The 72089-nt window shown below is 36.5% G+C and overlaps 1 pseudogene; it reads right to left on the minus strand.

Moving 5' to 3' along the window:
• Positions 1-19061: 19061 nt before the first annotated feature.
• LOC136122625 (claudin domain-containing protein 1 pseudogene) lies at positions 19062-19834 on the minus strand (annotated as a pseudogene).
• Positions 19835-72089: the final 52255 nt, after the last annotated feature.

Consider the following 72089-nt stretch of genomic DNA (forward strand, 5'->3'; position numbering starts at 1 on the left):
AGAAAGGACAGCCTCTTCAATAAGTGGTGCTGGGAAAACTGGACAGCTACATGTAAAAGTATGAGATTAGATCACTCCCTAACACCATACACAAAAATAAGCTCAAAATGGATTAAAGACCTAAATGTAAGGCCAGAAACTATCAAACTCTTAGAGGAAAACATAGGGAGGACACTCTATGACATAAATCACAGCAAGGTCCTTTTTGACCCACCTCCTAGAGAAATGGAAATAAAAACAAAAATTAACAAATGGGACCTAATGAAACTTAAAAGCTTTTGCACAGCAAAGGAAACCATAAACAAGACCAAAAGACAACCCTCAGAATGGGAGAAAATATTTGCAAATGAAGCAACTGACAAAGGATTAATCTCCAAAATTTATAAGCAGCTCATGCAGCTTAATAACAAAAAAACAAACAACCCAATCCAAAAATGGGCAGAAGACCTAAATAGACATTTCTCCAAAGAAGATATACAGACTGCCAACAAACACATGAAAGCATGCTCAACATCACTAATCATTAGAGAAATGCAAATCAAAACTACAATGAGATATCATCTCACACCAGTCAGAATGGCCATCATCAAAACATCTAGAAACAATAAATGCTGGAGAGGGTGTGGAGAAAAGGGAACCCTCTTACACTGTTGGTGGGAATGTAAATTGATACAGCCACTGTGGAGAACAGTTTGGAGGTTCCTTAAAAAACTGCAAATAGAACTACCATATGACCCAGCAATCCCACTACTTGGCATATACCCTGAGAAAACCATAATTCAAAAAGAGTCATGTACCAAAATGTTCATTGCAGCTCTATTTACAATAGCCCGGGGATGGAAGCAATCTAAGTGTCCATCATCGGATGAATGGATAAAGAAGATGTGGCACATATATACAATGGAATATTACTCAGCCATAAAAAGGAACGAAATTGAGCTATTTGTAATGAGGTGGATAGACCTAGAGTCTGTCATACAGAGTGAAGTAAATCAGAAAGAGAGAGACAAATACCATATGCTAACACATATATATGGAATTTAAGGAAAAAAATGTCATGAAAAACCTAGGGGTGAAACAGAAATAAAGACACAGACTTACTACAGAATGGACTTGAGGCTATGGGGAGGGGGAAGGGTAAACTCTGACAAAGCGAGAAAGAGGCATGGACATATTTACACTACCAAACGTAAGGTAGATAGCTAGTGGGAAGCAGCCGCATAGCACCGGGAGATCAGCTCGGTGCTTTGTGACCGCCTGGAGGGGTGGTATAGGGAGGGTGGGAGGGAGGGAGACGCAAGTGGGAAGGCATATGGGAACATATGTATATATATAACTGATTCATTTTGTTGTGAAGGTGAAACTAACATACCATTGTAAAGCAATTATACTCCAATAAAGGTGTTAAAATGAAAATAAAATAAAATAAAATAAAAATTTAAAAAAATTAAAAAAAAGAAATCTCTTGTTTTCCTATACACTAACAATGAAAGATCAGAAAGATAAAGTGATGAAACAATCCCATTTACCATTGCAACAAAAAGAATAAAATACCTAGGAGTAAACCTACCTAGGGAGGCAAAAGACCTGTACTCGGAAAACTATAAAACATTGATGAAAGAAATCAAACATAACACAAACAGATGGAGAGATATACCATGCTCCTGGATTGGAAGAATCAATATTGTGAAAATGACTCTACTACCCAAAGCAATCTACAGACTCAGTGCAATCCCTATCAAATTACCAATGGCATATTTTTAAAGAATTAGAACAAAAAAATTTTACAGTTTTTATGGAAATGCAAAAGACCCCAAATAGCCAAAGCAATCTTGAGAAAGAAAAACAGAGCTGGAGGAATCAGGCTCCTGGACTTCAGACTATATGACAAAGCTACAGTAATCAAGACAGTATGGAACTGGCACAAAAAAAATATAGATCAATGGAACAGGATAGAAAGCCCAGAGATAAAACCACACACCTATGGTCACCTAATCTGTGAGAAAGGAGGCAAGAATATACAATGGAGGAAAGACAGCCTCTTCAATAAGTGGTGCTGAGAAAACTGGACGGCAACATGTAAAAGAATGAAATTAGAACACTCCCTAACACCAAACACACAAAAAATCTCCAAATGGATTAAAGACGTAAATGAAAGACCAGACACTATAAAACTCTTAGAGGAACACATAGGCATAACACTCTTTGACGAGAATCACAGCAAGTTCTTTTATGACTCACCTCCTAGAGTAATGGTTATAAAAACAAAAATAAGCAAATGGAAAAAAAGAGAAAAAACAAAACAAAAACAAAAATAAGCAAATGGGACCTAATTAAAATTAAAAGCTTTTGCACAGAAAAGGAAACCATAAACAAGACAAAAAGACAACCCTCAGAATGGGAGAAGATATTTGCAAACAAAGAAATGGACAAAGGATTAATCTCCAAAATATACAAACAGCTCATGCAACTCAATATCAGAAAAACAAACAACACAATCAAAAAATAGGTGGAAGACCTAAGTAGACATTTCATCAAAGAAGACATACAGATGGCCAAGAGGCACATGAAAAGATGCTCAACATCACTAATTATTAGAGAAATGCAAATCAAAACCACAATGAGGTATCACCTCACACAAGTCAGAATGGCCATCATCAAAATATCTATAAACAATAAATGCTGGAGAGGGTGCAGAGAAAAAGGAACACTCTTGCTTTGTTGGTGGGAATGTAAATTGGTACAGTCACTGTGGAGAACAGTATGAGGTTCCTTAAGAAAACTAAAAATAGAACAACCACATGACCCAGCAATCCCACTACTGGGCATACACCCTGAGAATACCATTACTCAAAAAAGTCACATGTACCCCAATGCTCATTGCAGCACTATTTACAATAGCCAGGGAATGGAAACAACCTAAATGTCCATCGACAGAGGAATGGATAAAGAAGATGTGGTACATATATATAATGGAATATTACTCAGCCATAAAAAGAAATGAAACTGGGTCACTTGTAATGAGGTGGATGGACCTAGAGTCTGTCATACAGAGTGAGGTAAGTCAGAAAGAGAAAAACAAATACCATATGCTAACACATATATATGGAATCTAAAAAAAAAAAAAAAATGTTCTGAAGGACCTAGGGGCAGGGCAGGAATAAAGACACAGTCATAGAGAATGGACGTGAGGACACGGGGAGGGGGAAGGGTAAGCTGGGATGGAGTGAGACAATGGCATGGACTTTTATATACTACCAAATGTTAAATCGATAGCTAGTGGGAAGCAGCCGCATAGCACAGGGAGATCAGCTCCGTGCTTTGTGACCACCTAGAGGGGTGGGATAGAGAGGTTGGGAGGCAGATGCAAGAGGGAGGAGATATGGGGATATATGTATATGTATAGCTGATTCACTTTGTTATAAAGCAGAAACTAACACACCATTGTAAAGCAATTAAACTCAATAAAGATGTTAAAAAAATCTAAGACCGCAGGTCTCAAATACCGAAAAAAACCCCAAAAAACAAAAACCAGAGAATATACGTGATCTATGATAAATATAATTAGGAAAGTTGAATAAGAGTTGCCGAGCAAGGGATATTTAGAGATTGAATGCAAATATAAGTGAACTAATAAGACAACTTTTCTGAAAAGTTAACTTTTCTATACATGGAAAATGTACAGAAATGGTTGTAATGCCATGATCAATTTTTATTTTCTCCAAACACATGTTTGTAGATTTTCAGTATTTCCTGAGTGATTTTCCCTCTCTAAATCTACACTCAAAACTTGCCATGAAGAAGGACTAGGCAGTAGAAACAATTCTTTGCCCCAAAGATGCTTCTTAGTAAAGTGGAAGAGTAAACTTCTTACTCGATGGTTCCATTAATATATGTCTTACGATGGCCTATGTTATCACAGCTTTAAAATCACTATTAATTTAGAGCATCCAAAATATATTACTGCTGTTTTTTATGGAACCAAATTATAGCTATACGCAACTTTTGTAACATTAATAACACAGTCTAATGCACCTTCACACTTATAAAGTCACATTGTGTTCAACTTCAAAATAATAAATCACATCAGAATATGAATATCATTTACAAATTAAAATAGTGATTTATATTGCCATGCTTTGAATATATGGGCAGGAAGCTTCTATCAATCATCAATAAGCTATATTATTTAAGAGCTTTCTTATGGCAAATAATCTGAAAACGATTTGCTATTTTGGTTTTCCTATACAATGAAAACTTTGTATAGGAAATACAACCTATATTATACGAATATATCCATATTCTGTTATAACAGGCTTTATCTGTTGATTGCTTGATATTTGGAGTATATATGCCTCATAATAATTCTCATTTCAATAGTATACTGAAAACTTCAGAAAAAATAAAATAGAAGACTAGTGAACCTAGGAATAAATCATACTAACTTGTTAAGTTCTTTATAAGCTTCCCAGGCTTTCACATGCTAGGTCATTTGTTCATTTACATTTGGAAACAGTGAACTGTATGGCTTCTGGGCCAAATCTGATGCATCACCTGTTTTTGTAAATAAAGTTTTGTTGGAACATCGCTGTGCCCATTTGGTGACATTTTTATGTATGGCTGCTTTCTCACTACAATGGTAGAGTTGAGTAGTTGTGACAGAGACATATGGCTTTCAGAGTCTAAACTATTTACTCTCCACCCTTTTATAGAAAGTATTTGCTGACTCCGTATATAGAGGTTCTTGGGAATAAAGTCTACATTTTTTTCAGTGATAAATTTTTTAGGAACAGAAGAAAGCAGTCATTGCCTTTCTATTTAATAAACATATTTTGGACAAGAAGACATTATTCCTCTCCTAGATAGTAGGGTGATAACTGGTTCTTTACCAGTTTTTATTATGTATCTGACATTATACCAAGATATTTACATGGATTAATTCTCACAATTTTGATTAGAGATTGATATTATTAGGTAAAATTATTGTATTGATGGACCCAAGTATTGCCTCCTTTTCTGCTTTAACTTTGTAGTTTCCATCTATTTTGACTCTGGGCTAACCCTGTGAATTGCTTTAGTGAAGTAATATTTGGCTAATTATGTCCTCATGCTCTTAAAACCCTGCCATTAGCATGAGGACTAATCCAGGCTGAGAGACCATGTGCAGCAGAGCTGAATAACCCAACTAAAGCTCTCCTAGACCAGCCAATCCTCAGCTAACCTGCCAGCAGAGAATACATCCTGAATCAGTCATGTAGAGATCAGTCAAGTCCAGCACAGAACATCAGACCAGCCCAGACAACACACAGAGTCATGAGAAATAATAAATGATTATTGTTTTATGCTGCTAAGTTTTGGGGTGATTTGTTACACAGCAAGAACTAACTGATGCGGTATTGTTTTATATCCCACTTTCCAGACAAGTAAGCTGAGGCAGCATTAGGTTACCTAATTTGATTAAGAACGTACAGATAGTTAGTGGAGAAGGCAGGATTAGTAACCAGTAATCAAATTCCAGAGCATTTAAGAACCATTAAGATCCAGGTAAGCAGGGCTATATCTGAAATGGCGAGGTGTGAGGACTCCTTCCTATTTCTTACTGGCAAAATGTGGTTGGAGGAGATTAGACAGCATCCTATTACCCCCTCATCTGTGAGAGTCAGTAGTGCAGGGACTAGACAAGTAATAGCATTGTCTGACTGAGAGGCTGACTGACAAAGCAGTATGTTCCATCCTCGCAGTAGTAATAAACTTCCTGAAACAGTCCGTAAAGCTCAGTAGCCAAAGGGGACAAGTACACGAGCCACCTGGAGATGCAGCAGTTGTCCAAGAGAGGTGCTGGAGCTAATAAAACAGAAGTAGACACTTGGTGCTGAGAAGCTTACACAGATAGTTTACTGAACAGAAATTCACCAACAAATTTCACAAATATTTCGAGTAAAAACACGTACCTTAATACATGCAGTATGAAATAATAGGCAGGAGACAGAGTACAGAAAGATTTCCTTACTATTTTCTTTATGATTGCCAGGGCATGTTTTCATTGCCTATGTGAAGTAAAGTTTTCTTTGTGTTTTTGTTATATTGGAAATTCTGTGGAAAGTGGGTACAATGGTGGGGAATGAGAAGAGAGGTTCAAACTGCAGAAACAGAGGGGAGAAAACAATAAAAGCTAAAGAGACATCCGTGGCCTACTTCCTAAGTAGAATCAAACAATGAACCTTGCACAGTGTAGTTACTTCTTTGTGGATCTAACAGGAAATTAAAACCTAGATTTTGTTTACATTTAACAATATCTGATGAAAGTAACTAATTTATTTTTTTTAATATTTATTTATTTAATTTATTTATTCGGCTGTGCCGGGTCTTAGATGCAGCACGCAGGATCTTTTAGTTGTGGTATGCAGGATCTAGTTCCCTGACCAGGGATTGAACCCAGGCCTCCTGCATTGGGAGTGTGGAGTCTTAGCCACTAGACCACCAGGGAAGTCCCAGAACTAATTTATTTTTAGTAGTGAAAAATAAAAAAAAAATTTTAAATGGAGGCACTTCAAATGTCCACTGACTAAAAATTGAATAAATAAAAAAGTGTGATATTTGTACAATGGAATAATATTCAGCAGTGAAAATAAAGTTAACTCTATTATCTAGATGAATGTCACAAGTTATATTAAGTAAACAAAGTAGACAGCAAAATGAATGAATTTATAAAATTCATTTATAAAAAAGTGAGTAAACACATAAAATTAAATTCTGTTGATTAGGGATACAGACATAGGTGATAAAGCTATAAAAAAATTTTTTTTAAAAAAGGAATGGGCTACCTCTGGATGTGGAATAAAGGAGTTGCTATTTGGGAGAGGCACTTGGTGGCTTTCAAAAGCAGTGATGATTAGTTTCTATTGGGGGAAAAATGTACCCATGTTTATGTTTAAGTACTATGTAAACCTTACATATAAGCTACATATAGTGTAGAATCCACATATAATAACTCTAAGATAGTGTTCCCTCAACAGATTGATTAGTACATTTATTTCCATAATAAACTGAAATTTTCCTTAGTTCATACAAAATGGTGTCACTCACCTTCTTATGTGAGTGACAATGGAAGTAGGGCACTTCATACATTTTAAGAAATTACCTATAAAAGCAATCTTTGGTCCACAAATAGTAAACTGAAGGTACGTTAGGATATAAGTCCATTTTGATTCTTGCATATCAAGCACATCATAATAATTTAGTTTTCTTTGAGACATCTTGAAAATGAAAGTGACAGACTATTGAATTAAAAAGAGCAAAGAACATGAGACAGTCCATTAGCAGATTCAGTATGCATAAAAAAAATGGAAATGCTTCCAGTAAAATAGCTGGGTTTTACATCCTAATAAACTTATGACAAGGGTCCTTCATTGCCTTCAAAAACGGCAAAACTCTGTCTCCCTGGGCAGTGGAGGGTCCAGCTCTGAGGATCACTGGGAGGTGACAGAAATAGCTGCACAAATAATGGAGTTTGTACTTGCTCCCAAACTGCTAAAAACACTGGATATGGATTAAATTTTCATGATAAATTTTCCTCCCCTTTTTTCCTGTGTCTTTTTGGTCTTTATTGTTCTTCTTTCAAAAGCATAAAGAAAAGATCACATATACATACTCCCACATGTGAGGAAACTGTGCAAAAGTACTGGCACATTCAGAGATGAGCACAGGTCTTGTCAGGCACTGAAAGTTGAACCAGACTGCTTGACAAATCTGATAGAAACGCGTCCTTGCCCGCAATGCAATTTCTATGGAATTTGTGACTGCTTTCTGGAAAAGTCCAGTGTCTTTTGAGAGGAGAGGAGATCTGTCTAATAAGAAAGACTCAGTTGGGATAGGCTGAGGACCAAAAGGCTGGGGCCAGGATTCTGAGAGCCCCAAGTTTTCCACACTATCTTAAAATTCCTTCCAGCTTCAATTTTGTAGTAGAAGGTGGAGGAGAAAAGGGTACTTTGGAGGGTAGTTTATGATGTTTCTCTTTTGATGGATTACCTGTTCTCTGCTACAGCAACTGAGAGAGACAGCAAGGTTACAAGGAACATAAAGGGAAGGAGAGCACTGGCATTTCCTGAATTCTACACAGGTCCTGCAGCTTTGATACGTGACTGCCCTGCCTGCGCAAGGCCATCAATTCTCTGTGCAGCACCACGGGGAGTGGAATAGGCGATTTGTATGATTATAGTTATCATTATTACATCAAGCTGAACAACATTTTCAGCTCTGTGAACTAGAGGGAGGAGAAACACCAGAGGGGTTGGATTCAGACTGACAAAGGAGTGGAGAGGGAGAGGTTTGGAAATTCCTTTTATTCTCTTTTCTGCTGGTTGCCAATTCTTGACAATGGAGTGCATATCTGGGCCATAATCTAATAGATTCTGATTCAGTGTCAAGTGGGCCAAGGAATCTACTTTTTATAAGCACCCCCAGGTGATGCTGAGGAAATTTTTTAAATGGTACAAGACTGGATATATCATGAGATTAAATCCCCCGAAAACATCTGTTTACTCTGAGAAGCCTGATGTATATTGGTTAAACCTTCGGATTTTGTGAGATGATTGATTATAAGCTCCTTGAGTCATAGGACTTTGCTTGGTTCCCCCTGCCCCTAGAAGAGTGTTTAACATAAGGTAGGCATCAATCAATAAACATAAGATTTAATGAATGAGGATATGCATACTCTGAGTCAACATTATGGTTACACTTTAGATGCTCTTGGACATTAGCTTCTCCATGTGGCACCTGTTTGGGAAGCTGGAGGAACAATGTATTCCTGTAATGTCATGATAAATGTTTCAAGGAGGCTCAAGCCTTAACCTAAATTTCTCACTCATTTGCTCGATGGTCTTAGATTGTGATTTAAGAAAACATAGTATAGATTTATTTAACGGTGCATTTCCTAGTAGTAAAATAAAGCCCCTGCTTCTCTCTTTAGACCACAGATCCTATTGACAGTGGCTTTATGACATATCTTCCCCAATAACTGGGGCTAAATTTTAGTGTAGGACATGAGTTTTAGATCAAAACAATCTGTCCTCTGTGCATTGCTGAGTTTTCCTGTTCTATAAGAAAAATGAATATTATTAGTAAAATGGAGGTTGCAATTAAATTTTGGAAAATAACAATCTCTGAATTGGTAAAAGACAAAGAACACTATAAATATTTAAACTTTTGGACTTGGGCTGAGTCAGTTTAAGCTGACTACCCTTAGTATGGGAATAGTCTTTCCTAAGCCACTGACTTGCATGTCAGCATGTCATGTCTTTTTTTGTTTTTCCCAGTAACATTTTAAGCAGTCCTATTGAGGACTCCAGAGGGAGTATTAAGATATATGTATAATGGGGAATGTCAACAACAACAACAAAAATATGTCATTTGAAAACATCTGCCATACGATTTTGAAAATTCAAATGAAACAAACCTCTAAAAACATTATAACCTTAGGTAACTTGAAAATACATAATTTGAACTTGTTTTGCTGGATAAATGAATGGAGATGAATTAATTTCAAAATTGAATTTTCTTATTTAGGTAGATGAATTCAAAGGACAAAATTTAACTAGAATATTGACATTATGGAAATGCTAATGATATGTGCTACAAGCTTAGAAGAACATCCAAACAGTCATAGCACAGTCAATTATGTAAAAGTTGAAAGCTGCAACCACAGTGCCAGAAGAGATTTAACGTAAATTTTATTTAAAAAAATTTTTGTATGTAATATATATATATATATATATATATAAAAGATCAAATTGTAATTGATTCATGGATAATAATTCAAGGAAAGGATGTAGGGCCTTGAGCTTCTCACAAAGGGACATTTTAATTGCTAATAACATAGAGGCATTAGGGAGGGTAAATATAGTTTTGCTCCACTTATAACTGTATTTGAATGAAATGCCAGAGGAAGTTCATTGACATTTTTAATTGTTTGGTTTTTGCCTTTTGATGTTTTGTTGATTTGTTTATTTTCTTTGTCTACTTCCTAGAAAACTGCTAAAGCTGGTATTTGTTCTAGTATGGGGAGACCAGGCTTCTCCCAGTTAGGACAATCTGAAATGTGTGTTCTTTGTGAATAATCAAGCCTAACATTGTGCTGAATAGTCAGTGAGTCTTAGATGGTGCTTTGCTCAGTCTGTTTCTTAGCAAAAACTGAAATTGTTTCAATCCATGGAATGAAATGTTAATTTGAATTGTTTCCGAGGAAATGAAAATAGCTTCTTCCTATATAGTTTGTAACAGTGTTTGTCCTTTGATAGATGGAATTGTAGCTACATTGTTTTCCTTCCTTTACATTTTTTCACACATATGTACACATGCACATACATATTTCTCTGTAATTAATATATATTTCCCTTTTAAAAAGAAATAGCTTTTAAATTTTTATTGGAGTAGAGTTGATTTACAATGTTGTGTTAGTTTCAGGTGTACAGCAAAGTGAATTATATATATATATTCTTTATTAGATTCTTTTTCCATATAGATTATTACAGAATATTGAGTGTAGTTCCCTGTGCTATATGGTAGGTCCTTGCAGTTTATCTATTTTATATATAGTAGTGCATATATATTAATCCCAATCTCCTAATTTATCACCTCCCCCACCACGTTTCCCCTTTGGTAACTATAAGTTTCTTTTTCGAGATCTGTGAGTCTGTTTCTGTTTTGTAAATAAGTTCATTTGTATCATTTTTTGTGTTAGATTCCACATATAAGTGATATCATATGATATTTGTCTTTGACTTACTTCACTTAGTATGATAATCTCTAGGTCCATCCATGTTGATGCAAATGGCATTATTTCATTCTTTTTTATGACTGAATAATATTCCATTGTATATATGTACCACATCTTCTTTATCCATTCCTCTGTTGATGAATATTTAGATTGTTTCTAAGGAAATAACTTTTTTTTAAAGCAAAAGAATGAGAAATAATCTCATTATACAGAATTATATGATAAAATGGCTTTCATTAAAACAGTATGCTATCTAGATATGTTGTGAATATTCTTGGCAACTTTTATTGAAATAAAAGTTTATTCATGTATTTAAGAAATACTTATTTAGCTTCTACCAAGTGCCAGGTACTGGTTCGAAGTGCTGGGATATAAGCAATGAGCAAAGGGAAGTTCCTGATGTCATGGAGCTCATGTTGTCATGGATGATAGACAATAAATTATGTAATATGTTCAGGGATGACAAATGCTATGAAAAATATCTAAGAAAATAGGGTGAGGAGATGGAGAGTGATATAGAAGGTGCTATTTTGTATAGGTTGGGCAGGGAGTAATGAATGTATCTGAATAGATACAAGGACATTTCAGCAGAAACCTACTTAAAGTGGGTGAGCTAAGGAAATATCTCTGAGAAGAACTTCATAGGCAGAGGATGTGTAAGTCCAGAGGCACTGAGTGGAAGCATGCTTGGCATTTTTAACATCAAGGAGGCCAAGGTGGATGGGGTGGACTTTGAGAAGGAAAGTAGCACAGAATACAAAGTCAAACAGGGTGGTAGAAGGTCAGATTATACGGAGGTCTGATGGCCATCGTGTTCTGAGTGAGTTGAAAAGTTGTTGGAGGTTTTGAGCAGAGATGATGTTCTGTTTCATAATTAACAGGATCATGCTGGCTACTGTGTGGACAGTAGGTGATAGCAGGAAAGAAGTGGAAGCCAAGAAGCCGATATGGAGCCAATGAGCAGTTCAGGTGAGGGATAATCTCGCTTTCTGGGTTTCTGGCTGAGTAGTTCTTGGGTACATAGAAGTCCTCAGCTTTTCTGAATGTTTTATGTCTCATGAGATTTCTTCTGTGGCCTGAATGGAAGTCTCATTTGGTTACTATCCAAAGCAACTATGAACAAAGCTGCCTACCCTGGCTTGAAATTATCTCCAACTTATTGCCTATGATGGGAAAAAACATTATAAAATTTGACAAAAAATAATTTTTCAATTTTATTTCCATCATTTTGCATATAATTCAGCCTTATCAAAGAATCATTTAGAGAGAAAGAATATTAGCATTTAAATGATTTACGTTAAAGTCTATTATACCTATTTAGGTCTAAGATTGATTTTTATTCTTATGATGTGGGAGAGAAGAGAACAAAAGGTCTTAGATTATGAATTTGGAATTGTTGAATCTTTTCTCTGCAGGAGGTGGTGTTACTTATATGCAAGGGTCAGGTGAGTCCAGAAAACTAATGCAGAAAGAAGGACTTAGCCTCCAGAAAAATTTATATCTAATTTTGAATCTCTCATGGCAGCATTAAAAAAGAGAAATGAAAACAAAGAGTGGAAAAGGGGAGATTAGATAGCAGAGTAGATTGTTTACTTTCCTTTGCCTCCTGGATTTTCATTCTTTTCTTTTATCTCTGCAGCCTTGAGGATTTATTGGCACCCATTTCATTTGTCTTTCTCCAGGTTTAAAATTGAGGTGATGAGATGGAATATTACCTGTGTGCTTCAGAACATCCATGAGTGACATGTGATAGTTGCCTGGGAAACTAGAGATGAAATTTTATAGGCCTTTGAAATGCCTTACATTTGAGAATTAAGCTCAGCTGAAGTTTAAACAGCATACTGACAGTGAGTATCGATCTCTCACATTATCTGTTAGGATATTTGAGGTGCAGATAACAGAAAAACCCCAACTCCAAGGGGTTTAACCAACAAAGAAATGTATTATCTAATATAACTGGAAGTACAGAGGTAGAATGAGCTCCAAGTGTGTTGTAATGAGAAGCCTAATATAATCGAGGATCCAGCTCCTTTTCGTCTTTCTCCTCTGTTGTACTCAGCTACCTCCTAGGGCTGGTTGTCCTTATGGTTTCAAGATGGCTGCCAGCGACATCCTGAGCAACATTAATTCTTATTAACTGCCAGCAGGAGAGGAGAGGGGAGCTTTCTCCCTTAAACCTAGAAAATAGTCCTTTTCTTCAATCTGATTGGGAAAACTTAATTCACATGTCTACCTCTAGACTAAGGAAGGCCATGATCTAACTGGCACAAACAAATCAAAATCCTCCTTGAGGACTAGATATATTGTGAATCTCTGGATTAAAAGGGCTTTTACTAGGAAGAAAAAAGGGGGTAATTGGGAATTAGGCATTGTATATATCATACAATGGAGAGGCAAGAGTTAACAACACATTCTACACTGGAAAAAACTTTCAAGGAATGGAATCTGCCCCAAATTTTGTTATTCTGTCCCTTGTCATCAACGCCCTGGACATGTATCTCCCTTACTAAGGATGAAAAGAGAAGGGGAGGGAGTTCTGGTGAGTCCAAAGTTTCTCCTTTCTACAGTATTTTGAAGCACTTCATTAAAGAACTTAGCAATAGTTATTTTAAAACATAAGTGGTTCTAAGGCCTTTGTTCAGCATCCAAAACTTAAAATCAATGAATACTTGTGATGTTATAATAGTGGTTTGTTGCTTATAATTTCCTGTATTCTGAATTCTTTAAGATACCGGTAATAATTTATTTCAGCATCTTTATTAGCTGTATCTATAGATATAAATATTAGTAAGCAATTAAACAAGGCTTTTGAGACATTTTCCCTTTTATTTTGGAATCATGAAATTTTCTTTGTTAAAAATAATTTTGGCATATTAGAACCCAGCCATGCAACTGCAGATATATAACAAACTTGCTTTTTTGCAATTTATTTATAAATAATTTATTTATGTATTAATTTTCTATTGCTGTGTAAAAATTACTGTAAACTTAGTGGCTTAAAGAAGTGCAAATTTATTATCTTACAGTTCCTCTACGTCAAAAGTCTGGGCACGGTGTAGCTAAGGCTCTCTGCTCAGGGTTTCACACGGTTATAATCAAGGCTGCCACCAAGTGTTGGTCACACTGTCATTCTCGTCTGAGGCTCCATGTCCTCTTTCAAGCTCATTAAGCCTGTTGGCAGAATTCAGTTCCTTGTAGTTGTAGGAATGTCCCCATTTTTAAATAATGTTGCCAGGGATCCCTCTTGGCTCCTAGAGGTCACTCACAGTTCTTTATTAGTGTTTCCTTTTTTCCAGACCAACAGGAGCATGTCCGACTTTGAGTCTCTGATTTCCTATGTCTCTAGACACAGATCTAAGGGTGCATGTGATTAGGTCAGGCCCATCTGATAATCTATCTTAAAGTCAGTTGACTGGGGATTGTAATTTGATGTGCAAAATCCCTTCACAGTAGCACCTAGAATTGACGACCTGGGAGAAAGTATGTGCACACCAGGGAGCTTCCAAACGTAAAGGCTGGGCTTCCATCTCTCAGTGGAAGATCCAAATATTGTTTGCTGGGGTCTCATGTGTTGGACACTAAATACTTCAGAAGAACTATTCTTCTCTCTCTCTCCTCTCCTTTCCCTCTAGCTAGATACAAATCAGTTGAATTTCTCCCCTACAGGAAAAAATATATAAAGAATTACCTCTGTAGGTTGCAAGGGCAGGATGAGAAGGAAGATGAAGATAATGAAAAAATAGTATTATGTCTGAAGAAAATAGGGAAAAATATAATTGAGGAGAAGATGTAAGAAGGAACAAAGAACAACCCAAAAGGCAGGCATCCATGAGAGAGAGTTGGTGTCAGGGTTCTATGGGTTTGAGATAAAGTTAGAACAAAAGAAATCATTATATGAGTATGAAAAGATGGAAAAAACAAGGCAGAGACATTAGAGTGCAAAGTAATAATAATGATGGCATTTGCGGCCATGGATTTGCTTTGAACAAGGCACTCTGCTTCTTTTTCCTAAGTAATTTCCTGTGGTGAAGGAAGGCTGATGGCAGCAAATATTTGTGTATATATCTTGATCTTGTTAACAGTATTTCTCAACACTCACTTTGTTATGGTCTGGCTGCTGCTTTGAGGAGCCAGACAAAACAGATAATATTACACTTAATAAACACATATGAAGGCCAAAAACATAGCTACAAATGAAAGAAGTTTAAAATAACCCAAGGTGGTCTTGTAGTCTCCTTGCAACAAACTGTTTGGACAAGAAAATGAGAATATATATAACCCAGTGTGTTGTTTTCTCCTTTTTCTTTTTCAAAATACTAACAAGGATGAATATAATTTGAAAACAACTTCATAAATCCATTTTCCCCAGAGCACCGTAAAGAAATATTCCATGTGAGTACCAACTGATTCCTAGTTACTAAATCAGAAGTGATCAAATAAAGTTAGTGATAGAGGGTTGGTTGTAAGCTGAGACTTTCAGTAGCATGTTTGTGTGTGTGTGTGTGTGTAAAATCCAGTACAGATGTATTGCAAATATCTATCCTTTAAGCATGCCATATGCATCTCTTTTAAAATAAATCGTGAACTATTGCAGAATTAGTTTCATTTTAAGAAGAAGCAACATATATCACAAATGCAGGAGACTTTATTTTGGCTTCTGACTTTTTGATGCTCCTGAATCTTCAGGTTCTTAGCTCCATAAAAGAAGGGCTTAGGCAGAGGTTGAGAGCTCCTATGGCACCATCAGTCAGTAGCAAACAAGTGAGTATGCCAGGCTGCTCCTAATGTCCTCTATGAAGATCCACTTTTTTCTTTGACTGGACATTGTTGCCATGGGGTTATGCAGTTGACTCATTTTCATTTTGTTGGGGGAATTGTGAGAGTGCTATAAAGAAGGGAGATGAATTGGAAGAAACAGTTCTCTCTTTCCTTCTCTGCCAACAAGCTTTAGAGCATAGCAGAGGGATGATTCAGAATCCAACATACTTGTGACTCTGATGCCCATTCTAATTAGATGACTACTTGTTTGGGCTTTGTAAGACATCTCCCACAAGAATGAAGAGGAGTTTTTCTCAGAATAGAGGCAGAGATATATTTGCAGGATTGTTAATAACAGCTGCCAAAGACAGCAATGATGCCAAGATTATTAGCCTAAAAGGAAGACACAATTTAGGATAATTTTTTGGAATTAATTTACTAACCAAATCACCAACATTGACCTCAGGTATGTGCACCTACTTTTCCCCCTGGCTTCTAGATCTGACTCCTTGTGTATGAGTAACCGTTCATGGATTACCAGGCATCATTTTTCTCAGATAAAGTCCTCAGATAAAAAAAATGCCAGTGTTCCATTCCCCATATTTTTCAGGTTTAAGTGTTTGTTACTAAAGTACCAGAAAGCAATGACACTTTGTGGCTTTTGGGATACATATGGCTTTTCAAAATGCAGTTCATGAAAGCTTCCAATTTCTGAAGTAGTGATATTTTTCATCACAGGGCATCAGTAGTCCTATGATTCTTTGGTTCAGGAAAGCTTGCCATATCATTTTGCAAATTATGACTACAAAATACTGAAGGCAATCTTGTCAAGAGGATGTGTTCTTTCTGTTACTTGAACTTTATTTTGGTTGGGTCTCAGCTCTAATGAAGACTGGCCTGGGTGATTCTGGTTTGAAAAGGTCACAGGTATACCAAAGTCTATATAAGTATTATCTTATTATGTCTCTACCACACAGCTGCTATTGAATTTTCCTGGGAGAATATACTAGGAGGGCCAAGATCCTTGTACCAGATTATTGATAGCAGCTCTTAATATATGTAGCTCTTGGGGAAAGAAAGTGATTTAATTCATAGTAGTATTCACTAATGCATAAGTAGAATCAAAATTAGCTGCTTATAATTCGTTAAGAAATCAGAATTTCACTTGGGAGTAAAAATTACTTCAAATATAAAATAATAATGCTATCATTATGCATCCTTTTTTGAAAATTTGTGAACATTAATGACTTGATGTTTCTGGAGAAAGTTCTTATGAGTGACATTTTTGTTTGTTGCTTGATCTTCATTTGACAAACCAAGTTGCTAAGTCCATATTAATGGGTTAAACTGCTTTTTAAAATTACATTTGGAATGCAAGAGTAAATTAAGAATTTATTAAATTAATTGGGTTATTTTATTCAAATGTTTCCAGGGTGATTATCATGATACCTAAGTAATCAGACTCAATCTAAATAAATTAATTCAATAAAATATTAGCCTAGTTTGTGCCTTAATGGAATCATTTCATTAATACTGTCAGGAGTGAGGAGAAAAGTTTCCAGGCGTTTTAAAGAGCACCAGCAGCATGAATGTGGTCAGTACATTATAGCTGGCAGTGGAGTTTACCAAGTTAAGGAAACTATGTTAGAAAAGGTCTGATGATATTACTCCTCCATTTTACTGAGAAATTTAAGGTTCCCCACAAGCCTCCCCACAAGGCTCCCCATACTCATCATCCAACTTTTTCATTTCTATAACCACTCTATAGCTTCTCCCTCTTTTCCATTTTACAGTCTCTGAGAAAGAAAGAATCTTTTTTAACCAAGGCTGATCCTTCTGCTTGTGCTCTAATCCTACTCATTGTTCTGTCTTCTCTAGGGCTTTGATTTATCAAATATGTCCTGTAAAATTATTTATCTATCTACATATATTTCTTTAATTTTTCATTTACAACTACTTTCTTTCCCTCTGCCTGAAAATATACTTGGGATAAGCAACAAACAACCCCCTGAGAAAAATAAACAAAAATACAAACACACTTCTCTGATTATTGCTGCCCCCAAACTTCTTACTGTTTTGTCACTTTCTTTCCATTTTCTTTTAGCAGTCTTAGAAAATGAATTTACCCTTGGTGCCTTACCTTCCATATAGTTGACTTATTTTATATACTTAGGATTCTGTACCTAATGAAACTGGGGTCTCAAAGATCACTACACAATTTTAACTAACACATTTATTTCATTCCTCTTCTATTCTGATTTCCAAGGTTGAAGTTTTTCTTGAAATATTTTCCTGGCCAGTTTTCATCATTTGCCTCCTAAATTTCTTTTTTTTTTCTCTCTCTTCTCATTTTTTAAGAAAGATTTAGGATTTTGTAAGAAATTACTGTTACATTTTAAAAAAATCTGTCAAGTACTGCAGTAATGGAATAAATAAATAAGATTTTTAAAGTTCAGTGTTTATAGACATATGTATAAAATAATGATTGAGTTAGAAGACATTAAATAATGTTGATACACACCAGGAAGGGATTAGGCAAGGAAAGGCACATCATTTCATCACAAGAAATAAAGACCATAGTTGGAAGTTAATGACCAGCCAAAGCTTTAGGTCTTGTGGTAGTTTTCATAGCTCCAGGGGGTCATTATGGTGGAACCTTCTTTATGGTACTTAGCTGAAATAAATAGATGGCAGTTGGAGAATTTTACTCTGGGACCCCAATGTAGTGTTAAAAAGAAAGCACTGTTTTAATAAGCCTGGTGTATGAGGAGGGAAGGAACAAAAATCCAAAATGGTTTGGTGATACTGAAAATCCTATTGACATATTAAGGAGAGTTTAAAAAAAAGTAAAATAAGGTTAATCCTCTTGTCTAGCTGAACTGGAATTCGTGCAGTTACAAAGTTAAAATTCCATGTAAACACTTCCTATCTTGTAAACAGACACAATATAGGTAAACAACCGTGATATTTCACCTCAGATGAAGCTATATGCCAATATTTTGGGAAAAAGATCTTAGGTAATTTCCTTATTTTTAGATAGCCTAAGTCCTTGAAAATAGCACTAATACTTCTGGCTGACAGGCTATCTACAACAGCAAAGTGAATAGAAGTTTTGATGATGATAAGAGGTTTCCCAAAGAAACTAGAGTTTCCAGTTAAACACATACAGTTACTATACTGAGAAGTCCAACAGACATCAGAAGAACTTGCTTTGGGTCAACCCCTTACTACCAATTTTCTTTGACAAATTTGTGCCAAGAGTCTACCCATTTTTTTCTGTCTGGACTCTGAACCTAGATTAGTTTGTCTGATAAATGGACTCACTCAGGTTCCATATAAATTTTAGCAGTATTAAGAAACCATCTGTGTGAATAAATAAAATGAATTTTCAGGATGAAATGATACACACACACACACACACACACACACACCCCACAAAGTTAAAAACAATTGGGGGGGGAGAGATAAGGGAAAATATTAATGTAAAAAAATCATAAAAGTGACAATTGTAAAGCAAGCAGATTCCCACTCATGCCACACGATATGCCTTCATTAAGGTGTACTCTTTCCAGTTGGTATGAGGGGCCCAGACGAAGAAAGCAGAAGCCATGAACTGTAAGGGAGCTGAGACGCAAGCCAGGCAAAAGGACCATCAGAATTTGCCAGACACATTCTCAGGCAGCTCTAATTTCTGGTGGAGTAGTTCAGTTCCAAGAACGTAGAAACTCACTGAGCCCAGGGTACACATACCCACAAGGAGATGGAGAATGCCTGTGGCAATGGTGGGGGTACAAGCTTTGGCAGATACAAGCATGAAGTCCAGTCAAAGCCTCAGAGCACATCAAACCTAGACTAACAAAAGGTGAAAGGAACTGGCAGCGCCAAAGATAGGTCCGAAGAAGATCAATCCCACCGTTCTAGTTTCCAGGATCAACAAACTTCTCCATGAACTGCTCATTTAGCATGAAACTCATGCATTTTGTGACCATATCAAATGACTGTGTCATTTCAGGTGGGCTGTACTAGTATGTGTTTTGGGGTATAGTGATACACCGTCTCCACAATCCCACTGTGCCATTATATCGGAAAAGCGCATCATTATGTCTTTTCATCTGCCTCATCACTAGCAAAGTCATTTCAGATGCTTTTGTTCAAATCACTGGAATTTTCTTGAACTGGACTTCGATACTCATACCAGAAGTCTGTGCCAATTGCGGCTGCCGTGTAGATGGTAGAAGTGAGGCTAAGCACACAAGCAATTACAAATGCTGTAGCAAAACGGTTATCCATTCTGGCATTCAGACTGCTGGCCCATCCTCCTGCTTCACAAACTTCACCCTCAAGCTCAAACCGCAGCACCCTGCTCTCCCCGTGCCCCCTCTGACACACTTCCCTTCAGAGCCCACCCCCTGCACTCCAGCGCCTCTGCCTTGGCCCTCACCCTGGCTGGGCCTGGCCCAGGACTGCCTCCTAAATTTCTTTATTTTATTTTATTTTATTCTATTCTGTTCTATTTTTTAAAAACATCTTTATTGATGTAAAATTGCTTTACAATGTTGTGTTAGTTTCTGCTGTATAACAAAGTGAATCAGTTATACATATACATATGTCCCCATATCTCTTCCCTCTTGCGACTCCCTCCCACTCTCCCTATCCCACCCCTCTAGGTGGTCGCAAAGCACTGAGCTGCCTCCCTGCACTATGCAGCTGCTTCCCACTAGCTATTTTACATTTGGTAGTGTATATATGTCCATGCCACTCTCTCACTTCATCCCAGCTTACCCTTCCCCCTCCCCATGCCCTCAAGTCTATTCTCTACATTTGTATCTTTATTCCTGTCCTACCCCTAGGTTCATCAGAACCTTTTTTTTTTTTTTTTTCAGATTCCATATATACATGTTAGCATACGGTATTTAAATGTTGGAGAGGGTATGGAGAAAAGGGAACCCTCTTGCACTGTTGGTTGGAATGTAATTGACACAGGCACTATGGAGAATAGTATGGAGATTCCTTAAAAAACTAAAAATAGAACTACCATACGACCCAGCAATCCCACTACTGGGCATATAGCCTGCGAAAACCATAATTCAAAAAGAGACATGTACCACAATGTTCATTGCAGCACTATTTACTATTCCAGGACATGGAAGCAACCTAAGTGTCCATCGACAGATGAATGGATAAAGATGTAGCACATATATACAATGGAACATTACTCAGCCATAAAAAGAAACAAAATTGACCACCTAAATTTCTGAATTCACTATTTCTTCCCTCTTACTTTCCTTTTCCACTCACTTTTACTAACTTTCAAAGCCCTGGCTTTACCTGCTAGCCAAATTCAGGAATTAAATGAAAGTCCTGACTTTGTTTCGCTTCACTATTCTCTACATTTATTTTCTTGGTGACCATATGTGTTTTCTTAATCACAAGATCATTTCTATTCTGTTGAGTCCCAAGTCTATTTACTGATGATCTAACTTATTCCTAGGATGCTAACCTTCATTTTTAGATAGGAATAACTGGCTAACACCACAATTTCAAAAATCTAAAATTTAAATCGATTGACAATATCTAAACTTAAACTTTTTAATTTTTTTTTTTTGCGGTACTCGGGCCTCTCACTGCTGTGGCCTCTCCCATTGCGGAGCACAGCCTCCAGATGCGCAGGCTCAGCGGCCATGGCTCACGGGCCTAGCCGCTCCGCGGCCTGTGGGATCTTCCTGGATCGGGGCACGAACCTATGTCCCCTGCATCGGCAGGCGGACTCTCAACCACTGCGCCACCAGGGAAGCCCAAACTTTTTAATTTTTTTTAAACGTTTTTTTTTTTAACCCCCAATCAACATTCCCAAGATACAAACTTGAAATCTTGGTGACAAAGTTTGCTTCTTCTTTCCTCTAACCTTACACATCTACTTAGATATCCTGTCCATAGATGAATCCTCCTAAGTATTTCATTTATATTGTCCTTTCTTTCCATGATTATAGCCAACATTTGAGTTCAGGATTTTGTTACCTCCTAATATATTGACTTATTTAATATGACAGTTTTCCAACAGGGTACCCTCATTCAATGTCTTGTTTACAAGATTGGTATATACTAATAGCCTCTCCTTCCCACTGCTTTATCTCTAAATCCCATGAGATGATGGTGCCTTTCCCTACTGTTCTTCTGACACTTCTCTCTCAATAAATGTTTTTTCATTCCTGTAGTACAGTTTGAAAATGTCACGTTTTTGCCAAGAAGACTTTATACATTTTTGATTTGTAACCCAATTGAAGAAAAATTCTTACCCTTACATTTATTTGCCATAATCATCAAAGCCACCAACATCATATCTGAAACCAAAACAACTTCTAAACTATACATTTTTTTCTACTTTATAGATACCTGCTCATTTAATTGTCAACAAATCTATGAAATAAATATTTATATTTCCCCTTGTTAAATGGTGGAGCTGTAACTCAGAAAGTTAGCTACTCAAGACACAAAAATGTGTCCTTCAGGGTAGGGAGCATAACAGACCATGGCTCCAGCTGCTGGGCTCTGAAATCCATCACCATTGTGCACCAAAGTCACAGTTCCTAAGGGCTACTCCTAGTCAGTGACTGGGAGATACAGGACTCTTCTAACAAACAACTTTGGCTCAAAGACTCCCTACCAATTTTGTAGAAATTTCCTGAGCTACACTGCAGTCCTTCCTTCCTTTCTCTTTCTCTTTAAAAGGTGGCAGACCTAAATCATAGTCTGACAACTTTCTTGATTTTCTCTGGCTATCTCCCATTTTCCCTCATAGGCATTTACTTCAATCAGCTGTTGTATGGTTAAATCTGTCTTGGTATGTGCTTCTCAGAAGACCCAGACTAACACAGTCACACTACTACTTAGAAGGTGAGCTAAAATTTGTACTCTAGGTATCTAGTTCCAAACCCAGTATACTTAGCCACTAATATATGGTCTCCATCCACACTTACAGATTTTTACCCATCTTTAGTCCACCACTCTCCATCCAAACCAGGCTACTATCCATTTCCATTTCATTGCTTTCCATTTTGAATGCCTTCCAGTCTCCCTCTCAACATATAAGTTACTTTTCAAGGTCTATTTCAAATATAACCTATCCTTTGAAGCTTTTTTAAAAAATCATTTGCCCTAAATTGAATTCTCTTTTCACTGTATCATCACTACCTGTGCTTCTTTTATTAGTTTAGGGAATATTTTAACATTTTGTGTAAAATAGTGCCAAATTATGTGTTAGCTACATTCTCATTTCTACAGTTAACTTCCTATGTGACTTTTATTATGGGTCTGTGGGATGTGGTGCCTTATATGCTTCACTTTCTTCAACCTTACAGTAAGCAGATATAAATAGAAACAATTTCCAACCTACAAAAATAATCTTCATAGTGCTGAGATCTCATGAGACTCGAAAATATCTATTATAACATTTGTTTTAAAAGAATGGCTTTTATTTATTAGGATTTCTATAGCAACAATGAAATAACTTGCATGATATTACCAGTCAATTATAAGATTCCTAAGAGTAGCTATTTTTTTTACATTGATGATCTCTCTCTCTCTCTCTTTCTTTCTAGAAGAAGAAATACCATATGCTCCATTTTTCTTTTCCTATATTCAGTTGACAGGAATATGAAGAACACAATATTTCCTTCAAACATAGTTACAAGATAAGTTGATTCTTCGAAAAGTAATTTAGATCTAGACATTAAGCATCTATAGCTGTTAACATCACAAGAAGAAAGATGACTAGATGTTACCTCTCTTGATAGAGAGATCTAAATACATACAGCTATGGAATAATCTTTTCAAAAAATAAAATGTAGGAGAAACTTAATTTAGAAGACATCTTTAGATCCAAATGCAAATTTAATGATATGACTAATGAACATGTCAAGTGACACTACAGGGATGCAATCAGCACCTATGTTCTTTTTTCCAACATTTAAATTGTGAGTGAGAAAAATAAAATTAAAGGGGATCCTTATAGATTAAAGAAGATTTAAACACCATATCAACCATTTGCAATGTGTGGTCCTTATTTTGATCCTGATTCAAACAAGTGTTAATAAAAATAACATATATGAGACAATTGGCACTTTGAACGTTTAAGCAGATATTCAAGGATGTTAAGGAGCTATTGTAAGTACTTAGGTAATAACGGTTTTTAGTTTTTTATTTTTTTAAAGAGACATTCTTTAGAGACATACTAATATATTTACTGTTGATGGACTATGGATACATAGGGCTTTATTGTGGATTCTGTCTATTTTCTATGTTTGAATATCTATAACAAACAGCCTAGTACAATTAATATAAGATAAAGATAGTGGCTGATTAGATAAGCAACAAAGGCTAACTACCCTTTTTGCTGACTCTCTCATAGTCGATTTTTGATCCTCTGTATTAGTCTGCAATACAAATTGGTCTGTGTTAGTTCCTACCACAGTGATGAGGCCTCAGAGAATAGTCGTAAGCATTAAATCACAAGTTGCTGCTTCATCAGACGTCAAGTAATATTATTAAGTGAAAATGGGGATTAGAACAGCCACGAGGTTCAGAATACACCTGTATTTTGTCAAAACTTTTTTTTTTTTTTTTTTTTTTTTTTTTTTTTTTTTGCGGTACACGGGCCTCTCACCGTTGTGGCCTCTCCCGTTGCGGAGCACAGGCTCCGGACGCGCAGGCTCAGCGGCCATGGCTCACGGGCCTAGCCGCTTGGCGGCATATGGGATCCTCCCGGACCGGGGCACGGACTCACATCCCCTGCATTGGCAGGCGGACTCCCAACCACTTCGCCACCAGGGAAGCCCTGTCAAAACATTTTATTCCTAGATGGAATAGTGAAATTACTGTCATAAAGATTTTTTTTAACGAACAAAGAATCAAGGTAAATATACTAGATGATTTTACGAAATAGTATTATCAAGACTGATATATGCCCACCTTTACCAGAGGGATAAAACCGCTAAACAGACCAGGATACCTGTGATAACAGCCAAAACAGCCCATTTCTATTAAATAAGGCCAGGATTATACTGAGCAATTTTTGCTGTTTGTCTCTTGTATTTCATACTCGAGGCAGACCATTTTTGTTATTATATTGTCAAGTGTTTGGATGCACAGGGCATAGCTTGTTTATCATTGCATCTCTCCACCAGCACAATTTTGTAACATGTAATTGGCACTTAATAAATATTTATTAAATAAATAAATAGATAAATAAATTCATGTAACTTTTACCTTATATTACATTCATTACATTTCATATTAGTATCCTTCTGAGGGATTCAGGATTCTAACTAGTGAGCCATTAATTAAATGCAATAGTTTCATCAGTTTTATATTGATAATCATTAGCTTCGGTGTCAAGGGTACATTTTCTAAGTAGATCAGCATACTCCAAAGCTGTAGCCTATCAGGAGTGTATAGCATCACATAGTGTAGAAAATAGAGTGTGGGTTTAAATCCCAGCTCAAGATAATCTTTACCACACTGACCTATTTGCTCGTTCCCAATGGTGATAGCTTTTTGTCTTCCATGTCTTTACCTATACTGTTCCCTCTGCCCTGAATGCTCTTTTTCCTTGTTTGGCTAACTGTTACTTTTCCTTGAAGACTCAACTCAGATCATGCCTCCTGGCCTGGATGAGATAATGCCTTTTTTCTGTACTAAGAGACACATCAGGTTTGCCACCATAGAGCTTATAGCCCTGCAACATAATCATCTATTTATTTGTTTCTCCCCCAGCCCTGGTTGCTACTCGACTCCATCTCACCCCAGAACACACACACACACACACACACACACACACACACACACACACACTCAATCACTAAAAAAATATCTAAGGATAAGGACTATGCCTGCCTCTTTGTATCTTCAGTGCCTAGAATAATGGATGACACTCAACTGATGCTCAGTATATCTTCACAGTTGTTGACATGACTTAAAATTAAATAATTGTATGAAGTTGTCATTAAACTTTTGTCTCCCATTTAAGTGGAAAATTTTTCTTTGTCCTGAGATAAAACAAACATATACCTCAAAGTGATATGACTTCTATTGATAATAAAAGGAGAGTCACCTTCACAACCAATTTGACATCACAATTACCTGGTATGATTTAGGGAGCATCAAAAGGACCTAGCCTTCCTACTTGTAAATAATATTATGGCTGTGACACAATGCCTGAAATAACCATAATTATTCACTCCTATAGTTTAAGTAATAAGTGCTGCTGTTACAGTAAAAAGTTAACTTACAGAGGAAACTTGTTTGATAGTTCGCCAGGCAGTATGGCATTTAAGTAATGAACATAAGTCAGATAAATTTGAAAAGAGGAAATGAATTCCAAATACATAGAGAATGGTTCTGTGGTAACCCAAGAACATCATGAGGACACAACTCTAATAAGTTGTTCCTGGATTATAGTAGGTACTAAATATAAACTCACCAATTTCTCCAGTACCAGTTCTGAATAGAACCCTCTTAGTGATGCTACTGACTGGAGATGGACAGTAGGTCATTCAAGAATTTCCTAAAATTCCATCAATCAAATACAACTTTACTAATTTTGCCATATCTGATAAAGCAATGTGGACACTTCTTTGGCACCAAGAGAGCGATACACTGAAGTGCAGAGTAACTTCAAGAAGCCTCAGGTAGGAGAAGGGAATGAACCAATGTACTCTAGCAATTTAAAAAGTCTGTTTTTTAAATTTTAAATAATCAGTTTTGTTATTTGTATGAGCTTGCATCTAATATCATCACCGTTACAAAAAGAAACATATTCAAGAGCATAATCTCAAATTAGAGTTGGACAAATGGGAGCTACTATTCTAAAGCTTAAAGCTCTCTTAAATCATAATATCAGAGCCTCCAAATTTGAAATCTCCATGGTTTGTTGAGTCTGGTCTATCGAGCTCCATTTTGGCCCAGTTCCCACACATCACAGCTTCCTTTAGCATTTCAATTTTGCAACATGTTGTTCATGCTTCTTTTCACCTCTGCATAAAATGAGCTAGCCTATCATTTTAACTGTTTATCCCTCAGGGTATTTTTGTCACTCAGTAAATATTATTTAGAGCTAAAGATGATAGTTTTCAAACATCTATCTGTCGAATATAACATACATTGGTCATTTGGATAAATGTCAAAGCTGATTTTTTTAATATTCTTTTTGAGTTTCTCTTAAAGTGAAAAGGAAAATTGAGTTCAGCCATCTTTCCATATTCAATTCTTGTTCTTTCTCACCTTTCTCATGCCTCTTGTAATAATCTGTCCTGTTTTGTCTTTAGGTTTTTTCTTTCATCTTTTTCCCTCACCTTGTACTTTCCTGGGTGTCTTGTGTTTACATATTTTCTAAACTGAATCCATCACTACCGCAGAAAGTAAATTCTTTTTAAAATACTAGAATTTTGCAAGGAATTTTTTTTACAATTTTTTATGAAAACATCATGATATTTGTGGGAAAAATTTAATAGAGTAAATTGGGTAGAGCAAGTCTACTGAATAAGAACAAATAAGACATTAGGCTACTTCAGCTTGGAAGCACAGAGTTTAAACAGTGACCTGTATTCATTTCATAAATATTGATTGAGTACCTTTTATATTTCAGACCCTGTATAGATTTTGATATAGAACAGTGAACAAAAGAAATACAATTCCTGCTCTCATGGAGCTTGTATTCAAGTATCAGTAAAAAGTATGATGATATTTCTGGTCATAGGTTTAGAGTGTGTGAAATGTATATCATTGGGAATAGGGGTATTTGAGAAGAAAACAATACAAAATTAGAAACACAAAGTTGGATATATAAATATTTATTTAAAACTAGAAAAAATTCACAAAATTTAAAAAATTTAAAGCTGATACATGCCACAGGCATTATAAAATTCAGGAAAATAATAACACTTCTACTAATAAACTGACATACAACTATGACACTTTTTTTCCCTAAACTTTTGGCTGTATACTTTTTATAGCCTCTTCATACATTAATGATTTTATACCATTTTCTGTAGAGAGTATAGAGTAAACTCAGGCTCTTGTCTAGAATGATAGAAATAAGTATGTTTTATTATTGATAGTTTAGAAAAGTGTCAGTTTTACAACTCACTGAGAAATGTAGTGCTTAGGTGCAATTTATTACAAAAGGATGAAAAATACATGATTCTTTACACACTGACGTACTCCATGGTACAAGTACAGGTTCTCTAAAAATTTAGGAATTCTAATCACTTGTATATAATCAAATGAAAAGAGCTATTTATTGTGCATTTATAGTAATAGATACTGTATTATTGGGTATATGTGCAGTAATAAAAAGAATTTTTTCACTGAATAAGCATGAGGGAGAACTGAGTCTTCTACTTAAATGTTTACATATCTGATGATTGGGAGAAATTCTCACATACCACATCCCAAACCTGTTTCTCTTCCATAGCCCACATATTTCTAGTGCTTGGTACTGTAGGACTCATTCATCTCACAGCCTGACTCCTAACCATGCACCACTACATAACCACTACATAACTCATGTGCTTTAGCACCATGGGAGGCTAACACTAACTCAACCCTTCATGGAAGGGAATGTGAACCACATACATAAACCTCATTAAGCCCAAATTAAATGTATCTCCAGTGAAATTTCCACTTAGTTGAATTTACCCTTAATTGGATTCCGGGACATGAGGGGAAGTGTGCTCAAAGGAAAGTCAGAGTGGAAAGAGGCAGTTGTCTTATACAATTGTGGCTAGAATCTACTTCTGCATATTTTACAAAAGCATTGCTAGAGCTGAGCTTTGGAAGAAGCTTGAGCAAGTGAGAGGCTCTGGAGTTTCAGCTACATTAGATGTACTGTAAATCTGTTTCTGTGGTCACGAATGAATTGAACAAAGCTGTTTTATTTTTCCAGAGCTGACATTTCCAGAGATACAGCATTAATCTTACCTATCCAAGGTAAACTCAGTCATATCAAGTTTAACACTTAGTATCATTCAGTTAACTTAGCATTTTCCTGGGTGGAGCTCTCTGGAAGTGATTATATATGACTCTTGCATTAGAGGAATATGGATCCAGAATTGTCCTCTATCCACACTACCCTCCACTGACAGTACCATCCCGCTTGGTTCCCACTGTCATATATTTGCACCCATTGTTGCTACATGTGGTGTCCAAGTTTGTTCTACATCCACTCTCTGAATCTGCTCTGAACCTGGTGGCTCTCTTTCAGCCACTTTCAAGGTTCTCTCAAATGTTATAGATACAATTCAGGTGTTTCCCTTCCCCACAATAGGTGGTGCTGACAATTACATACTGCCTGTGACCCCACTCACCATCCCCATCTCTCAGCACTTGCAATTCCACTACTTTATCAACTCAGTTGAAGAGGAATATGTCTAAGAAGCTAGTAGTCTTTCTGGCCTTTGCTCTGAGATGCTTTCTGTGCTCTTGGATTCCCTTTAACCTCTTAGAGTTTCTTAATACATTTGCTCCTCTAAGTCTTGGCCTGGAAATTTGGACACTGGGTCCCCATCTCAGCTTAGTTTTACTCTTCAAATCAACCTTCTTTCATAGGCAAGTCAAACTTTTATCTCCTTCTAGGATAGATCTAATTCTTAGGATGCATCCTACATTCTTTCCAATTCTGTCTATGTCTAATAGTCAAGATTTAAGAAATTAAAAATCAATTTTTTTCTGTGAAGCATCTACTTTTGCAGTTGAAAGTCCTAATTTCAGAATATGTTTCTCTGCCATTAATTAAAAAGTATCTGTGGGAGAGTTCAATGGATTTTTTCCTGGACATTAAATACTTTTCCTATTAGGCAACGAATGACACTGGAGTAATTAGTGGGGTGTCTTGGTGTCTTGGAACAGTGTGGCCGTAAAAATGTCTCTGTTTAAAATTTCCAAGCCTTATCCTGCTATGACTAAAAGTGATGAAAATGAGCAATTTTAACAAATGCTAATATATTAAATATTGTACAAGAAGATACCTTTAAAAATATTGCAACAAGAAAAAACCATGGAGATACATTTAAAATGTATAACATGAAATAATACTTCAACTAGATAATAACACTGAAAAGACTTGTTTTTATCAAAATTAAAATAGCTTTGTTCCGATTGTAAAATCACTTCATAATTTATTTTAAAAATATCATATAATACTTTATAAAATTGCCCATAATTCCACTACTGAAAGATAATGCTAATATTTAATGCTCTTATTCAAAACTTGAAGAATTTCTTATTCCAAGAGCTAGGATAGGCAGAAAATGAAAATAAATGTACAAGTTCTTACATCCGTTTACAGATGAAAGTAATGGGTCTATAAATGGAAACTGGAATGTGTTTTACCATAAGTAATAACTATTATGACTTTCCTTCAGCTTATAGTGACAATGTAGTCTTGGGCTGACCCATAGTCAGCATAAAACGGTTAATCAACAAAGCTCTGAGGAATATGGTGAAAGAGATTATTTGAAGGTATCAGAGAGATGTTTGTTCACAAAAAGAGAGGGGATTCTTTTTATAACTTGAGCTGGAAATTGCCCCAAACTCCAGGGTAGTTTTTATAACTCTTCCACTGGCTCAGGTGAAGATAAGATGAAGAGAGGAAATATGGGGGCAGTACAATGAGATGGGAAAGAAAAAAATCCTGGGAAATCTGGCAGCTGTCTTGGGCCACTTTGGAAAATATATCCTGGAGGACAAACATTTTCATGCTTCAGTGTTACACAGATCTCTAGAGAAGTAGCAAGTTAGGAAAGGCAGTAAATTGCACTTCAGCGAGAAAGTTGATGACAACTCTGAACTCAAAGTCTGGCGTTTGAACAGTTGTTAAAAACAATATTGAAAAAAATATCTCTCACATATTCATATAAAAGCCCAGAAACTCAAATATGCCTGCTCCAAAATAGTCTGGAATGACATGTGGAATAACAAACCAAGTCTTGTCGTGATGATGGTGAGACGGTCTCATCAAGGCAGGACAGCAATAATCCTTTTAGCTTCAGCCAGCTTGAGGTGTTAAAAGTTCCTTATGTAAAATTAAAATCAGTATCACACACTACGAAACATTTACAGGACGTACAATGTATGATATGATTTTATGATAAATGAAAAATGTAGAAAGTAAACCTCAGAGAAAGTTAGGCATAGAAAGGTATGTATGACCTGAAGTTTTTGTGGAAAATATCTTAAAGCAAGTGTTATTTGAATAGGACCTGAGAGTTGGAGAGAACTGATAACTAAAATAGCTTTAGGAGGCTTTCAAAGCAAACACAATTAAATTGTACAGATGAACATATTGTGATGTGAAGCAAGGGATACATGACAGATAGTGAGAAAGAAAATAGGTAGGTAAGGTGAGTCAAGCAATTTTTGTATGGTAAAAAAAAAATCTTAGTGCTGGGTCAGGATTTTACTCTTAGACCTAATCCTAACTTTCTGGTTGATTTTAGGCAAATCTCTTATCTGCGTCTCATTTTCTTTCTCTGTAAAATGACGTTAGACATGGCAGTTTTAAAATTTGATGTACATGATAATAAAAACTAAAATGTATTAAATGCTTACTGTGTGAGCAGAGCATGCTTTTAGCATCCACTTCATACTTGCAACTTTATGAGACAGACTATGTTATTATTCCCATTTTAGATGAAGCAAAATTGATTATTGAAAAAGTTATTCAAGCTTATTTTATAGCTAGTTGACTAGGAAAAATATATGATGAAAGTAGAAAATTTTAAGGAAAATGAGTCAAGGTATTGTGTATAACAATCAGTATATAATTCTGGAAATTTTGTAGGGAAGCAATTAGTTAAGAGCATATTCTAGAAATAAACACATGGATTGATGAGAGATTAGAGTTAGGAGGTAAAAGTGGGAACACAGAAGAAAGATTTAGTCTAGGAGATAGTTCAATGAGTCTTATTGAAAAATTGTATGGATGCGAAAAAGAAGACAGGCAGAATGTGGCTTTGAAGTCAGGAATGCCTGAACTCTGACACTTTCTCTCTGGATCTTGAATATGTGCTTAACCTCCTTGAAACTTAGTTTCCTCACCTATAAAATAAGAGTCAGGATACCTACCATGTCGGTTGTTTGAAGGATGAAATTAAATACCATACAATGTGCCAATGCTACCCCTCGAATTCCTTAATTGCTAGCTATTAACATCATGCGGATGGCAGGTTTGGAATTTTCATCAAAGCATATTATTAACTGAGATACTAATGATACCACTTATTATGTATAGTATCAACAGTAAACATTTACTGAGCATTTCTTGTAAAACACAAAGAAGCATGCGATGCTGACCCTTTATATTAATGTTTCACAATTTTCCAGCAAAGATAAGAAAAGTACATAAAGAGAAAACAAAAAGTCAAACTACCGTATGATAATGCAATAAGAGAATTACAGAGTACAATGAGAATTGAGAAATGAAAGAGCTTATTTTTGGCTAAGGGATGAAGAGCATAAAACCATGATCTAACTCTTAGAAAACGAGTAGAATTTCAACATACAGAGATGGGATCATACCAGGTTTTTGGATTAGAGTGAAAAAAGACACATTATTAGGAAAATGACAAGAATACTCTGGTTAAGATGGCTAGTGTATATTGGGAGAATAATAGAGGGAAAGTTATACGTAGTTTGCGGGTGGTTTTGAGTGATAGGCCAGCACTGAATTTTATCCTTCAAGAAGTAGGGAGGGAGGTGACATTTTTAAAAACAGAATGACACTATAAAATTGGCGATGTAAGAAGATTAACAGACTAAAAAAAATGAAATTGTGGTGCTGGGGCAAGGTAATATAATTGGTGAATTCAAGATAAAAAATATAACTATTTTTAGCCATATGCTTTAAAACAAGGATCCTTTATTTGAGGAAAAATTCACCCCTCGTAGTTGTGTTCCCTCTAAAGATTGATCTGTTGTCTCCTTTATAACCAATTGTTTCTAAGGGTAAACCCAGAGTCCCAGATATATAACTGATATCAAAATTCTAAGGAAGGGCTGAGAAGGCTACAAAGAAAACCAGGAGTCCAGTGAGATAGGTGCATATGAATTTGTGTGGATAGTATTTTGTTAAGCTGGGATTCTTCTTCTTTTTTTTTTTTCTGGAGGCTTTTAGGCCAGGAATGTCCTCTATTGTTCTAAAATCATGTTATTCAGAGGAGAGCAGACAAAGAAGGAAAGTAGATGCATTATAGCATAGTTGTTCCTTCTCAGAAATCCTGGGTTCGAGTTCCAGCTTGCAATAGTTCTATAATAATGGACAAGCTGCATAATTTCTCTGTACTCCAATGTTATCACCTTTAAAATAAGGATAATAATACTTCATAGGGATATTGTGAAGGCTGAATGACAAAATTCATTGAATCAACTAGAAGGATATCTACCACATGGTAAATATGACATGATATTTAGCTTCTGTTGTCTTTAGTGTCAATCCTTTTTAGGTAGAATCCATTGTAATAGTTCAAGGATATGTTAATTATAGTTCAGACCAAAATGTTTAGCAGTAGAACTGAAAAAGTTGAGAATAAAGAATATTTTAGTAACAATAGCCCTTGAACTCATAGAACTGAAAAAAAACAAAAACAAAAAACTGTGGAGCCAGTCCTAAAAATCTACTAGTCCTAAAATCCGCTAAAATAAAAACTTGTGATTTGGGTTAGTGCTTGGAAATTGAGCCACAGATAGGGAGTTATCTGTGGAATAACAGCATAGTCAGTTTGCTGTGGAAAATGAAATAGAAATAACCTAGAGGATGGAATAGAGTCTTGAACAACACCCAGATGTACAGAATGCATTAAGAAAAAAGAGAAAAGATGGGACCAGAGGATTAAATGGAAATCAGAAATATGCTCTTTCAAAAGCCCAAATAAAAAAACTAAAATCTCATAAAATACAATATGGTGATTTACATGGATTTAGTGTTCATTGTTTCAAGTTCAGGGAAATGGAGACTGAAGATAAAAAATAACTGGGGTTGGAAATTACCAGGCAAATGACGTCCCTTAAACATACAATATTATTAGAGTCATGTGAAACAAAGTCAGATATGGAGGAATATGTGGCCAACAGATAATAAGAAATAGAGGTCCAGTCATCTTTGCAAAAGTGAAGTAGGCAGAATCTGGGTTTAATGGTAGCATTTAAAATTTTTTTGTGGAATGTCCTGAAAAAAAAAGAAAAAAATAAACCCACTGGGCTAGAGCTTGTTTGATACTGGATACCATGAATTTGCAGTAGGCAAGATCCACATGATTTTCTGTTCTGCAGCCCTGGCCAATAAAGGAGAAAGTAGACCGGGGGTAATCCAAGGTTCAGAATGGGTGCCCTCTGAGTTAAAAACCATGAGACAGTCTTAGGGAGTAGCAAATATGGCATGAAAATAGATGTTCACAGAAGCAAATTAGCACCCAAATAAGCTCTAGAACTGGTCTTACTTCTTTTGAAATAGAACCAAGCAATGTCCTGGCAGCATGCATTATAGTGGTGGGTGCCTGTTGTTTTATAAGCAACTTGATTGTTTCTTAAAGTTGGCTTTAAGCCTGAAAAGAATATGCATTTGGAGTCTAAGAGGGAACCAGTAGCAGAAGAACTATAGCAATTAAATCCATGTTTAGCCCTCTGCTAACCCTTTTAGCTGTCTCAGCCTGACAGTCTGCATTTGGCAAGGGCGCTGCTCAGTCTGCTTTGCCCTCTTGGCAAGGCAGCCATCTGGCCATTTGCACCTGCTTCCAACAGTCCTACTACTCCCATGAGCCCTATGTTGGTTTAAATGAAGTGAGAGCTAATGGGACTTGAATTACATGTGGAATGGGATGGAAATGTGTGAAAAGGAGGGCTAAGCAAAGCCAATTAGCTAACCTGGAATGGATAAACTAAACTGAGTAATTGGAAAGAATGGCAGAACAAGGTTAGACAAAACAGCAACCAGGATGATGAATGTTCTTTGAAAAAAGAAGCTGACAAGTTCATGGTCTGGGGGGAAAAACAAAACTCCATCTGCCTATTCAAGTGGCTCCAGCTTCTCATTCATATTAAAGATGATTCTGAACTGTGCTCTAGCAGCATTGCTGAAAGAAATTGCTTCAGGGAACAGGCTTCCTCTCTCCTAACCTCTGCTTGATGACTTGAGGTACATAATGAGCGCGGTGGTGCTGTCAGAGGAGCAAAATTGGTACCTAGAAGAGATTAAATTGCATGTAGGGGAAGCCTCCAAAATAACATACCTTTCCTCCTTGCAGAAACAATGATGATATTTTAACGTAAAAATTGCTGAAATGGTCTAGATGTGAATTTTGCTTCATTTTATATATCGTTTTGGACTTTTTCAATCTCTTCGCATTACTTACTGTTTTAGCCATACCTACTGCCCCACCCCCTGTTTGTACTAGTTCACACTAGCAAAATATATGTCACAGGATTAGAATTCCCATTGTTTACTATACTGGAATACTGAGGATTATATTACATGGTTATGTACCATACATGATATATACACTACTATAATAGTTTGTGAAATTTCACAACTTTATAATAGCTCTGTCTATGAAATAATTAACCTTAGATGCCCAGAATATTAAGACAGAAACCTTTTGAAATTACTTGCCTCAGAAGTTAATCAGCAAAAAACATAGTATACTGAAATTCAGTGCACGTGTGCACATGTATATATGTTCAACTATCTAATTCGTTGTTAATTTTTCCTCAAAACTAACAAGTTACCAAAAAATATCTACATGTCTTAAATTTAGATTATTTTTGTTAATCGGCATGTCTCTGAGCTAAATATTTCAGAAAAAAAATGGAAAACTATTTTCTATGATTCCAAAGTTATATAACAAATCCACATGTGCCCCTACATTTACTGAGTTTTGCTTCTCCATGAATGGCCTGGGAAAGAGTGAATAAATTCTTTTAGAAAAGCTCAGTTGTGGCAAAATATAGACATTTTTCCTATTCTCAAACATTTTCTGTTTACTCTATAACTCATATAAACATTTGGGCACTTATCAAAATTAATCATTTTGGTACAAGGGAAAAGTTTTAGAATTTGAAAAGGCCAGGGCTTCCCTGGTGGCGCAGTGGTTGAGAGTCCGCCTGCCGATGCAGGGGACGCGGGTTTGTGCCCCGGTCCGGGAAGATCCCACATGCCGCGGAGCGGCTGGGCCCGTGAGCCATGGCCGCTGAGCCTGCGCGTCCGGAGCCTGTGCTCCGCAAGGGGAGAGACCACAACAGTGAGAGGCCCGCGTATGGCAAAAAACTAAAAAAAAAAAAAAATTAAAAAAAAAAAAAAAAAAAAAAAGAAAAGGCCAACTTTCAGTGGATGTGGATGTGTGTGTATGTGTATGTGTTTAATGCCAGATACTGCAGATAGTAGGGTATGAAGTTGGTGATTTTATGTCTATCTCCACATTCTATTTCTGTACTTCAAGTCTCCACCTCTAAAGATTTTCACGTGGGTATCATGGTAGCGTATGATAAAACTCAGAGAGGTTAACAAAAAGTCATACAGTGGTCTTCTTTGGGGTAGTTTGAGCTATACAGGTTTTGCTTTGTGTTTGTCCTTCATATGAACTCCTGAAATACATTTAATAAATAATGAAAAAGAGTACTATTAAAGTTTATAGAAAGCACTATAATAAAGAAAAATTATTTTGACTTCAGGAATCTTCCACCCAGAGATTATCTTCTCTTTATCTTATCTGGCCCATCATTCATACACACACACACACACACACACACACACACACACACACACATAAAATTGCTAAATTGACATTGCTTTTAAATTGGCATAATGTGTTTCTTTTATCAATGACATAAAAAGAAGGCTTTGATTTAGAAGTGATAGCAGTCACTTAAGAAAAATTTCATTTATTCACTGTAAAGATCTCAAAATAACCCTACTCTATCTGGGATACTCTGTAGAAGGAAATAAAATGAGATTAACGGGGCTAAATGCCAAGAGCAAGCAGTAATTAGACAAGCCCAGAAGAGGTGCCAAACCTTCTACACTACCATAAAAAAGTGAAGAGAGACACTGAAATGGCACTGTGAACACTGCATTTGAATTTCACATGTTTTACAAGATTCAAAGATTTCATTAACGTTAGGGAGAATTTAGGATAAGCCATGTAATGAAATACTTGTTTAGAGGCTTAAATTCAGGTTTGAAAGATCTTAATGTAGATGTGTAGATTAATCAGGATACTTAAACTCAGAACTATATGAATTTTCTTTGTAAATTCTCGCTTACTTTCTGCAACTCACCTCTTCTCTGTATTTGTAGATTTGAAACTCTCTCTCTCCCTTTAGCTATTATAAGAGATGAATTCTGTGATGTTAATGAAAGAATTTGTAGAATTTGAACTTCACAAAAGCATGTTATGATTATCATCATCTTCATATTTCAAAAACTTCTTCCAGACACAAATGGGGCCTCAAAATAGAAGCAAAATGAGACAAAGGATTAGTTGACTTGCAAATGAATTGGGAATTGTTTTAGAGAGACAGCTGTATATCTATCAGTAGATCATGTTATTTCAAGCATGGGATTGGCTTGAAGACAGTATACAGAACTTAGAAATCAACTGCAGTAGTGCCAGTCCTACTTTTGCCTGTGGGGAAGGAGGGCAAGATGGATATATTTAGTAGTGTTGCATAGAAAACTTCATTGCTTCCATGCCTCCTGGTAATTGTGCATCTCTTTTCTTCTCATTCTTCAAGAAAATGTAAAGTCAAGAGACTTTACAAACATATCTTCCTCTATCGTTCCACCAAAATTAGTAGTAATAATAGTGAAGGTGATGATGTTGATACCACAAAGAGAACAAAGCCACCACTAGACGTGGATGGAGCGCACAGGTTAATAGAGAGCTGCTACATCACAGACCCAGGGCCAACATTGTGCAAAGCATATGTGAGGGTACCAAAACCAATGACTTGAAAAACTACAGTCATACAAAAACCTTTATAACAAGGGCCTAGAAATATAAGAAGCTGACATCCCAACATAAATGATGTGGAACAAGGCAACGTTCTAATAAGAACTGCTTCATTAAGTGCAGTGGTTAAGGGTTGTTGTCAGTTGCTCAGAAGAGAGGAACTCAAGACTGAAATCCAAATCTGGTATATTAACTCTTTATCTTTACTTCATTCTGTGTGAGTATTTCGTAATCTCCCTCAACAAAATATTGTCATCTCCACAACGTCTTAATTTAAATACCTTTAATCTCCGTTACTAAACATATCTTATCTAGTAAAACCAATGCAACTATTATAGTTAAGTTTCTAGTTTCCAATGTAGGAAAAAAACAGTAAGGAGTACCCCTTTTCAAGTTGTCTTTCAAAGCTTCTATTCATTAGATATGGGGCATAAAAAAGAAATCCAGAAGACTCTTCTAACCTGAAGATATAAAACATTATAGTCAAGATTGTGGTGATAGAGCATATTTTAGAAGCCAAAGCTATTAGATGGTATCAGTTCCCGCCTTTGGCATATCTAGACATATTTGAGAGCCACAAAAATGTTAAGTCCAGAGGTCCCATTATTTCACTCCAATTTGCCATTAAGCAATTTCTTAGTCAGGCTCTCTAGCCAGAGATTTCTCTGATGTCACAGGAGGAAAAGCAGAATTACCAATAAACCCATCATTGGTAATACCATCAACTCATATTGCTTCTAACCACTGAAGACAATTTCTTCATTAAATCCCAATCCTCTTTTTGAACTAGATCTTTTTCATAACCAATCAACTGATAAATGAAGCCTCACATTGTTTAGAAAACTATGCTTGTCATGGAGCCTACCTTTGTCAGACCATCTCCCCAGAGAGTCCCATTCATCAGGCCTTGTCAAGTTGCATTACTCAGCCTCATTAATGCCACCTCACAGGATGCAGCACTACATCCCTCCCGGAACTGCCTGATAGACAGCTTCTCCCTGCACAGGCTTCTCAGGGGCCCTTTGAGAAGTGCTTTATTGAGGGCTCTGGTGAAGGGAAGAGCACCTTAATGAAAGACATGTACCAGGGCATAATTAACTCCTACTGCAGCCCGTTGCTGTCATCATCAGTACTTTCATCGATTTGTCACCTATGAGGATGACAACTAACTTTTCTTAACTGAAAGCTCAGGTGATAAGAGAAACTAAGTAAAAGTAGAGGAGGAGTGATTTCAAAAGCTGTTTTAATAGAAATGTTTTATATTCTGTTGGCTGAAAGAAGAACCAGTCCTTGATCTCTCAGTTGGTGTAGTTAGATTAAGGAGAACAGCCTCAGGAGAACAAAAGTCAGAACAAAGGCCAGAGATTATCAAGAAAATCACTTAGCACAAGAGGTAAATGTTTATTTGAATTGTGACAGACACTGTTAGTAGTAGATCTAGATGTCATAGATTTAAGCTCTTTCTCATTGCAAATACTCTAAACACAGAGTTTGAATGGAGGATCACTTAAGACATGACAATGTATCCTGGAATTAAAGGTGACAGGAATGAAAAGCAGAGATTGATGACAACTGTTCTCCTTTACAAAGCTCTCTACTGTTCTTTTCTTATTTTCCTAGTGTCAGCTTCTTTGAAAGAATTAAAATAAATGAAAAGATTATTTATTTACACCTGCTTTAAAATGCTACACAGGCACACAAACACACACACACACTCCCCATTCAGCACTGTTCCAGAATTATATGCAGCTTCCGCTCTTGCCTAATTGCCTTTGCAGAGCAACAAAAGAAGTAAATGACTTTTCTTTTTTTCTTACTAAGCTGTAAATCAGATTCCTGTCAGCCATGGTGGCATCTGTGGGTGTAGGGCCCCTTTAGAATGACAGTGTCCAATTACGAACAAACATTGCTGTTATCCCCAAGGAAAACAGAATTCAGAGGATCTGTGAGATAGCACATGGCCAAAGAATCTGATGGTTTGGTTACTTTTTGACGGTACAATATCTATTTAGTATTAATAGTGGTAGGCTATATTTCTATCCAGGTGGAATTCACAATTTAAAAGGGCAGGTTTAAAACACCAAGTGCTAAGCCTGTGTAAAAGTAGTACGTCTAGTCAAGGGCTCTCAAAAAATCTATAATTATCTGGAAAGCCCTGTTGTGGAGATTTTCTTTATTATTTATGGAAGAATATTATTTGTATCCCAGGTTTTAGGATCCCTTTTTTCACTCCTAAAAACACTTTCCACTGAATATTTATACCCACACACAGTCCCTTATTAAAATTCCAAAATCTAAGAGCTCCCAAATCTTAGAATTTATTTTAATTTGTTTGGTGGTAAACTCTGCCCTAACATGAACCAAATAGCAATGAAACTTCACATGAACTTATATGAAGTTCTTCATTTTTCCACTTAGTGTGAATATTGATATACTGCATCCCAGTGTCTTTGATCATAGGACACTGACCCAGGCTTAGAAGGGATATTATGTAATATATAGTAAATGCCCTGCCTTACCTTTGTCACATTGAAAAAGTGCTAAATTCTGAAATATTTGTCTCCAAGGAATCCGGTGATTGTAAAACTGTATTCTAGTCTCATTCTACCACCTGATCCTGGTTTTTCTCATAATTATAATTATATGTTTACGTTGGAAGTTTTGAGAAAGAAACTTATCTTTTTTTTTTTCCTTTGGCTGTAAGAAAAACTACTTCTGCATTTTCAATTCTTTCTAGATCCATTCCTTATCTAAAGGAGCCTCAGACTAGCCCTTAAAAGTATTGTATGAAAGAGATTTTTTAAAGATTAATTGTAGAAATTCTGAAATAGGTAAGTGGACCTGGACCTGAGATCGTTCATAAAGCCAAGAGCTGCCTGCTTCATAAAAACAGAATTAGTCATGTTTCATCCACCACTGACTAAAGAAACTACAAGAAAGAATGCAGCCTGCCAGAGGCTAAGGGTGCAAATAGTCACACACCAGAAATTTAAACTCAAGCCTGGTCATTCATAAGTAGATGAAGTTCACATTACTCTATCCATGGTATGGAATGCTAACCTAAGTAATCAAAACAAATACTGGTCCAAAACACTACTATTGGTTTTTTATTGCTGTGTAACAAATTACCACCAACCTAGTGGCTTAAAACAATACCTGTTTATTACCTCACAGTGCTCTAGGCTAAAAGACCTGGCAGACCGAGCTGGGTTCTCTGCTTATAGTCATATAAGGCCAGAATCAAGATGTCAGCTGGGCTGAGCTCTTATCTGGACATCCTGAGGAAGAATCTGCTTTGAGGCTCATTCAGGTTTTTGGCAGAATTAAGTTCCTTGTACATGTAGAGTTGGGGTACTTGTTCCTTTTCTTTAATTACATCTGAAAAAATTCTTTGCCAATATGTCAGTGTTCAACCAGAGAAACAGAAGAGATGTATATTAAGGGCTTTATTGCTAGGAATTGGCATATGTGAGTGTGGGGATTGGCTAGGAAAGTCTGAAATCCATTGGACAGTTTGGCAGGAAGGGCAGGCTGGAACAGTTGTCCACAGGCAGAATTTCTTTTGAGAAGTCTCAGTTCTGCTCTTAAGACCTTTAGCCTGATTAAATCAGTCCCACCCAGACTAGCTAGGATAATCTTACTAACTTAAAGTCAGCTAATTATGGACTTAATCACATCTACAAATACCTTCAGAGCAACTCCTAGATTACTCTTTCACTGAATAACTGGGGACTAAATCTTAGCAAAGTTGGCATGTACATTGACCATCACATGTAATATAACATAATCATAAGGTAACATCAGGAGAAAAAGGTCATGTGGGTCATCTAGAATTCTGGCTACTGCACCACTGAAACTCCTATAGCCACAAAGGAAATAAATGACTCTACATGTCAGAGCACTTCAGATTCCCCAGAGGCCAAAAGAGTCTTACTAAAAATGAACTCCGTTTCAAAAAAGTGCGTAACAGATGAGGAAACTATCACCTTAGGGGCTAGTTGGTAGATGCAACAAAGAGAGGAACTAACACCAAGAAATGGAAACAATATTACAATCTAAAATGAAATATCAATACTCAAATGGTAAATGATTAAGACAATTTAAAAATATATAGAAATCACAATGAAAGTACTAAGCTGTGGGAAAGAAGAGCCAAGTTTAAGGTAGGAACAAATTCAACATTAAGAAAGGAAATATATAGCCCCTCAATTTAGAAGTAACAAAAAAAGTACATTTTAAAGACTGTTAGATGATATATTCCACTGAAAAAATAAATCAAGAGAAGGTGGGCTTGAAAAACAATCATAGAAAATATAGCTCAAAGAGATAAAGTTATGGGTCACAAAAAAAAGTAGTTTTGGATCATAGAGGATAGATCCAGTATGTCCAACGTGTGTCTGATAAAATTCTGTAAGAGAAAACGTGAGAGGCCGTATTGAAAACAAAAAGACCCAGATTTTCTTGAGTTTAAGAAATATAGAACATCAACAATATAGAAATCTTTTTAAAAAAAAATATTTATTTATTTATTTGGTTGTGCTGGGTCTTAGTTGCAGCAAGCAGGCTCCTTAGTTGCGGCTCGCCAGCTGCTTAGTTGCGGCATGTGGGCTCCTTAGCTGTGGCATGAGAACTCTTAGTTGCAGCATGCATGTGGGATCTAGTTCCCTGACCTAGGATTAAACCCTGGCCCCCTGCATTAGGAGTGTGGAGTCTTAACCACTGTACCACCGGGGAAGTCCCAACAATATAGAAATCTTAAAAATATCTCAGAAAAAAATCATAAGATACATAAAAAAATAATAATTAGGGTAAAAGTAAAAATTTTCCCAGAGAACAATGAAATAATATCCTGTGCTGAGTAAAATGATTGCCATAAACTCAGTTAAGAGAGAGGTAGAATAATACTTTCAGTCAAAGACTCTGACAGTTTATTACTTTCAAAATGTACTTTACTAACCAGGAAACTGACACCAAAACAAAGAGTGGGTTGTAGGAGAAATGTGCAAAAGAATTGATGAAGATGTTTGTAAATTTACATAATCATTGACTGGTACTACTACTGCTACTACTATTACTAGTAATATTAATAATAACCAACTGGGAAGAGGCAATGGTTAATAACAAACTGAAAATAAAATACTGAAAATAAATAATCAGGAAGATGGGAAAATGGAATAAATACTACACAGTATTCCAAATAAACCATATCAACAGAAATACATCTTACAGTGTTGAATGAAAAAAAGTTGAAGTAATGTAAAGTAACACTGAGTAAAGAAAGTAAGATGCAGAAGAATATGCATGGTGTTACACCATGTAGTTTTATTTAAAAAATATGCAGAACTATACAGAACATTGCTTTGGATGTGTACATACATGATACAATATTTTAAACCATTTTTAACTGAAGTATAGTTAATTTACAATGTTGTGTTAGCTTCAGGTGTACAGCAAAGTGATTCAGTTATACATACATATATGCTTTTTCAGATTCTTTTCCATTATGAGTTATTATAGGACACTGAATATAGTTCCCTGTGCTATACAGTAGGTCTTTGTTGTTTATCTATTTTATATACAGTAGTGTGTATATATTAATCCCAAACTCCTAGTTTATCTCTTCCCCCTCCCTCCTGCTATCCCCTTTGGTAGCCATAAGTTTGTTTTCCATGTCTGTGAGTCTACTTCCATTCTGTAAATAAGTTTATTTATATCATTTTTTTAGATTCCACAAATAAGTGATATCATATGGTATTTGTCTTTCTCTGTCTGACTTAACTTCATTCACTTAATAGGATAATCTCTGTGTCCATCCATGTTGCTGCAAATGGCATTATTTCATTCTTTTTTATGCCTGAGTAATATTTTTTTAAAAAGTGGGTGGGAAGGAAGCACACCAACTTCAGGGTACTGTGTTTGTTTGGGAAGGGTGGGAAGGAAATGAAAACAGAGAGGGGTAAAAAAAGAGTCTTTGGTTTATCAACAGCATTTTATTTCTTAAAAAATAAAAACTTCTGGGGCTTCCCTGGTGGCACAATGGTTAAGAATCCGCCTGCCAATGCAGGAGACATGGGTTTGAGCCCTGGTTCAGGAAGATCCCACATGCTGCAGAGCAACTCAGCCTGTGCGCCACAACTACTGAGCCTGCACTCTAGAGCCCATGAGCCACAACTACTGAGCCCATGTGCCACAACTACTGAAGCCCGTGTGCCTAGAGCCCATGCCCCGTAACAAGAGGAGCCACCACAATGAGAAGCCCACGCACCACAATGAAGAGTAGCCCCCGCTCGCCACAGCTAGAGAAAGCCCATGCGCAGCAACGAAGACCCAACGCAATCATAAATAAATAAATACATACATACATAAATTTATTTATTTAAAAAAAAACTGTTACAATTCTATTTCAGTAATCCACGCAAGAGATGACCTATGACAGTGGCTCAAAAAAAAAAAATTAATGAGTCCTTTCAAATGTAAAATCAGTATGACTTGATAATCAATTTTGTACGAGTGGCAAAGGAAAATGTTGAATCAAAAATGACTCTGAGTTTGTTGTCTTGAGAAATTAAATGAATGTTGATGAAAGGGTATCTGGAAATATGAATCTGAAAATATGAATCTGGATTGTAGACAGAGTTTGGGGTCAAATGAATGCATAGATAAATGGATGGATGAGTGGATGGATAGACAGATGAATAAAAACCTCTATATCAGTTTATCCATTCTTCCTTTAATCCTTCAAGCTATCTGTTTGTCTTTACTTTCTAATGATCCTAATGGCCCATACTATTGCATTCTAAATTGTTTTCTTTTATATTAAATTATTTATTGGCACTTTATTTTTCTTTTGAATTTAGTTTTTGTACTTACAATCTTCTTGTATTTTCTTGAAGCTTTTAAAAGATAAGGAGCTATGAAAGGAGCTATAGATGATTATGAAGAGCATGAACATGGATTGTATAATATAAACATGGATTCATAAAAGAAATCTCATAACCACAAATAGCTGAATTTTCACAATTTGACTCAATTAGATATCCTTATAGTTAGAATTTCAACTTGAAGTTATTAATTTTTCCCTTTCTACTGTCTTAAATTATAGAAAACTTCCACCAGCTTGTAATTTAGAGAAATTTGCTCTAACAAGGAAAGTTTATTTACCATATGGGTATTCTCCAGATTATAGTTTGTATAGATAGAAATTGATATAAAAAATTGGAGAATAGAGTTCCTTGGAAAAAGTTAACATTGAAATTCATTACAAACCACGTTAAAATGCTCACATTCTCTAGAGTTGTAGGAATCCTTAAAAATCAAACTCTACTTTCCTCTGCATGTAATTTTATTAATTTTCCTCCTTCTCTTTAGAATATTTCCCACATTTTTGCCTATTTGACATCTTTAGATCCTCCAAGTCTTTGTGAGTACTTACATTGCTCTGTGATGCCTTTCCCAACTTTCCAGGCAGGACTGGAAAGTCTCCCACAATGCTGAATAGTAAATAGTAAATAACCACACACTTTTGGAAATGAACTTGATACTTGTCATCACTGTTTCTGTTAGCTCTTTGGGTAGGAATTGGGGTAATGCAATTCCTCTATAGCAATGGTAAGATGCTTAAAAGATGCTAATGAACCAGCAGTGAAACTTCCTAAATAACTAGAAACATAATTAAGATATTTATTTTATATTGATACAGTTTTTTCAGGTAAAGAATGAAGTCAGGAGAATCTAATTTTTACTTTTTATTTTTTCTGATAGGCATTGATGAAAGGATAGTAAGAGAGAAATGACTGAAAAGGAAAAAGATATTCATTCTGCCTAGAAATGTAGGCAAAGTTGCTAAATATAAGCATGGAATTTTTTCTCATTGTAATAATCGTTCATTCATTCAACACATTGATTGAGTACTTACTATAAGTTAGGCCCTATGCCAGACGCAATAGTTTGATAGCAGAAAACTCAGACCAGCAACCTTGCCATAGATAGTAGACTATGTTGAGTACACTCATCTTCTCTGCTCCCTCAAAATATTCGTCCAGTGTCTCACAGGCTTATAATCGAGGAGGTTATACACTTCAAGAGGAAATGTAGTACTCCCTGCTTCCCTTTGAAGTGGTACAAGCTTTATACGCTGATTGTGTTACTGACCCAGCAGAGTGGGAGCCACTCACAGCAATAGAACAAGACCAAGTTCAGTTCAGAAGCAAAGGAAAGTTTTATTCTTTTTTCAGAGAACGGAGAGGTGTGAGCGCATGCTCTTCCTAACAGGCTGCAGCTGTGGATGGGCTGCTTTATGGGGACTTAGTGGGAGGGGGCGGAGTTCTCATGGGTCAGGCTCAGCTGTGCTGCTCTCACTCCAGAACGCAGTGTGGATGCAGCGTCTCTGCGCGCAGCCTGCCGCCGCCATTTTGAATCTTCACTCGGCCGTGGAGCTGAGGTGTCCGGAGCAGCTATTTCGCTGGAGGAACTCTGGTCTGAAGGGCCAGGAGGGTGCAAGGCCTCAGCGTGCGGCACCTGCCAGGAAGTGAAACTAGAGGAAGCACGAAGAAAAAGAGAGGAAAAAAAAAAAGGTTAGAGTTTATCTTATTACCAAGATTCTATTCTTATTTCCCGGGAATTGGTAATGGGCTTTGCTGGTGACAAATGTGTATAACCGCCACTCCAATTTTTAATAGCATTGGTGAAAAGTAATCTCATTTTTCTCTATTGAACACCATGTTATTAGAAGTTCCTCACCAGCAGTCGGCCTGAAGCAATTGCCCCGGGTATGACTCTCCTAACCATACCCCTCCTCCCTGGTCCCAGGGGTATGGAGACCTTGCTGTTTGAGGCCACATTCCACTGACTTTCAGAATGTGTCCCAGTAGCACCTCTGCCTCAACTTCCTTTGCTCCTTTTCTGTGGGCTCCCAGGGAGTGTTGGGGTGAAGGATGGAGAAAGGATGGTAGTGGACACCTTGAATATTTTAGTCAAAGGCAGGACACGTCTTCCAGTGTCATGATGTGTCTTTAGGGCTGAGCAGCAGCATTAAGGGTTTAGGCCTTGTCTACTTCCAACTGTAGCCTTCAAGTCCACTAAATTACCATCACCACCACACCCCACCACCAAATCTTGAATAGATGCCTCTTTGACGTAAATATTCAAATATGCTGGATTTGCCTCAGAATGTTAATCACAGTTGAAAGCTAAATATTTCTGTGGCTATCTGATTAATGCATTTTTTCCCCATAATCTATAAGCTCAATGAGTCCAGGAAGTGTATCTATTTGATCACCACTACATCAAATAGCTGGAAAAAATGTTCTCCTTTAGGTTCTTTTGAATAAACTGATGATTAAAACATTACAGACTATTAACTAGACTGAAAATTTAACAAAGAGATAATATCACACTTATTTTTCAGTCTCTTACTATCTCTAGTCTAGTATTTTATATAAAATAGGCCCTTAATATATTCAGAATGGAAACAAAGGGACCATGATTAAGTCTCCTGCTTGAGAATTTTTTTCAGGGTCTTCTCTGTATGACAGAATCATGGTCACCAGCAGCTCTGGGATCACATTTTTTTTTATAGGTCATGATTCAAAGGGAAAGATAAAGGTTTTCCTTTAGTATCTGTATAAAGTTCCTTATAAAGACTCTAATTTGCACAACCTGTGTCATATGATCTTCCCTGAGCCAATTTCTATGGTAAGAAGTGTGAGGTTTTGTGTGTGATAGTTAAACGTACACCCAACAGACTGACGGCAGATGTGCTCTGATTGGGAGCCCAAAGAGAGTCATATGGAATGAGGAACAGGTAATTCCCAAGGATGTAGAGTTGCTGTTGTTTTAACAGAAAGGAAAAAAATGCAGAACTTCTACCACGTACACCACCACCACTACCATCATCAACAACAACCACCAATATTTACTGCAGTGGGTATAGATATACAGTAAATGGGGAAGATGAGAGTGTGGTATAGAGAGGTGGAATAGTTCATCAATGATTTATAATCAGATAGGCTCTACTTTCTTAGTAAATGAATTAATGTTCTTAATTTACTAGGGAGAAATTCTTTAGGCAAAATTAGTTTCAGTCAAACTTTACAGTTAATGTTTCAAATAAAGACTGCAAAACTGTTGTCAGGGCCTGAAGTTGAGAGTTTTCCATTATGAGTGGTGATAAGAAGCTTATCTCTGCTTTGATTTCAAAAAGTCATTTCACTTTGGAGTCTCAAGAAATATTGAACTTCCCTAAAAACATTCCCCTTAAGTGAAACTATTGTGGATTTTTTAAAGGCACTTAAATAAAAGTAGGGGTTTTTTCCTTTGCTAAATGGAATCCTTACATTATGCATGATAGTGAATCTAGGTTTAAAGTGATTCTTTTTGGTAGGACTACCCAGGGAATCAGATAAATAAAAACTGAAAGGTTAGTGTTTTGCAAAAACTAAATGAAAGATCAAGCATCAAAGTTTGGAATTATGTTTGAAATGATTTTTGAATAGATTCAGTATTTGCTTAATTGAGGTTCTCCCTCAATTAAGAGACTCCTTATCTTTTCCCTATTTGCTTCACCTATGTTTTTAAACAAAATTTAGCTTTCTCTGATCCTCAAAAATCAAGATTTGCTAATCGTTCCAACTACCATTCCATTCCCCACTGCACACGAAAGCTTTTGCTGAAAAGTGAAGTACACTCTTGCCTCCATTTTAATTCATTCAGCTCCCTTCTCAAAACTTTGTTTTTTTCTTTTTCTTTTTTCCCCATCTGATCTATCCATAGCTCCTTGAATAGCTATGTTATGTCTTGGCACTTTTTCAATCATTTGTTTTAGAGCTGCTGTACTGTCTAATATTTATCACCAACTTACCCATAACTCTAGCCACTTTGGACATTCCGTTATGCTGTTATACCTCAGTTTCCAAAGAGATGTGCCCCCCACGTAGCCAGAGTTTATTCTTCATTTATGCTTATTATTGACAACCTCCTTCAGAGAAAATTCAGTGTCTGTTTCTCTCTACTTTCATTTCCTTTCAGATTCTACATGGCATCATATTCACATCTAATTACCTCTAGCTCAGTGTTTGCATTTAGACACACTAATTAATTCTCTTCTTGCCCCAGAGTTAGCATTGTTCAAAGGATATCATCATGTGTTTGATTTATGGTGTCAAATTCTGAAATAAAAGGGAATGTATTTGTAGAATGTCTTTATTTTAAAAGTCTTTGCCATTTCTACTGGTTTTTTCAAGCAAAGAACTATAAAGTGAATTTTGGACCATAGCCTCAGTTATGCTAACTGGCTGTGTGATTTGCAGCAAGTTCTCACTCTCTCTCGTCTCCATCTCTCTCTTTCATTATGAAATAAGGGTAGCAGGTAACTTAAGTAATCTATGAGTTTTCTTGAAGTCCCCAAAGTCAGGATATTTATTCAGGGCAATTAACACCACGTGTCATAACAAATAACCCCCAAGTTTTAATAGCTTAAGACAATAAAAGTTTATTTCTTGCTCATATCACAGCTTAGTGCAACTCAGGTAGCTCTTCTGGGTGAATCTATTCCAAGTAACAACTCAGGGATCCAGGAATCTTCTATCTTGTGTCTTCGTTATCCTGTAGGTTCAACTTGGAGGTCTCTGCTGTCATTTAGTCAGCCAATGAGCGGAGAGACTGTAGAATCTCATGGGATGTTTTGGAGCCAGATCCCAAAATAGCATACATTAATTTGACCACATTCTGTTGACCAGAACTCAGTTATATAGTCTTAGACTTAAACTTATTTTAGGGGAAACTAGGAGAAGTGGTCTGTGTGTCCAAGAAGAAAAAACAAGCTTGGTGAGCTTTTAGCCAATTTCTGCCACAGCCTTCAATATGATGAGACTATTAATTTCCTTCTGTTTTTCTACCATCCAGTTTCCCATTCTTTCTATCTCTATTTGGTTGATTAATGGTTTTGATCCACATCATTTTCCTCCCTGAGTTTTTTTTTTTTTTACTTAACACCCTGACCCTGAACTCTGGTGTCACTGCCCAGCTTTGCAGGAGACCTCGTTTTATCCCTTTTTTCTATAGAAGAGCCTGCAGATCAGTGTGCAAGGATCCCAGTTTTCCCATTTGCTAGCAACTTGCATGACTCTTCAGAACCTCAGTTTCTTTATCTGTAATAGGCTTACCTGAGAAAAACTTAAGTTGTCAGAGACGTAGTATGTGCTCAAAACACTTTTATTTTTTGGTTCCATTTTCTATTGTCCTTGTATATTAGAAAGATTATCTCATCCATTAAACCTCTTCCCTATTACCTCTGTAAGAAAAATAAAGCTATTATCTTAAATTCTAAAGCCTGTCCTATATACATAAATCAACTTACTCTCCCTTTCTGACCTTCCATTATATAAAAACCTTCCTACTATATAGTCTCTGTGTCTGCAGTGGTCTAACTTCTTTACTCAGCTAGCTATATTTCAAAAATATTTTAATATGAACTTTCTAGATATATAGCCAGGGTTATCTGATTTGTTGGTAAAGTTAGTTAATATTCTTTCTGCCTCAATGTTTACTATTTCATTATCTCTACCATTATCCATTACCATCTCTACCAGTCAGAGGAAATGTTTTCTATGGCTTTGACTAAACCATTACTTGAATAACAGCAACTATTAGCTAAAGTGAGATTCGGGTTTGTGTCTGAACAGATGAAAATTTCCCTGCATAACCATTAAGCATTGTAAAAGGCACCCTAATAGTGAACCATTTCAAGTATGTATTTCCAAAAAGATAATTATATCTAAAATTCAGGGCTCTCTATTGAACTGTATGAGATTGGACAAATAACCTCTCTTGCTCAGTTTTCTCAACTATCAAATATTCAGGTTACTTCCTGTCTCTTCTTTACCTAAAATTGATGCTTCATATTATTTGTGAGAGACTCCTCATATTTTATAAATACCTTTCCAATTATAGCAAAAGATTTTTTTTCTTTCTACAAATCATACATACACCTGTGGTAGGCTGAATAGTGTCTTCCAAAAACTTATGTCAACTCAGAATCTCAGAAACTAGGAAGAGGTAGGGGAGGATTTTTCTCTGGAATCTTCAGAGGGAGCATGGCCTTTCTGACAACTTGATCTCAGACTGCTAGCCCCCAAAACTGTGAGAGAATTAATTTCTTTTTTGTTAAGCCACCAGTTCGTAGTACTCTGTTAGGGCAGTCCTAGGAAAATAATACAACCCCTTTCAATTATTTTTAACTGTTGTAATTACTCATTTAACTTGTTCATTTTCACCATAACTGTAAGTTCTCCAAGTGATGTCTTGTTCAGTAGTATTACTCATAACCTTGTAAGCATAAGTCCATTCATAGTTATTAAAATGAATGAATGAATAACTCAGTTCATACTGTCCTGGTACCACTATGCTATGAATAACTAAAGTTTTCTAATATAGCAGGGAAAAAGCCTATTAATTTCCCCAATCAAACACTTCTCAACTTTCACCCTTATGAATCATTTTTTCCAAAGTCTATTTATGCATGAGACAGGAATGAGAGCTTTTTATTTTTCTGGCAGTGAAGCGGAACACCAAGGCTTTATTTCTGTTTGTATTACTGCTACTGTCTTTTTAATTTAATTTAATTTAATTTTTTATACAGCAGGTTCTTATTAGTTATCTATTTTATACATATTAGTGAATGTATGTCAATCCCAGTTCCTTGGTTCATCCCACGCCTCCGCCACCCCCTGCTTCCCTCCTTGGTGTCCATACATTTGTTCTCTGCATCTGTGTCTCTATTTCTGCCTTGCAGACTGGTTCATCTGGTTCTTGAGCATCACATTTTCTTGAATATGAATGCTTGCGTTGCTCTTTTTGTGTCTCCCTCTCTTGTTAAGTCTTCACTGGATTCAGTGTATATGGAAATTCTATAAGAGACATATGAAATGGCATCTTGAGAGTCAGATTTTATAAACAACATGGACAGCAGCAGCAAGGAGCATCCGTGCCTACATTTGTTCTGTTTTCAAGGTTTTGCTTTACCTCTGATGACAGAACTTATCCCATCACAATGTTTGTTCCATCCCAGTACAAATCCTCATATATTGCCAAAGAAGATATTATGCAATATGAAGATTCCATAACTGTATCATTGCAAGGACAGCTATAGAAAACACTGAAATAAATTCCAAATACTATATTGTGTGAGATTGAGGAGTAGTTATGTCCATCTTATTTCCAACAGCTATGTGGTTTCATTGATGAGTATTAAGAATTTAAGTTCTTTGTGGGCTGAGATTTTCTTCTGTACACTGCTATTTCCCTAGAACTTGGAAGATTGCCTGAAACATTTTATATAACCAATGAATATTTTGAATGAAATGTCCCTTTCTTAATTTACCTTGCTGCTGCTAACTCAGTGATCAGATGCTGCTTTAAGTACATTCTATTAGATGACTAAAGCAGGGTTTTGCAACTTGTAGAAGTCACGTCAGAGAGTTTCACTGCCAGGGAGGTTTACCATATTCCCTACACTCCTCAAATTTGGCAATTAACACTCCAGCTAGAGCGCTTCTTTTTTCTCACTGACTCCAGTGTTTACCTGATCATTATCCCTTCATGCTGAGTGTGTCCTATTACAGAGGTTTGGCCATAGCGACATTTTTCAAGAATAGCTGATTCAAGGACTAGGGTCATCTGTACCGTGATTACAAAAGCTAATTAGGTATAGATAAGTACAATTTTAAGAAGTTGTGCATTTTCGTGTATTATTTTGAAGTATTATTTTCAAGTATTTTTCTTTTGAAAAGAAAAGGTATAGAATAGATTAATCTCAATCTCCTTTCTCTTTCTCTCTCTTTCTATTGCTTTTAGAACTATTAACATGACCCACAAACTTAAAGATTTAGCACAAAACTATTTCCTGAGGGCTCCATGAAATAAAACTCTTCTTTCCTCAACTTGAGAATAAAAGGTTTAAGAATAAAAAGAGTTGGAGGGGTTAACACTGTTGTGATTTAGTTTCAAATCAAAGTCCAATGTTGACTTCAGTTCTTTTCCTGTTTGGCCTTCATTTATCTTTATCTGGGCTGAAATATAAAGAGAAGTTTCCACTGCCACCCAGTATGTCAGAATAACTGCACATCCAGACACCTGAACGGAAACCCTGGCTGGGAATTCTTCCAAATCTGGGAGCTGGTTAAGCTTGCTTAAAGAAGAAGCAGAGGAGCAAAATATTCTAAGCCAAGAGTAATCAGTGGGTTCAGAATAGCAACTTATCTTTCAGGCTTAAGCCAGGGAGCTGCATTCCCAGCAGGCTCTGGTCTTTACTGTTTCATTCCTGCCCGTGCTTGCCACTTGCTTGTTATGTGAGTTTGAACAAGTTTTGTACACTCTGTGTGCCTCAGTTTCCACATGCATAAGATAGAGAACACAGATTGTTGAAAGGAGTAAATGTGTGAATATATGTAAAGTATTTATACAGTAAATGCCTGACAGTAAGCACTAATTAAGTGGTAGCTGTTATTGCAGAGGTGGATGTATTAGGCCATCTTAGCCTGAACTCTAAAACATATTTATATCCTATAAATAACTCCCCTTTTCTGAGTCTGTGTTCACCAAGCCACCTTCTGATAACCTGGCTTTCCTAGAGGATATAGCATCCATAAAGAGAAGATATTTTAGCTGGCCATAGACATCCATTCCTCTTGAGAGTTTTATTTATCTCTTAAAAAAATATATGTGCCAGACACTTCCCTAATTTTGTATATTATTAAAATCCTATGAATTAACCTTCTTTTAATAGATTAGAAAATTGAGGGTAATATGGGTAATATAATTCACTCTAGGTCACTTAAATGTGACAGAGACTTTGTTGAAACCCAGAATTCTTCCCTTTTTTCCCTACACAGCTGCTCCCTGTGCTGTAGCAAAAGGGCGTCTTGTGTGGTGGTCACCAAGTTCTCTTCTACTATCAGTTGGACTAAAAGTCTAATTGAGGGTAGAAATCTAGGTAAATTAATCCCTTGTATTTTAGTTAGAATAAAGACCCCTCAGCAAAAGTGGATCTAAGTTGCGTCCTCCTTGAGGAATGGAAAATAAATCCATATAAAATTATTCACTTTGAGGAGTCCATAGAAAACACTTTGCTCTTTTGTTTTGTTTTGCTTGTTTTTCCTGTAGTAGTTCACAAACCTCATTGTGCATCCAAGTCACCTGGAGGGCTGTAATCAAACACTCATTGCTGGGCTCATCCACTGAGTTCTTGATTCAGGAAACCTGGGCTTCAGCCTGAGGCTTTGCATTTCTAACAAGTTCTCTTGTGGTGATGATGTTGCTAGCACTGGCACCACACTTTGACTCTGTCTTAAAATCAGTGGAGTCAGTGCTCTTAAACTGTTTATGTGTGAACTCAGTAAAGCTTAGCTGATCTGATATTAATCTTTAACTAAAATCCCTTTTTTCCCTTTGTTAAGTACTTCAGGTCTTATTCATTAACCAAAAAATCCTGATACAAACCAAATAGACCTTGAGTTACCCAAAGCAGAATTGAAGTCATCCATGTAACGGCTCGCTAGTCTCCGGGGGTGTAACACATACAACATTTATATACTTTTGGTCTTTTCAGATTACATTATTATTAATTCAGTGACTGTGTAAATATTTTCCGTTTTATTATCTTTAAGAGGACATTTTATACAAGATGCCATATTATTATGACATGTCTGATTAAACAAAGAATGCAAGACAGAAATTGCATACAGGGATTGTTGCATTTTGTTTGCTTGTTTTAGCATTTGATGGAATTCACTTTAAGGGCTTGTCCTGAGTTGCTAATTCTGAAGGGAGTTCTAAGAACAAGTAAAACAATCATGGAATAAAGTAAGCATTTGGATTTAAAGGGTTGGGGGGTACTGTAAAATGCTAATCAGCAAATTTTCCTTGGTAAGTCACTATTCCTGTGGCATTTTACTTACATGTAGAATTTGCTGCTCATCATATCGTACTTTACCGCTTCATCCCTCCCTACAAGCAATCGCAAAGTATTCACAGAAAATGTTGAATGAAAAAAATGAATGAGTTCAGATTATTAATAACAGTAATGATGAGAGAAGCAACCATGTGCCTGCTTCCCATAGACCAGGCCTGTTCAATGTCCTCATAAGGAGTATCCCCTTAATCATCACAAAATCCCTATAAATCAGAGTTTCTCAATATCAGCACTAGTGACATTTTAGGCTGGATAATTCCTTGTTGTGTGTTCTGTCCTATGCATTGTACAATGTCTTGTAGGATCCCTGGCCTCTACTGACTAGATGCCAGTAAAAACCTCCCAGTTGTAACAACAAAAATTGGCCCAGTTGAGAACCACTGATATATATCAATATATAGGATTATAATCTCTCTTTCATAAATGTGGCCTTGGAAATTTAATTTGTCCAACTTTCCACAGTTCATTTGTATCAGAACAGGAATTCAAGTCCAGACCCTCAGATTTTTCCATTCTTAATAAGTTGACTAAAATGGGAGACACAAACTTCTGTAGACCAGGATAGGACAGATCAGCTGTGATTAATTTCCTATAAAAGCAACTTTTCTAAATAAATTTTGCCATATTTAGGCTTTAAATTGTATAATCTATGTTTTGTCTTAATTTTTATTAGACATATTATAAGTCCTTGAATACAATCCAGCATACGTTCTTTTGTTATGGAAACAGATGCCTTTGGCTTGTGAGTTAAAATAGCTACTAGTACAAAGCAGGGTTCTAACTGGCCTGGCTGTATGGGTCCCCAGTCTCGGGTCACCACCTAGGCTGAGGTGGGATTTATGTCTTGGATATGCATTTACTTTGCTGTGTATTTCCTTAGTTGAGTCTTAGAATGTTGTTCATAACCTTCTCTCTCCCCTGCTTTTTTATAGCAAGGTCCAAACTTGTGTCTTCTTAAGTGTTTCATCAGACAAATAATATATGTATAAACTTCAGTTGAAATTGGGAAATGTGTATTTTAAATCAGCCACATGAGAATGGATAGATGATAGATAGATAGGCAGACAGGCGGACAGATAGAAGTTGGCTGTGTAAAGCATGGAATCTCTATCACTTCTAAGAGTCAGTCAGGGGCTCATATTCTGGTCCTGAATGAAAAGAACTGGTGATTGTAGTAACTCTTTTGGGAAAGAGGACTATATACTAATAAGGAAATTGGGAGTATATAGAGATGGATAATATAGGGTCATTTACTACAGAATAGAACAGGTTGAAGAGATATGGAGTTATAAACTAATTAAGGCAATTGTATATAGGAGAGAGGAAGGTCCCATAATTTATATTTAGACTATAATATAAAGAAAATGGATATGTGTTATAAGCACAGTACACACACACACACACACACACACACACACACACACACACACGCAATCACGTTTGACTTATTGTAATAGATCCTATAAGATTTGCTGGGATTAAGTAACTGTCATAAAGTGTACTCATGCTTTTATGTACTTAGGAAAATATTGTTAAAGGTTTAGTACCTACATGAGGAAAAATTAAAATCTCATTAAAGGATATAAAACAAATATCTCAACAAATGGAAAGACAAATCAGGTTTTTGGGATACACTATAACAGAAAATGTTTATGTTTCTAAAACAAATGTGGACTTAATTTAATATCAATCAGAATCCCAACTGGGAATTTTTGAAAGTGTTAAAAAAAAAAAAAGCCTTAAAATTTATATAACAGTGGGTTTTATAGATCTCTCTCTGTCTCAATCTCTCTCTCTCACCCACACATACATAAGAATAGTAAGAGACAGCGTAACTGTAGAAAAACCTGTAAAACAGATATTCAATTATTATTTTATCAGCATGACATAGAAGAAAAAGGGAGTCTAGAAATTGTAGTATATAACAGAAGATTTTATATTTGACAAAGGTAGTATTTCATTTCACAGGGAAAAGATGGATCATTAATAATTAGCCCTGGCACAATCAGCTATCCATTTGCATCTTACACCATGTACAAAAAACAAATTTCAGATGGAATGAAGATTTATTTGTAAAAAGTTTAAAAAAAAAAGTTTTGCAAACATCTAGGAGACTAGTAGTACGTGTACATGTACAATAGCTAGTAGCAAGTATAACTTTCTTAAATAAGACTGAAAACCCAGCTGTAAGAGATAAGGTATATAAATTTGTAGCAAAAGATAACAGACAAAATATCAATCAAAAGATACATAGTAGGTTTTGAAAGAAAAATGTGTATACTGGAGAATACTGACAGAGTGTTGTTTCTGTAGTATACATAGGACCCTGAAAATTTGTCAGGATGAGAATAGTAGCTCAATAATAAGAGTCAGTTCACAGAGATCATCTTCAAGTGATCAAGTATATGAAAATAATGCTCAAACTGATTGTTAACTTTCTATGCAAAAATAATGAAGAGACATCACGTCATAGCTGTGAGCCTGACAGTAATTTGAAAGGGTGATAACTTGACTGGCAAGTGTAAAACCTAAAGTATTAAAGACATTTTGGAATGCAATGTCTATTAAAATTAAAAATGCGTTTACCTTCTGACACAGAAACCCCTCTTCTTGCTAGTTCAGCCATAAAACAAAGCACCAGTAGGAGGCATATTTATTGCAGTGTGTTGAGTAGCCAAATACTAAATAGAAAGCAATGACTCTTCAGTAGGGGAATGACTGAAAATATGGTAAATACATATCACAATTTTGCAGCTGTTAAAAAAGAATGAATTAAAGCTGTACCAGTGGATAATTGATTTGGAGTGATTTCTGTGTTTTTTTGTTTAGTAAGAATAGAAAGATACAGAAAAGTGGATATTGAACAGTCTTTCTGAGTAAAGTAAACAATTACACGATAACTAAATACTTCATTTGTATATGTGTGTGAGTCTTTGCATGGGTGTATACATATACATGCTTATCTATCGTCATAAATATATGGAAAAAACATACATTCAATAGTGAAAATTTGGTTTAACAGGGTAGAGAGGAAGGTAGCAAAGTGGGAGTGAGGAGGGCTCAACATTAAAATAAAAGAAAATAAACAAGTGAAAAATGTAAAAATCCAATAAAAACAAATGTACGTTTGATTCCCACTTCAATTTATACAATATTTTAAATGTGAATTAAAGTTAAGTACATTGAAATTATTTGGGATTACTCTAATTTGATTCTTAGGTTTTTTTCCAGACTTTAACAAGAAACTGTTTCCTAAGATTTCAAAAAGTATATATAATTCATATTTCCTGTAGAAAAAAATAGAAATTACAGTTAAGCAAAAAGAAAAAAATATCCTAGTCCTTCCAGCTTGAGGCTCTGTCTGTTGACTGTCTTCCCATCCCTTACCCAGAGCTCTGCTCACTGGCTTCTGTCTTCTCTCCCCAGTCTAGCTTAGGTACCACCTCCGAGTAACTGTCTTGTATTGGCCTGCCTCTGTCAACTTCTACATCTCTGTCCTTTGGACAAGTTGCATACCCAACCTCAAATAGACATATCCCAGCCCCAAACTAGAACACTTCACAAAAACAGCATCTGATCCTGGGGAATTCTACAAATTCCAAAACCTGGCCTTTAACAACATATCCTCAGTGACTGTTCTGATAGAGGTTATGACAGAAATAAAAGCATAAGAAACATAGTTCCTTCCCAAAAGAAGCTTAGAAATTCATGGAGGAGCTGAACGTTACATTTATTAAAATTAAATAGGTTTGTTTCAGCCCTTAACCCGATATGATTGTTTAAATTAATTGTAGGTTGGAGAGTTAAGGAGAAAGTTTATTCAAAAGAGCCCATTACACCAGGTAGAGGGAGGACAAAGATATGAAGATAAAGTACACAAGGACCTAGCACTTCTAGCATTTGCCTCATTTCTGGTGCTTGGGCCTGTCTCAGTCCTATATAACTCAACAGGAAAGAAGGGCCAAGGCTGAGCTAGTTAAGTAATAAAAATGGACATTTCTAATCATGATCTAAAATGATACACAACTGAGGCTTCATGGCTAGAGGCATAGTTTACCTTTAGCTAATTAAAAGGAGACTCCTGCCTATAGAAGAAGCCAACCTATTGTCTCCAAACAACCAATTTTTGATCTGGACATGTTTCTACAATAAACCTCATGTTTGGGTCTTTTTCAAAAAGTACCCTACTTCTTACTGGGTTGGGATGGGAGTATTAAACAGAAGTAGTTTTATCCAGATACCCAGGCCAACCCATGGTTGATAGAGATGCCTGAGGAGGCCTGGGCCTTGGAGACCCAACTGGAAAGTGAAGGTCATACTTGCAAAGGTGAAACACTCCGATGCCCAACTGACAGGGTAAAAACACTTAAATAAAAGAGAGTAGGAGCATGTGAGAATTATCAGAAAATCTTTGGAGAGCTCTGGGCTCTGCTCTGGCTCCTAAGTAACCTTAGCTGTCACTGCCTTTGTCACTGTAGTAGCTATTGAGTGGAGGGGGTTGCTTCTAAAAGCATGACTGAAAAATTTTAAGTCAGGGATACACACACAAGCCTGTATGCTGTCTTTGTCTTTTGCTCATATATTTGTTCTTTGTTTTCCTATTATTGCCCTTCTAACATTTTTCTCAAGGTAAGTTGTGCTCCAAACTATTCTTTTGTCCTTAGCAGTCACCCAAAACTCTCTTTTTTAGTCTTTCTGTATCTCAACCTGTCTTTTAACTAAGCCTGTCCAATAGAAGAGGCCACAAGGTTGCCACTGGATAAGCCACAGTGATTTTTAGCTTCAAGGATTTTATCATAAATCAGAGCAGAAAAACAGATAGAAGATTATAAAAAGAACTAGCATAGAGGAATTGCAAAGATCTCAGAATCTTACTATGTTCTTATAGTCATCATATTTTTCTCACAGTTCCAAACTTCCTTATATAGTGCTAACTGGAAATCCCTTGGTACTTGGAGTCTTTAATGTTATTTCTGAACTGGAATCACAAATCACCTCTTTTCATCATCCTAACTCCCATCCTATCCCCACCACTAGGCTAGATGCCTGTGTGGTTCTCTTTCTTCACATAGGCCCCTGTTACCAGCAAGTAGCTTCAAGTCCAATCTCAACAGAACAGAGGTAGAAACTCTCATTTCCTTTTCCCTCCAGGTTATCCTACTCTGTACCGCCCCCTTCTCCCCCGCCATGCTGTAAATGAGATATCTGCACTTCTGTAGATTTCCAGTCAGTGTATCACCTCTCACCACACTTCTACTCAGACCTTTGTGTTTGTGGTTGATAGTAAATATTTACATTTCAATCAATTAAGAAAAGTTAGGTGCTAAACAGTATACTTAAGAAGAATGTTATATAATCTTTATCACTGTAGAATTAAAAACCTTCAAAGACCAGAATAATGGGTAGAAAATCATTGCAAACAGTAAACCCATTCATTCATTTATTCATTCACCTAGTTTAAGACTGTCAAGTACACAGGATATAAGTAAGGCTTTGGAAATTTTTAGGACGAAGTATTAGTGTTAAATCAGGAACTATTTTGTTAATTATACACACCAAGTTGTGTTCAACTGAAATGTGAAAGGGTCACAGATGAACAAATTCTAAGAAATCTTGAGGAGAGCATCTAAGGTTTCTGCTTGAAGTAAGCCCATTATAATTTATTAAAGTGCTCTGCCAAGCCTGTAGCTTTATCCTAGGATTCTTATTTATGTACAGAGACATAATAATTTTTAAGAGTTTTTGAAATATTATTTGATTATGCTAGACATTATAGCCTGAATTTCTATAGCATGAAACAATAAGGGCCTTGAGCAGATGGCCATTTGCTTAATAATTGCACCCCTCCACCCCACTTCCAGAACTGGGCTGTGCAGTTCCTTAATTTGGAGGTATTTTGATAGAGCATTTGTTCTTATTCTACACAAGAAAGGTACACACACAGTGACGGGGAGGAGGCTCTGCTGTCCTAGAGAAGGTGGAATAGTAGTATTTGAGCCTAATGATTTTAACAACATTCAGTTGAGATAGAAAGTAATGGGTTACAGGATTAGTTAAAACCTGTGGTGGTTTAAAACATGTCCACAAATTATATGACCCTCTTCCCACTGAGAGGTGGGAACTATGTCCCCTCCCCTTGACTCCAACAGGATATGTCTCTGTTTGGACCTGTAGAGTAAGGTAGAATTAGTGCAATGTGTCTTCTGCAGCTAGGTAAGAGCAGGCCACACAGCTTCCATCTGGTTTTCTTGAAATACTCTGTGTTGGAAATCTGAGCTGCTATGTGAGAAATCCTCCAACCCTGTGGCTGCCATGCTGTAAGGAAAGGAAACTCAGGCCACATGAAGATGCCCTGTGTAGGTATGTCAGTCACCAGCCCCCAATGAGGTCCCAGCTGACAGCTGGCGTCAGCCACTGTGAAATTGTCTCCAATGATTCCAGACCCTTTCCAACTACTAACTCATCTCCATGGAGCCATGGAGTCCTCCCAGCCGAGGTCCCAGACCACATAGAGGATAGATAAGCCAAATCCCTCACCCACAGATGCTGTGAAGAAAATAAAATGATTGCTTTGAACCCCTAAGTGTAGGGTAGTTTGTTTGCAGCAGCAGTAATTGGGGCAGTCCTTTAGAGCCCTCTCTTCCTAGAGGTTTCTTCTAGTGATGGGTAGTGAAAATAGAGATTTGGTGGAAACATGACTCTTGAAAAAATGTTTTGAGTATAGGTGGTTAGAGGTAATGATTCTCAGGAAGAAAATGAGGTGGAAGATGGAAATCCATGCTTTTTCCTCTTTAGCACTATCCACTCTCTTCTTTTATGCTTCTCCTCACATTACTAAGAGTCTGTTTCTCTATGTTCTTTTTCTTTCTGACTGTGGCAGCCAAGATTGAATGAGGGAAAACAGGGGTTACTAAAAACATGGATGGGGGATCATTTTTACAAATCAGAAATAACCTTAACAAATCAGAAAAGAGCCTGTTTTGTTCCAAAAAAGAAATCTAAAGTTTGAGTTTACATTAAAAACAAAAAGCAAAGGGAGATCGGGTGGTACAGTAAGTGGATGCCAGCAGGATGAGGTAGAAGTTTCCAGAGGCAGAGACATCCTATCCATTTGGTTGAGTAGACAGATTGCTTAGGATTCACAGTACTTTTAGAAACGCATGAAATGTTTTAATTTCCTTTAAAATCAGAAGAAAAGAAGTGTAGTTTTAGATAGAAGAAAATATTGTAACATATAATATTCATATCTTTGTCTTTTCATCCTCAGTCAAAAATAGAACCTTTAATTATTTTTTAATGGTATAAGTGTTTCATGATACATAGGGACCATAAATGTAATAATGTGACCCTGACTGGAGAACCATGTGGGACAGGACTAGAAGGAATGGGTATATCGGATCGGTTGCTTCTGTGCTTACCTGAAGCGGTAAGTTTTGTGTGTCTAAACTTAAACTTTGTGTTTGGAGTTTCCGCACAGCACTAATGATGCTTTATATAACCAACTAGTGCAGTTCCATAGCATGCAGACTTTATTACCATACTCCTTCAGACCAGTTATCTAAATTATAATAGGGTAAGGAGTTTAGAAGGAAGAAAGATACAAAACTGTGACCCTTCTTCAGTTACTGCAATGCCTGGGCATCAGTGGATGCCAGATCAGTCCCTGGGCTCATAGGAGAACAGGAAGCCCTCACTGCCTGGTGAAAGAATACCGTTGGATGATCCTTGTAAAAGACAGCCTCTCTTAACTCACTTTTTCCAGATATGTTCAAAATGATGGCGTCATTTGGTCAAATATTTTGATAGGTTATTCAAAAAGGAGTCTGGGCTTTTTATCAGTCATGTCCAGCTGCCCATTACCAAGAGGGAAACCAGTGGGAACTGTACAATTCAAGAACAAACTTAATAAAATTTAAGTGTCAAATGTTAATACTGGCTACACCTGTGCAAATATAAACTCAAACAGAGCAAACATAAAAGTTTAAATATTATGTATTATTACTCATAAAAATAAATAAAGCAAACCCAAAAAACTAGCTAAGGGACCGAGCCTTTCCAAAGCTAGCAGAAGGGGAAGAATTGTTGCAGTCTCCTTAGAGACATTTTCCATCGGCCATTCTCTATGACAGTACATGGTGTAGAATAGAGAAGGAAAGCTATTTAGAAGGTCCATTTTGTTCATCTGCACTTCCTCAGAATCCAGTGTAGTTCCTGGTGTATACTAGGCATGCAGTAAATATTTGTTGAATAAAGAATGAAAATATGAGTAAATATACGGCTCATTCTAGTATAATCATTGTTCAGTTCTGCCTATTTGCTTATTCCGCCCAGCAGCACACTAGCTTCCTCAAAAGGAGCACCTCAGGGCTTCCCTGGTGGCGCAGTGGTTGGGAGTCCGCCTGCCGATGCAGGGGACACAGGTTCGTGCCCCGGTCCGGGAGGATCCCGCATGCTGCGGAGCAGCTGGGCCCGTGAGCCATCCTTTTACTCATTCATGCCTCCTTTCTATAACTTCACCTTCTTCTTACTGACCCTCCCTTTTCTCTTTCTTCTGACTACTGCCTATCTCCTGCTCTGGTGATCCCAGCCCCTCATTCCAATTGCTCAGTTTCCTGATTTCAATTCTGCCTTCCTGTCCTTTTTTTTTTTTTTTAATTTATTTATTGTATTTATTTATTTTTGGCTGTGTTGCGTCTTTGTTGCTGCACGCAGGCTTTTCTCTAGTTGCGGCCAGCAGGGGCTCCTCTTCGTTGCAGTGCGCGGGCTTCGCACTGCGGTGGTTTCTCTTGTTGCAGAGCACGGGCTCTAGGCGCCCGGGCTTCAGGAGTTGTGGCTCGTGGGCTCTGGAGCGCAGGCTCAGTAGTTGTGGCGCACAGGCTTAGTTGCTCCGCAGCATGTGGGATCTTCCCGGACCAGGGCTCGAACCCGTGTCCCCTGCATTGGCAGGCGGATTCTTTACCACTGCGCCATCAGGGAAGCTCTGCTTTCCTGTCTTGATATACTCATAGATCTACTTGTAATGACTTCTTTCTGATTGATGATTCTTGGTCCATCCTCTCCTGCTGTCCTACCTTTTAAGTAAACTTCAATCCACCAGGATAGTAGAACCCAGTCAGCTGTAACTTCATAATGACCTCAGGGTTTAAATAGGTGGTTTCTCCTATGCTTCTTACCTTCCTCAACATGCTGCCTCTAGAAGCCTTCTCTAAAAGGTTATAATATAGTTCAGTTGACTCTCAGTTACTGGCCCTTCAACTAAAATTTCAATTCATATCCAGTCAAAGCTTTGACACTTCATATTAACTCTCTATGACCTTACCATTTTACGTTAATGAAATAATTCCTGTTACCTCCCAAACTTGAAAGATCTTAGAAAGTTACCCACAGTGATAATATGCAATGTAAAACTTCAGAGAGAGAGGATGGATGCTTTTGACTTTCTGTAATACTTTTTGGATATTGTCTGATAGTGAGGAGAGAGGAAAATTAGAATCAAGTAAAATTTTTATGAATTCTTTACAGAGGAACACTCATAAGCATGTTAGCAATGTTATAGTGTAAATAGTGTCAAACAAAGCAGATAAGTGTGCTATTTACACACTTCCGGTGTAAATCTTAGCAACTTTTTAAGTGTTTTGTTTACATATTTCTGTTTTCTATGTCATTGTCAAATCCATAAACCTTTCAAACGTGCACACATACACAAATAATCAATAAATATATCCGAGGAGTAGTAGATTTAGTGAAATTCCACTTGTTTTCACTTACCTGTACACATTCCAGTTGCATTTATTTCTCTCTATTCTTAGAAACTAAATGTCAAAGTGAAATAGATGGGGTTGGTTCTCGGTAGGATTCTTATTTGTTTCAGCCAGTCACAAAGAAAAGGGGCCAGACCTTCTGCTGGGTTTTTGGAACATGGCTTCACATTTGAAAAACCTGAATGAGCTTAAAAACAATACTGATCCCCAACTCTACCCAGAACAACAACAACAAAACAAACAAACAAAAACCCTGGGTTGTGGGGGAAGCAGTGTATTTGTTAACACCTCCATGGTGATTCCAATGTACAGCCAAAGTTAAGAACTGCTGATTTAGAATGTGTTGTTGTGCTATTATTTTCTTTGCTTTAGTTGAAGAAAGGCAATTTAGATTATTTTTATATGGTCCTGGAAAAAATGAAACAAAAGTATGCAAAGCAAGAAAGTACTTCAGTAGGCCCAAGTAAGTGAGGCAAAGTGTTTCTATTTTATAACTTGATAGGCTATTGTCAAAATATAAACAGGTCTAGGTTAGAATCCACTTTGAGATCCATAGAATTTGTAGCAAGCTCCCATAGCTGGAAGATAAACAAACAGGCTTTCTCCTGGCAACACACTTTTCCCAAACTCTCAACTACATTCTGCACTTGCTGTTTCCTGAAGATAATGCTGTTTTTATTATTTGCTGTTTAATGTTAATTACTTTTGCTCTTTAGAATTACTCACAATACATTTTGGAATCCAGTGAATACATTAGTGTCTTAGAGGATCAGCATTTCTCCCAACTTATCCTTCATTATTACAAAGCTGAAAACCAGTTATAAAATAAACACTGCTAAATGATTTATTTCTCATCCATTGAAATATACTTTTCTGATGAACAGGAAGAAATTATTCGAAGAATTTAATGCAGTCAAGCAGGAGATTCCAAAATCTATATATAGAATTTCAAGTCCTTGTAAACAGGTCAACAACATTTGTAAAGTATGCATAGATGCTTAGCACTATAATAGGAACCTAAAGTATATAGTTGAGATTAGACATGACTTATGCCCTCAGAATTTTATAATCTTTCAAAAAAGACGAGATAGGTTGGTATTCAATGAATACGAATACATACAAAGAAATACTCTGACAGAAAGAGATAAGGAAGGGATTGTGCAGAGCCACAGTTAATTGAGGGAAATTTCCCTTGAGATGTTTTTGTAAAATGGGCTCTGAACTTCAATTCAAAGTGAGGGATACGGTTTGTAGGACAGGAATGTTGAGACTATTCCTTGTATATGTGATTTAAATGAAAGCTCTAAGAAGTGAATAAAATGGAGTGAAGTGGCTGAAAAAAAAAAAAGGAAGAAGAAAGCTCCTAGATGTCTGTAATGTCTGCAAAAAGAGACATATTGCATCTTTCTCAGCATTTTAAAATTAGCAGTTTACTGACAGTTTTCTGAATTAAATGATTTATATGAACATTTATGGATGGAAAAACATGTTTCTCTGATGATAAAAATGCTATAATTTCTCCTATTTTAAAAGTTAAGTAGCCTTTATATATGAAATATTTTTTAATAGATCTTTATTGGAGTATAATTGCTTCACAATACTGTTAGTTTCTGTTGTACAACAGAGTGAATTAGTCATATGCATACATATATCCCCATATCCCCTCCCTCTTGAGCCTCCCTCCCACCTTCCCTATCCCACCCCTCTAGGTCATCGCAAAACACCGAGCTGGTCTCCTTGTGCTATGCTGCTGCTTCCCACTAGCAAAAATTTTACATTTGACACGTTGATGCTACTCTCACTTCGCCCCAGCTTCTCCTTCCTCTCCCCTGTGTCCTCAAGTCCATTCTCTATGTCTAAATCTTTATTCCTGCCTGCCACTAGGTTCATCAGTACCTTTTTTTTTTTTAGATTCCATATATATGCATTAGCACATTGTATTTGTTGATCTCTTTCTGACTTACTTCACTCTGTATGACAGACTCTAGGTCCATCCACCTCACTACAAATAGTTCAATTTCGTTTCCTTTTATGGCTGAGTAGTATTCCATTGTATATATGTGCCACATCTTCTTTATCCATTCATCTGTCGATGGACATTTAGGTTGCTTCCATGGCCTGGCTATTGTAAATAGTGCTGCAGTGAACATTGTGGTACATGTCTCTTTTTGAATTATGGTTTTCTCAGGGTATATGCCCAGTAGTGGGATTGCTGGGTCATATGGTAGTTCTATTTTTAGTTTTTTAAGGAGCTTCCGTACTGTTCTCCGTAGTGGTTTTATCGATTTACATTCCCACCAACAGTACAGGAGGGTTCCCTTTTCACCACACCTTTTCCAGCATTTATTGTTTGTAGATATTTTGATGATGGCCATTCTGACTGGTGTGAGGTGATACCTCATTTTAGATTTGATTTGCATTTCTCTAATGATTAGTGACGTGGAGCATCTTTCCATGTGCCTCTTGGCCATCTGTATTTCTTCTTTGGTGAAATGTCTATTTAGGTCTTCCACCCATTTTTTAATTGGATTGCTTGTTTTTTTGATATTGAGTTCCATGACCTGTTTGTATATTTTGGAGATTAATCCTTTGTCCATTGTTTCATTTGCAAATATTTTCTCCCATTATGAGTGTTGTCTTTTCATCTTGTTTATGGTTTCCTTTGCTGTGCAAAAGCTTTGAAGTTTCATTAAGTCCTATTTGTTTATTTTTGTTTTTATTTTCATTACTCTAGGAGGTGGGTCAAAAAAGATCTTACTGTGATTTATGTCAAAGAGTGTTTTTCCTATGTTTTCCTGTAAGAGTTTTATAGTGTCTGGTCTTACATTTAGGTCTTTAATCCATTTGGAGTTTATTTTTGTTTTCAGTGTTAGTGTTCTAATTTCATTCTTTTACATGTAGCTGTCCAGTTTTCCCAGCACCACTTATTGAAGAGGCTATCTTTTCTCCATTGTATGTTCTTGCCTCCTTTTGTCATAAATCAGGTGACCATATGTGCATCGGTTTATCTCTGGGCTTTCTATCCTACCACTGATCTATCTTTCTGTTTTTGTGCCAGTACCATACTGTCTTGATTACTGTAATAGTTTGAAGTCGGGGAGCCTGATTCCTCCAGCTCCATTTTTCTTTTTCAAGATTGCTTTGGCTATTCAGGGTCTTTTATGTTTCCATACAAATTGTAAAATCTTTTGTTCTAATTCTGTGAAGAAAGCCAGTAGTAGTTTGATAGGGATTGCATTGAATCTGTAGATTGCTTTAGGTAGTATAGTCATTTTCACAATATTGATTCTTCCAATCCAAGATCATGGTATATTTCTCCATCTGTTTATGTCATCTTTGATTTCTTTCATCAGTGTTTTATAGTTTTCTGAGTACAAGTCTTTAGCCTCCTTAGGTAGGTTTATTCCTAGATATTTTATTATTTTTGTTGCAATGGTAAATGGGATTGTTTCCTTAATTTCTTTCTGATTTTTTGTTATTAGTGTATAGGAATGCCAGAGATTTCTGTGCATTAATTTTGAATCCTGCAGTCTTACCAAATTCATTGATTAGTTTAGTAATTTTCTGGTGGCATCTTTAGGATTTTATATGTATAGTATCACGTTATCTGCAAACAGTGACAGTTTTACTTCTTCTTTTCCAATTTGAATTCCTTTTATTTCTTTTTCTTCTCTGATTGCCATGGCTAGGACTTCCAAAACTATGTTGAATAAGAGTGGTGAGAGTGGACATCCTTGTCTTGTTCCTGATCTTAGTGGAAATGCTTTCAGTTTTTCACCATTGAGTATGATGTTTGCTGTGGTTTTGTCATATATGGCCTTTATTACATTGAGGTAGTTTCCCTCTATGCCCATTTTCTGGAGAGTTTTTATCATAAATGGGTGTTGAATTTTGTCAAAAGCTTTTTCTGCATCTGTTGAGATTAGAAAATATAAACAGACCTATCACAAGTAATGAAATTGAAACTGTAATTAAAAATCTTACAACAAACAAAAGTCCAGGACCAGTTCGCTTCACAGGCGAATTCTGTCAAACATTTAGAGAAGAGCTAACACCGATCCTTCTCAAACTCTTCCAAAAAATTGCAGAGGGAGGAACACTCCCAAATTCATTTTATGAAGACACCATCACCCTGCTACCAAAACCAGAAAAAGATGTCATAGAAAAACAAAATTATAGACCAATATCACTGATGAACATAGATACAAAAATCCTGAACAAAATACTAGCAAACAGAATCCAACAACATACTAAAAGGATCATACACCATGATCAAGTGGGATTTATCCCAGAGATGTGAGGATTCTTCAATATATGCAAATCAATTGATGTGAACACCATATTAACAAATTAAGGAATGAAATATTCTTATTATACCTCTTACGTTATAAATATTGTTACTTCTTGTAGAATTATTCTAAAGCTGACTCCCTTGTGGCAGACACATTTATCCTCATGAAATAGCCATGATCTGTTCCATATTTTTCAGCCCCCTTGAAGATAAGTGGGACCATTTAACTAGTTTTTGGCATGTAGGCTGTGTGCAGAATTGATGTATGTAACTTTCTTGCCAAGGCATTTAAGAGTTGGTGTGGTCCCTCAAGTTCTCTCTTCCCCAACTCATCATCTGGAAGCTGATGCAGACAAAAGATTCAAGCAGAATGAATCTCTGGGTCACTATTTGGATAGGAACCACCAAGAAATGTCATCGCATTGTAGTAAACTTTCTTAGGTTATACTCCTGAGATCTTGGTGTCTTTCCCTGGTATAAGCTAGGCTAACCTCACTGTACCCTCCAAGCTTTTTGCATGCATAATCTTTTGTTTTAGAAGAGATGAATTTCAGGAAAGTGGTGGCAACAGGGGAGATGGGAAACACAATGTATCATTACAATTAAAGACTCATGTTCTAGCCACAAATCCTTTCTCCCTTGAAATAAACTTTTACAAACTATGTCAGGTTAAACTGCCTTTATTTTTCCACAGTTTAGCTAGAATAAGGCAATATCTTTCTTTTGGGTTGCTAAAGAGGATTTTATTTATTCATAAAATTGTACTTTGACAGCAGAGTCAACTTACCTCAATTGCAGGTTCGCTGAATTGCTCTCAATTCTCCTATTTATTATCTTCTAATAAATTAAGACTGAGGCCATGTCTGTTCATTGAACTTCAGCTAAGAGTTATCTCTAGCCAGAGAACTCAAATATGTTTTGGAACTTGTCTTATTCACCCTAGCAATTGTTAAGACATTTGTGAGGAAAATGACTTTCACCAGGAATGAGGGCAGGATACATTTTTATAGGGGCTAATGAGAGTCTAATGAAATTGAAACAAATAAATTATTCTTAAGTGACATCAGTTTCATTAAGCCTCTGCCATTTCAAGCCTTCACCTTGTATGTCCATCCTTAGCCCACAGTAGAAAAGTGAATCTGGTGCTGTCATGGTGCCTCAAATGGCTTGCTGCAAGCTCTAAGAGCTGTTGTTCAGTAGGTAGTAGCTAAAAGTCTTCTTTGCATTAATAGCATTTTGTTTTTTAATTAAGAAAAAAGCAAGGCCCTTCTTAACTTTTGCTCCATTCTTTAATGATGATAATGGTATATGCAAAATAGAGCCAGGCAGAATTCCACAGTGATAGTCCTTATGTAAAAACAACAAACTTCAGGCTGCATTAAAAGAGCTTTTGAAATTTTTAAGAATGGCAGCACATTTGGCTACCATTTTCCTTTTTTTTTTTCTTTCCCTGCCTGCACCGTGCAGCATGCGGGATCTTAGTTCCCTGATGAGGGATCGAACCAGCGCCCCCTGCATTAGGAGCGCAGAGTCTTAACCACTAGACCACCAGGGAAGTATCACTATTTTTTTAATATATCAACCTTATCATCAAAAATGTTTCAGAAATAAAAATATAATATTTATGTATTTATAGTAAGGGACATTGTTTTTAAAGACCATTCCTGTGAGCAACATAGTTGATACTTGTCTGTATGTAGAAGCACGTATCTGAAAACACTGAGTACAAATCAAACTTTACAAACCAAAACAAATGTAAAGGGAAATGGTAAACAATAATAAAAATATTTTCATTTTAACAGAGATTTTGAGATTCCCTAAAGCAGCCATATTTGTATTTTTTATTATCTTAATTGGAGTGTATTTTTGCATGATCTTCAAATACTATTCATATGTTAGACATAGAATGAATTTTATCAGTGTAAATTTGGTTTGGGCCATACCTGAAGAATGGTAAAATATATATTTTTTATATATAATATAAATATATATATTTATAAATTCCTACTATCTGGAATATAGCTGAGAACTAGAAGATAAAGTATAAAATGATATTATGTATTCATGTTTTCATAGGTTGTCTGTTTTCTCAGACATAGCAGATGAGGCAAATTTAAATGGAAGGGAAGACAAGGTTGTAGGACTATGGAACCAGCAGATACACAGCAGTGACTTTAGATCCAAATAGACCCCAGTTCAAATCTCAACTTTACCCCTTGCTAACTGGGGAATGCAGTGAGTCACTTAATCTCCATGACATTCAATTTCCTACGTTGGAAAATGAAAATAATCACACCTGTCTCACAGGATGTCGTAGAAATTAAATTCAATAATGTGCATATATGTCATATATAATATCAGACTCATACTGTACTCTAAAAATGCTAGGGTCATCTTTTATATATTTATTCTAGAAATGTTTAGTAAGAACTTACTATATGCCAAAGACCATGCTCATTCACAGTCAAATGAGAGAGAATTCTAGTTTAAAGTCTAGTAGAGGGTCATTGTGACTGACCCCATTGAAGCATCACATAGTCAATCCTGACTTCTATAGGCATACAATTTAATAACAAGAAGGTACAGTAGAGAGAGAGGGAAAAAATAAGCAAATGCAAATACAAAGAAATCCAAGAAAAATGGTCTAATTTAGTGAAGGGAAAAGTATCCTCATATATCTCAGCATTCATGAGAGTATGGCTGTATTTGACAGCCAGTATAATGATCTTTTTTTTTTTTTTTTTTTGCTGTACACGGGCCTCTCACTGTTGTGGCCTCTCCTGTTGCGGAGCACAGGCTCCGGACGCACAGGCTCAGCGGCCATGACTCACGGGCCCAGCCGCTCTGCAGCATGTGGGATCTTCCCAGACTGGAGCACGAACCCGTGTCCCCTGCATCGGCAGGCAGACTCTCAACCACTGCGGCACCAGGGAAGCCCAGTATTATGATCTTGAGTCACTGAGTGGTTAGTAACATAGAGATATTAATAAAGTATTTAATTGTTTTTAAAAACTATATCCTACAGTTTTATAATATAAAGTGACTAGTAGGTGGTAAAAGTTCACTAAGGTGTAATACTATATGTGGAATACCTCATCTGTTGTTGATAGCACAGTATGCATTTATATATTCAGCAACAGTAAGAATGACTCTGTAGCTAAGGCACTGTAGGTACCATAGGAGAGAGAGAGAGAGGTAATGGAGACACTATTATCTATTTAATTGCTTTTAGCAAATTTTCTCTCTGACATGCCATGTACCATCATGGGAGTCTTTGCATCTCCCTACAATACTGCCCACCCGCATCTATTTGCTATGTGGCAAGCTAACAAAAATGTCCTGATAAGGAAGAGCTACCTGCTTTTCCTTCCCTTATCAGTACTTCAAGTTCCTTTTAGTCAATAAGAATAATACCACTGAATCTTGACAAGGTATAAATTCAGACTTGTCGGCCACAGAGGGACAACATCTTGAGGCAGTCACAAACTCAGCTTTGTTCTTTTGCTTTTGGGAAAATATATCAGGTCTAAGTTTGTACTGTCTT

This window comes from Phocoena phocoena, chromosome 4 (assembly GCF_963924675.1).
Source record: "Phocoena phocoena chromosome 4, mPhoPho1.1, whole genome shotgun sequence".
NCBI lineage: Eukaryota > Metazoa > Chordata > Mammalia > Artiodactyla > Phocoenidae > Phocoena > Phocoena phocoena.